Raw genomic sequence first — 68,934 nt, 5'->3', positions numbered from 1 at the left:
CTCCCACTTCCTCCGCCTGGGCTAAGGGAGTGTGTAGATAAGCTGCGTGACGTGGGACAAATTCATTTCCCTCTCTGGGCCAACTTCTCCTCCGTTGTGGAATGGCTGCGTGGGGCCAGGGCTTCTGAAGTTCTGCTCCTGCCCCAGGATCTTTCTAGATTCTTTCCCAGGCCCTCTTGTCCATGCTCCTGTCCCCTCCTCCCATGGTGACTGTGGCTTTCTTCCTCCTTCCTGGCAGGTTTTTGACGACTTTATTTTCATCTTCTTTGCAATGGAGATGGTGCTCAAGATGGTGGCACTGGGCATTTTCGGCAAGAAGTGCTACCTCGGAGACACGTGGAACCGTCTGGACTTCTTCATCGTGATGGCAGGGTAGGTAGCAGACCGTGTGGGGTGTGTACAGTGCGTGTGTGGTGCGTACCGTGGCGGTGGCCAGCCTACACAGTCTGCTCTGAAGCAACGTCATGACATAGTCTGCCCTTCCTTCTAGGCTCCAGGATGGTTTTCCTTACTGTCAGGGAAGTCCACCGTTGGCCTGGCTCCATCCTGCGCCCTCCGTGATCAGCCCTCTGCCCTTTGGGCCTCCAGGGTCTGTGCTATTGCTAAGCGGTTTCTGGCTAGGGGTCAGACTTTATGTGTTTGTGTGCCAGTACTGGGCCTTGAACTCATGGCCTAGACACCGTCTCTTCTTAGCTTTGTTGCTCAAGGCTGGCACTCCCACTCGAGCCAAAGCTCCGCTTCTAGCTTCTGAGCGTTAATTGGAGATGAAAGTCTTACGGACTTTCTTGCCTCGGGGGGGGGGGGGCACTGGCTTCACACTGCGATCCTTAGCTCTCAGCCTCTTGAGTAGCTAGGATTAAAGGCGTGAGCGGTGGGTGATCAGCACAGCGCAGGCTTTTTTGTTGTTGTTTCTCCTTTGGATGGTGTGGGTGGAGGGGGAGGGATCGGGGCCACAGTCCGGGGTCCGAAGCCCAGCTTCAGGGTCCCGTTCCCATCCGGTTCCTGCCTCTCCAGAGCCGCCCTCGTTCCCCCACAGGCCCACCAGGCTGGGTGCTATAAATGCTCGGTTTCCAGAGTAACAGCCTGACAGCCCAAGGATATTTCTTTCCTTCCTGCCCCGCCCCTCCCTCAAATTACCGGCTCACAGAACCTCGCGCTTGGAAGGTGCCTTAGAGGTCGGCGCGCGCCTCTCCGTGCGGAGTCTAACCATCTCAGCCGTGATGAGCCCAGAGCCCCGCGTTTGCCTGCACGCGCGCGGCCCACGGCGGGGGACGCTCCGCCTCCCAAGGCAGCCAGTTTCAACTTGGGGGAAAGCCTCCTGTGCTAGAAACTTCTTCCTTTCTCTTGTCTTCCTCTGGCTTGCCCAGGGTGGTAACGTTTATGCACAAAGCCAGCGTTGATGGAGCACGGGCGGAACGCCAGGCTTTGTGCTAGGCGGGTGAGGAGAGGAAGACGTAGGGCATGGCGTCCTTCCTGCTCTCACGGAGCTGAAATTAGGAAACACCCACGGATAGGTCTTCACTGGGGCCCGCTGGGTTGCTGGGAGGCACAGGGGACCACGAGGTTTTGGAATAGGGACCCGATTCCCACTTGGGGCTGGCATTGAAACTGGATTTGTAGACCCCGGGCCCAAAGCCGCGAGAGTCCCATGTTAGATCTGACCACTGTGCCCAATAAAGACCTGGTGAAGGGCAGAGAAGGGAGGTTTATGACACGGCAGCTGTGGGAAGACGGCACTCCAGGGCACCTTCAGCCGTCTTCAGGGGTGCAGACGTTGGCTTCGGGTTAAGTAGGGGAACTTGGGGAAGGGGTGAGAAAGGCGTGCGCAGTGAACAACAGTCCCAGGTCACAGGTGTGGCGGGGTTGGCCCCTAGCCCAGTCTTCGTCCTTGGAGGAGCCCTGGAGACGTGTGATCATGTGATCACGGGAGCGGCGGAGGAACATGGTGGTCCCCTGGGTTTGGGGCTGTGTTCTGTGAGGTGCCCGTGTGGGGAGGGCTGGTTTGCCTTCCACACAGGGCGCCCCGCGGCTGGACCTGCTCTTTCTTGGTGGTTGCGGAGTTGGCTGGGGCAGAGGATAGCTCAGATCAAAGGGCTCCGCTACGAAGTCCGGGGACTTCTAGTTCATCCACCGCGTCTTTCAGGTCTCCCCCTTTGTGCTGAGGAAGCCGGTCCTGGGGCAGCATGCAGTGGCCTGCGAGGTGTGGAGGAAGGAGGGTCTGGGGGTGTTGTAGCCAGGCGTCTGGAGCATACAGGGGCTGAGGTGGCCAGAGGGGGCAGGGACCTGGCCCCACAGGTGGGGGGGGTGGCCATAGGAAGGGGCTCTGCTCTGCCTGAATCCTCCCGTCCTGATGACCCCAGCGACGGGCCTCCCCTCACCGGCCGCCCCTGCTGGACCCGCTTGGGGTGTCCGTGGTCCCGCATTCCTGAGGAGGTTGGCTACGGGCAGAAGGGACAGGCGGCCTCCACCGAGGGGAGACGCTTGGTGGTCACTGTTACGTGGCTGTGTTTCCCCCTTCCAGTTGGGTCTCCCCACCCCGGGCCCCCAGACAACGCACTGGGTGCTGTGCTGGTTCCTTTCACCGTGCAGGGGCTCTGGCGTCCTGACCTCCGCTCACCGCCCCGCTCCCTGTGCCCGCTCAGCTGGGACCGCGAGTCCTGGGGACCAAGCCACCCCGGGACACTGCTCTCGGGCTGTGGCTGAGCCGCCTGGAATTCTACTGGTTTATTTATTTATCTTCCTGCTGGCTTGAACTTTGGACCTCACACTCCTGCTTGGATTTTTTTCTTTTTTTTTTGGCTCAAGGCTGACATTCTGGGTACTTGCGCCCTATCTTACATCTGCCTTTTCTGGCTGGTTAATTAGAGATAAGGTTCTCACCCCTGCCTCTCTGCCCAGCTGGCTTTGAACCATGAGCCTCACATCTCAGTCTCCTGAGGAGTTGGGATCATAGGTGCGAGCCACTGGCACCCGGCTCTGCTTCTATTCTTGCTGAACTTGTGCTGTTCTTCCATCTTACCACACTGTCATCCTACCTCCTACCTCCTCCCCGGGGCCCAACCATGGAAGAGCCATCGCCAGTTGTGGGAAGGGGCCCGGCACCCCTGTCCCGTGCTTCTCCAAGAATTCCAGAGCGGGTCTCTGGAGCGGGGGTCGGGGGGGGGGGCAGGTAGAGTGAGGCCAGCGAGGGCCGGGCTGCTGTGGGTCTCGTGTGGTTGACTCGAAATCCCTCGGAGGACACCTTCTGCTGTGGCGGCTTCCCCCAGGCAGAGCCACGGGGTAGAACATGGTGCAGCAGAGCAGGGACCAGTGTGTGCACACGGAGACGGGTCACCAAGGAGTTGGGGAAGCACAAGATCGCTGGGATAGCTGTTAAAGTGCAGACCCCTAAGTGACAGGGATACAGCGATCACACATTGTACACATGTGTGAAAATGTTACCACAAGCCCTGATGCTTGTACAACTAATAAATGCTTTTAAAAATGCAGAGGTAGGGCTGGGAAGGTGGCTTAGCGGCAGAGGGCTTGCCCAGCATGCATGAAGCCCTGGGTTCGATTCGATTCCTCAGCACCACGTACACTGAAAAAGCTGGAAGTGGTGCTGTGGCTCAAGTGGCAGAGTGCTAGCCTAGAGCCAAAAGAAGCCAGGGACAGTGCTCAGGCCCTGAGTCCAAGCCCCAGGACTGGCAAAAACCCCCCAAAAATACAGAGGTAGCCAGGCATTGGCGGCTCATTCCCGTCCTTCTAGCTACGTAGGAGGCGGATATCTGAGCATCTCAGTTTGAAGCCATCCTGGGCAGACAAATCCAAGAGATCCTTATCTCCAATTAATTAGTGTAGGTGTCACTCAAGTGCATAATAAACTCAAGCTCCCAGAGTTGAAGCCCCAGTACTACCGCAAAACTCGCCCTAAAATCCAAGCAACAACAACAGAAATCCAGATGCCTAGCCGAGTGTGGCGGCACACACCCGTAACCCTAGCTACACAGAGGTGGAGATCAAAGTCTGGGGCCAGCCAGGGTCGGGAGTGAATGAGATGCCCATCTCAGCTAACGGCTGGGTGCCGTGGTGCTTGTCTGTCCTCCTGGTTGTGGTGGAAGGAGGATCTTGGTCTGAAGCTGGGCTAAAGCACGAGACCCAACCCCCACCCCCCCCAAAACAACTAAAGTAAAAAGGACCGAGGGTACGGCGCCAATGCCCAAGCACCCCCCCCCCGCCCCCCGAGAGTGACTTTCTCAAGGTCACGGCCTGGTGAGGGTCAGAGCTGCTTGTTGCCTGGCCTGAGGCCTCAGTTTTACAGAATTTGTCCTGACTGCCTTTGTCTGCAAGCGACAGAAACCCAGCCAGTGGTGGCGTGAGCTAGTGGTGTGGGTTTCTGACACTAAGCCCTGTGCGGCGGCCCGCTCCGGCCGGCCGTCATCTCGGTCAGCAGTGTGAGGCTGGTAAGCCTTGGGATGTTTCCAGGCCTTTCTTTCACGGTCACAAGGCAGGGGCTGAGCCGTGGGCGTCTTGTCTGAGTTGAAGGCTGGGAGGGTGAAGAGAGACAGGGCGATGCCAGCTGCGCCCATCCTCTCCGATGTCGAAAGCAGCATTTTCCTTTCCAGATTCCTCCCCTCCCCCACATACTTGGGCCGAACTGGGTCCCGTGGCCCGTCCTCGGCCAGAAAAGCAGAAATCGTTGAACTTGGTGCAATCAACCGAAAGCTCTTCCGCGGGCGCAGGCCGGGTCTGAAAGGAGAGCATTGGGTGGGTGGGTGGGTGGCCTCCTCTCCTGGGCCTTTCTGTTCTCTTCTCCACCCTCAGGCCACGTCGCAGCCTCTGCTGGGCACCTCTGGGCTCTGCTGAGAAATCTAAAGTGCCAACCATGCACCCCGTGTCAGGGGTCAGAGGTCATCCCCGGGCGTCTCCGGAAGCCTGGGGAACTCCGGGTGCGGCCGCTGTCGTGGTACGGGTGCTCTGATCTGTCACGGCTGTTACGGGTCTGCTGTCTTCTGAGGACGGAGCTGAGCTCCTCGCCTCCTGCAGTTCCCAGGGCCTGGCCGTGGGCCAGGCCTGCCGGGGACGCTCCAGGTTTCCTATCTGCTGTGTGAGGCACTGAGGGGAGGCCTGGGGTGGGGGTGGGGGGGGTGGGGGTGGGGGAACCAGAGCATTTGTGTTCAGCTGAGCCCCGCTGGTGGGCGTGGACCTGGAGGGCTCCCCTGGGAATCTGAGTGTGGCTGTTTACCTCATCTGCATATGGGGCAGGGTTAGAGGGAGGTGGAGGTGGTCACTGTGCAGGCGGTTTCCATGGAAACGGGGGGGTAGCGGTAGCCAGCCATGAGTGATAGAGGGAGTCACCAGGATGCTTAAGCCAGGGGCCTGATAGTCAGGCATGAGTCAGGCAGGACTGCCGGAGTTACGTGGCACGGAAATGTCAAACCTGGTTAGGAGAGTCTAGTCATGACTTTATTGCAAAGCCCGGGGGTCTCCGGGATCCTAGAGGGTGTCGCACACTGTGCGCTTCCCATCCCAGAGCTTGGTTCAGTCTTCCATGCTGATTTTCTATCCCTGGGCTCATAGCCTACTCCTGGCAGGAGATGTTCCTTTTCCAGCCAGACCCTGAGGCTCAAACTGGGTCTCAGCACTTCGATTGGCTCATCCCTGTGCCGATCACAGTGGACCCGTTTGATGCAGAGCTTTGATTGGCCTGGGCAGGTGTAGGCTTACCCCACGCAGGTGTGAGATCAGCCCCATCCATTCCACAAAGCCTGAGAGCCAGGAGAACGGAAAATCCCCAAATCCCAGGCCCTGTCCTTCTTGGGGTGGAGAAGGGCATTCTGGTGGTCAGGAAGACCTGGTCCAGTGTGTGTGTGTGTGTGTGTGTGTGTGTGTGTGTGTGTGTGTGTGTGCATGCGTACACGTATATGTGAGTATCTGTGCACATGCGGGTACTGGGATTGGAACTCGGGCCTAGGTTCTATCCTTTAGCTTGTTTTCTCAAGGCGTGTACTCTACTACTTGAGCCATAGCTCCCTTTCTGGGTTGGTTTGCTGGTTAATTAGACTTTCTTGCCTGGGCTGGCTTTGAACCTTGATCCTCAGATCACAGCCTCCTGAGTGGCTAGGATTACAGCCGGGAGCCATGGCACCTGACTTGACCCAGTTCTTATACATAGTTTCACCGCCTGTCATCCCAAGGTTAGGGTTTTGAAGCCCCCTTTTGCAGAAGAAGCAGAGTCTGGGAGAGATGGGCCGGTTCCAGAGGGGCGGCCCTGGATTCCTGGCTCATTCACCGCAGGAAGGGGTGTCACTTTGCCAGAGGCCCACCAGAGATTCTGGTTGGTTTGTCCCTGACAACTTGGGAAGCCTTAGAGGGCTGTGAGATGAGTCTCCTAGGCTTGTGGCCTCACGTAGGGTTGGTTCGTGTGGCTGTAAGAAGAGTACCATGAACCGACTGAGCTCAGTGGTCCATGCCCGTGATCCTGAGGACTGGGAGGCTGAGACCGGGAAGATGGGCGTTCCAGGTCAGCCCCCGTGTGGAAAGAGGTCACGGGACCTTGTTAACAGAAAAAAGCTGGGCACAGTGGTATCTGCCTGCCCTCCCCGCTGTGATGAGCAGTGTAAAATAGGAGGATCGCAGTCCAGCCCAGCCTGGACACAAAGCAAGGCCCCATCTCACAACAACCCCAGCAAAACGGGCCAGAGGTACGGCCCAGGTGGGAGCCCACAACGAAGCCTTGAGTTCAATCCCGGGCCTGCAGAAACAAACAAGCCCACCCAAGGACCCACACACACTGGGTGGCTGTAAAGAAAGAAACAGGTTTCTTCTCACACTTCCGGAGACTGGAGGCCCCAAGACCCAGGTGGAGCTGGGTCTGGTTCGCAGATCGCCTTGGTGAATCCTGACAGGAAGAACGGTGTAGGGGCTCGCTTGGGACTGCTTGGGGGAGGTACTACTCTCATTCCTGAGGGCTGTACCTCCTAATGCCATCTCTGTGGGCATCGCGCCCCTCAGTATATGAATTTTGGGGGGGCACCACGGACACTCGGTAGGTGAAACGTTCCTTAGATTGTAAGGTGCCAGCTGGAGCCAGGGCTCAGTATTATTGCTCTGTTTCGCTTCTCCTCTGCCCCTGAGCACGGGCTGTGTCTTGAGTGCCGAGCTGGCATCAAAGGCCGAGGGTCTGGTTATCAACCAACCCAAACCCGAGTTGTCGCTCGGTGATAGATGATCTGGGCTTCCTAACATAACATCTCAGCTTCCTATTAATTACAGCTTCACTTATATTTTAAGAAAGCTCCCCCCGCCCCGGCCCCTTATAAAGGGAGAGGAAACACTATTTTTATCAGCCTCATGTAGAAAAACCAGCCCCTGGGCGGGGAAGTTCCTGGAAGGCTGTTGGCGCTCACTCATTTGATGTTCTTTCAGCTTTTTTTCCCCCCCTTTCGAATCTTGACACTCCTTATTTATTTATTTATTCACTTTAAAAAAAAAATACCAGTCAGTCGTAGGGTTTGAACTCAGAGCCTGGGCGCTGTCCCTGAGCTCTTGCGCGCAGGGCTAGCGCTCCACCGCTTTGAGCCTCCGCTCCACTTCTGGCGAGTTGGTGGTCCATTGCAGAGGAGAGCCTTACAGACTTGGCTGTCTGGGCTGGTTTCGAACCAAGATTCTCAGATCTCAGTCTCTCGCGTAGCTGGGATGACAGGCGTGGGCTGCCAGTGCCCAGCTCGTGTTATTTATTTGTCGGTCCTGGAGGGGCTGGGAAGGCGTGCAAGCCTGAGCCGGCCCCCGTGCAGCCTGGGAGCCGGCACGTTCCCTGTCCCTGCGCCCCCGCCCCCCCCCTCCCCCCCCCCCCCCCCCGGGAGTGGCGATGGGCAGCGCTGGGGACGGCTCAGAGTCACGGGTTTTCTAGCCCTTCCTGCCCGGCCTTCTCCAGCAGGCAGTGCGTCAGCAGGGGCCACGTGACTCAGGTGCGTGGAAACCGAGTCAGTGGGTGGAGTTTGGTGTGATGCTGCGTGACACTTGTTGGGCTCCTGAGGCCCAGGGTCAGCCTGGCGGGCCCTGGGTCCTAACCACTGGACCACACGGCCTCCAGCCGTGCTGGCTCATCCCCGGTACTGCAGCCAGGGGCGGGGAGCTTGTGACCCCCGAAGGTGGCCATGCCGCTCCGGCTTCACGGATGACCTTTGGGAGCGTGGTGACCCAGAGCTCCTGTACCCCCCCCAAACCTGGCTGGGTCGTATGGGGTCTCACTTCCTCTTGTGAATGGCTGCGGTGAGCCGGGAGGTCAGGTGTGTCAGGCACTGGGCAGGTACTGAGGGCTCAGGAGGCCTGCGGCAGCCAGGACGCCGGGCTTCAAGCTGCAGAGACACCCCCCCCCCGCCGCCCCCAAGGGAAGGTGCTGTACCCAGTGCCATGCCCAGGGCAGCGCTGAGATGCATGCGCAGCGGGAGGGGGCCGCTCTGGCCGTAGGGCGAGGATCCTGCCTGTCCTTTGTGCTGCTGGCAAAAGCCCCAGACCTCCCCAGAGGCCAGGCGCCCGCTGGGGACCTGGCCCGTCAGCGGCTCAGCGTGAGGGCCCCAAGGGCTCTCCTGACCCTCGGGGGCCCGGCCCCCAGCCTGCCTGGGAGAACAGCCAGGAACCGAGTGGAGCCCCTCTCCTCCTCGGGCTTCTAGGACGGAAGTGCTCAATTTCCAACGGAATACTTACCTAATTAGGGTGCTTGAGAGCTGGCAGGAGGGAGTTGATGGGGGGAAGGTTGTTGGATATTTTGTTTCAGCCTTTTAGCACTGAAGCTGTGTGATAAAAGCCACGGTGTAATTAGGATTAATTTCTCACCTCCCCAAAGGGATGTCTTCCTGGGGGAGGGGGTGGGGGGCGGGGTCTGAGGAACGTTGTCCCGTCCTCCCGTGGTGGCCCAGCCACGAAGCCGCCCCTTCCCTCGCTTGGTCTAGTTTGGGGGTGACGGGAGGAGGGGAGCAAAGCCAGCGTCCCCCACCGTGGAGCGCCCGCCGGGTCGTGGCCATGGCGGACCTGGGCGCGCAGAGGTTGGAGGACGAGAGAGGATCAAGCCCAGCGTCACAGAGCCCGCCGCCCGCCGGGGGTGTCCGGTGTCTGGACAGCTTTCATCCTCAGTCCTCATCTGCGCCAGGGCCATGGAGAACTTTCTCCATGGGAGCTGCCCTTAGGCAGGGGCTCCCGGCAGGTCCCCGGCCCAGCCCCGTCCTGCTCCACTGGGGGGGCTGCTGGGGGCTCCTGGATGCTGCCACACCTGCTGTCCGCAACTGCAGTGGCCCGCGATGAACAGCTCTCCCTCGGCTTTTCCTTCCTTCCTTCCTTCCTTCCTCCTCCTCCTCCTCCATCTCCTCCCAGCCTTCCTGGGATCCCCCCAAGTGAAGGGCTTTGCTGAGTTCTTGGCTCAGGGCCCGCGTGGAGGGAGGGAAGGTGTGAACGGCGGGGATGGTGGGCTTTGCCGGTGGTGCTGAGCTGGGTGCGAGGAGCTTCCCTGCGAGGAGGGAGGAGGCTGTGCTCCCGGCTCCCGTGGGCCGGGCTCAACGTGGAGGGCCCACGGGGACCAGGGCCGTGGCCAGAGACCGCACTGGGTGGCCTGCAGGGGCGTGGGCTGTGTTCTGAGGGCGGCGGGAGCCACGGGAGGTTCAGAGGAGTCTGTGTCGGGGGGTTTGCGCCCGTGGGCTGGGCGGAGGAGGCAGCAGGAGGCCGAGGACCGGCAGGAGGAGGCTGGCACGGACCTCAGGGGAGAGGGGAGCGGCTCCCCCCTTGCTGCTGCTGGAGGCTCCCATGGCAGAGATGTGAGCCCCAACGTCGCCTCCTGGCTCTCCCTGCCGCTCCCCGGTCCTTGCCGAGGGACCCCTTCCTGTCCTAGCCCCGAGGAGAAGAACAGTTCTTCACCTCCATGGTGTCTTCCCCCCCGCCCCCCACCCCCCGGCAACCCCTTTTTTAACTACCCAGTGCATGCTTCTCCTTTCCTCCTCCCTCAGACCCCCCCACCCCATGGAGTCACCCCATGGGGAGAGAGGAGGAACCTGGGAGAAAGGCTTAGGCAAATGGATTCCCCAGAAAAGAATCCACAGGATCAAGATCTTTCCTGCTGAGCTCCCAGGCGGCCGAGTGGAAAGGGAACCTCACGTTTCCCCCACCTTTCCACTTGACTGCCGGGGTGCTCGGAATTAAGATGCGAATGTGAAATCCTGTAAGGGATTTCCCTCCTTGGGCTTTTTCACTGGGACTTTGATGGCTCCAGTGGGTGGGGCTTCGGGGCGGGTGGGTGGAGTGGCAACTGATGGGAAGGTATATTCTTGCCAGGCTGTCCTGGGGCAGAGCTGTGGGTGACACCCACATTTAGCTAGATGGGCACCCGGGCCTCCCAGGGAGGAATGGCCAAGCCGGAGTGGCCGGGCAGGGTAGGGAGCTGGGACAGGAGGAGGCCGGTCCTAGGTGGCCCAGGCTCTGTCCCTGTCCCAGGTCCCGAGTAGTAATACAGAGAACTTTCTAGAAAGCCCCTGGTTCTGTTGATCACCGTCAGTGGAGGCGCCTACTGGGGCTGAGCGGGTGCCCTCTGGGGCGCTGGTGTACAGTCTATGAGCCCTCCCCCACCCCCGCTGGGCCACCCCCTTGGCAGGAGCCAGAGAAGGGGGGTGCAGCAGGCAGAGGGCTGGGGGTGGGGGGGGGCGGCGGGTGTGATGGAGCTGCCCGCGCGGGAGGGGCTTCCCAGGCCGGGGTGTGTGTGTGCCCACACGTGCCCCCCCCCCCACCCAGCACCCCTGTCCCACGCGTCTTCCGGCTGCCTGGAGAGAGAGATCTGTACGATAAGAGGGTGACGGTGTGGCTCGCCCACGTGCAAGAGCCTCACGCGGCCCCGTGCCTCCTGCTGGCTCAGGTCACTCTGCGTCCCCACACACCGCTGGCCCAGCCCCCCCCGCCCCCCCCCCAGTACCCCAGACCATTCCTCTTGTCTCTGTCTCTAGTCGCTTTTGGGCCGTTCCTTCCCCACCCCCATCTGAATGCGGTTGGAAGTAGGAGTCCGCGCGCGCGCGCGCGCGCGCGCGCGCGTGTGTGTGTGTGTGCAGGTATTTGTGCATGTGTGTGTGTGCGCGTGTGTGTGCGCAGGTGTGTGGGGGTTGCATGAGCTGAGCATGCGCGGTAGGTGGGTGGGGGTGGCCGGGGGCATCTCAGGCGAAGCAGCTTTCACTCAATGACTGAAGGCTGCGTGCGGGAGGGGGCGGGAGCGGGTTGGTGCGGTGTGCAGACGCGCCTTCCTCGCCGGCGGACGGAGGTGGCAGGTGTCTGCGAGCTGGAGTGTGAGCGGGGGTGGGGAGGCCCCGGTTGGCAGGGTCCCCGGGGCTGGGCTCGTCTTCCAGTGGGGAGGGACGGCGGCGCCGGCGTGGACCCTTCAAGGGAGACCTGGGAAGACCCCCCCCCCCCCCGAGTTGCAGGGCTGGCGTGGGCGCACGGCTGCGACCTTCTGGCCCCTACTTGTGAGGTTGGCCCTGCTCACCGTGGACTCGGCACGGAGAGGCTCGAGGACGCCAGGGGCCTCTGTCGGGACCCGTCAGGCAGGGGCAGAGGTGGGGAGGACCATCCGGTAGGGACAGCGCGGACCGAAGGCCTGGGCCGGAGAGCCGCAGCAATGCCAAGGCTGGAGCCGGGCCGAGCACGTCCACCCGAGGCCCCACAGAAAGAACAGCACCCCCCCCCCCCCCGCCACCTTGCAGATGTGCAGAGTGGCGTGAGGCAGGGCAGGGAGAGAGGCCGGGCCGGGCATGCCTCCTGACCGCTCACCGCATCTGTGGGGACCGAAGGATAGGCCGGGGGCGGAGGACTCTGCCCTGCCCTTCCCCCACTTACAGGGCCCTGGCAGTCAGCCACACGGTCAGAGGCACAGCCCGGATCCTCACCCTTTTGTGACCTCCACGCCGGTGTCCCCTGCCCTTCCCTCACTTTCTCGTTCTTCCTGCAGGATGGTTGAGTACTCCTTGACCTTCAGAACATCAACCTGTCGGCCATCCGCACCGTGCGAGTCCTGAGGCCCCTCAAAGCCATCAACCGCGTGCCCAGTGAGTTGTGCTTCCTGCCCACCCATCCTCCCCCGCCCCCAGACAGGCGTGGCCGCAGTGCCACAGAACTCACGGGCTGGGCGATGGCCTGGATGCCTCTGACTCCCCAGATAACTTGGTTATCTTTCAGCACCCTGGGTCTGATTGTCAGGCATAAAACGTTCTTTGGGGGTGGTTCTCATAGACTGGCAAGGTGAGCTTGCATATGAAGAGGAACTGCTTACCTCCAGGCACTCGTGGCATTGCTGGGGCAGTGAATTCAGACTCCCTCATTTGTGCTGACAGACTTAGAACTTGCCCTCTGTCACCTATTCATCCATAGATCTACCCACCCATCTACCTGTCCATCCGTCCATCCATCCACTTACCAATCCATCCACACGTCCATTCACCAACCCAGCATCTGTCTATCCACACATCTGTCCATCCACCTACCCACCACCCATTCATCTACACATCCATCCATCTATCCATCATCCATCCACACATCTATTCATCCATCATCCATCATTTATCATCGGCCCATTCTCACATCCGCCCATCCATGCACCCATCCATCCATGTACCCATCCATCCATCCATTCATCAACCCACCCATCCACTCATTTACCTATTCAGCCTCCCACCCAGCACCTACCCATCCATTTGTCCATCCACATGCCCTATCCATCTACTCACCACCCACCTTGTAACCACAAGCCTGGCATTGTCCTGTTTGCATCTTCCTCATCTCTTCTGAGCCTTACAGTTACCCTGACATGGAGGTGGGCTATTTTCTCTTTAGAGATGGAAAAGACTGAGGCTTGGAGGCCTGGTTTCCTGCCCGAGGGTGCTCTTCCATGGGGGCCAGCGAGGTCTCCTGATTTCTCTGCTGCCCTGCGTTAGGAATGGCTGGGGAAGGAGGTGGGGGAGGGCCATGCCCACACAGAGCCGTCAGTGGCCAGGTTGGTTTTCTTCGTCTTCCTCACCGCCACTGTTCCTGGAAGGTTCCTTAGAAACCCTTGTGATGGTTGGTTTTTCATTGCTGTGACAAGCACTAGACACAACCTCAGGAGAGGAAAGATTTAATTTTGGTTCATGGTTTCAGAGGTTGCAATCCGTGGTGGGCTGGCGCCATTGCTTCTGGGCCTGTGGTAAGGCAGAGTGTCATGGGGGAGCGGGGTGGTGGAAGAGAGCTGCTCACCTCATGGCAGCTGGGAAGCAGACAGACAGACACACACGTGTACATACACACACACACACAGAGGCAGAGCGTCATGGGGGAGCGGGGTGGTGGAGGAGAGCTGCTCACGTCATGGCAGCTGGGAAGCAGACAGACAGACAGACACACACACACCCTCCCTCCTCCTCCCTGCACAGGGAGCATCCTCGGGGAGGGGTCGGTGGAGGAAAGCTGCTCTCCGCGTGGCAGCCAGGGAGCAGAGAGGCACGGAGGAAGGAGCTGGGGACCAGATGCCTCTTTCCAGGGCCTTCCACAATAACCCAACCAGGAAGTACCCAGCAGCTTCCTCCAGCCAAGCCCCGCCTCCTACCTTCCATGCCTCCCCCATCATGTCCTCTAGGCCTTGAAGGATGACCTCCCTGGTAAAGGGGGAGCCGCCTGGTGCTGTCCCCTCTCGGTGATGGGACCCGCCCGCTGGGGACGGAGCCTTTCCACACATGAGCCTTTCTTTGTGTGTGTGTGTGTGTGTGTGTGTGTGTGTGTGTGTGTGTGTGTGTAGCAATCTCCTAGTCGCAAACTAGCATCATCACACTTAGCCAGCATGGAGTCAGGCCCGGAGGGAGTTGGGAGCGGCCAGTCTCACCCAGCAAGGCAATGGAAGAAGCCCACGTGTCTAGCCGGTGCCCCTCCCCCAGCGGCGGGGGTCCTTGGCCCTCCCCCCGCTCCCCCTCCCCCCCCATCTGCCATGCTGGGAAATGGACGGAAGGCAGATTTCGACCACTCTGCCCGGAACTGCGGTTGCTCAGGCGGGTGCTGGGCAGAGAGCAGGGTGAGGCTCAGAGTGGGGAGGGGAATGGGGCTGTGTCTCTGGTGGAGGTGGGGGGGGCAGGATGGCCAAGACAGGGGCTTGGGAGGGAGTTCAGGTGCTTGCCAGTGGGGGGGGGTGGTGGTGCAAAGGGCCTGGGGGTGGAGACCACGGGGTCACCTGCGGGTGGCTTCGTGTGCCCGAGGGAGCTGTGCGCCGTGGGAGAGGTCACAGGGGCGCGTGGGGGGGGGATGGGCAGGTGCAGAGGGGTAGGGAAGGTGCTGCTCCTGGGCCGTCCCGAGGAGACAGCCACGTCTGCTGACCGTCACGTTTGTGCCGTCGCATCCCCCCCCCCCCCCCCCCGGACTGAGGTGTGTGAGCACCTGAGTGTGTGTGCTGGGGTGTGTCACCGGACCCCATCTCTTCTGCCGTGTAGAGAGCTCGCTAAGAGACATGGAGTACGGCACCAGCCCCGGGCCCAGTCCCCGCGCCAGCATGCCCCATGTCTGGTGACGGGCCGGGCCGGGCCTCCACAGCCCTCCCCTGTGGGAGAGCCCCGTTACCCAGGCTCTGGGCCCAGGAAGCCAGGGAGGAGCCCAGCCCCTCCTCAGCTCCCCACCCTGCTGGAAACCCCAAATCCACCCTCAGCTGTGGCTCTCCCAGACTCCAGAATTAGGGGGAGGCTGTTAGTAGTGAACTCGGGGTCCGAGAGACAGCCAGATTGGGGAACATCAGTGCTCCGCCAGACACGGTTCCTCAGATGGGTTCACATTTGTAAGTAATTAATCACCGGGGGCAGAGACTGTCAGGGACATGTGTGATTCTGAGGTGTGTTGGTCCAGCCCTTCATTGCACAGGCGGAGCCGCTTCTCCGGCTTCTCAGAGAACGAGTGCGGGGTTGCGGGGGAGGGGGCAGAACCTCCTAGAAGTTCTTCCTACAAGAGGTTTTGTTGTTGTCTTTTTCCTTCTCCCTCCTCCTTTCCCGCCTCTTTTGGTAGTAGCAGAGTTTGAACTCAGGGCCTCACGCTTGCTAGTCTTGCTTGCTCGGCTGGTGCTCTGCCACGTAAGTCACACCTTCAGGCCGGCTTTTTGCTGCGTATTTTGGAGATGGGACCTTGTGTACGTTGCTGTTTGGGCTGGCTTTGAACTTTGATCTTCTGGATCTCAGCCTCCCGAGTAGCTAGGATTATAGGTGTGAGCTCCTACCACCAGTCTTGGGTTGCCACTTTTCATGAATTTTTAAGAAAACGTGTTTGCTTTGGTGTTTTGAGACAGGTCTCTTTAGGTCGTCCAGGCTGGTCCTCGGCCTCTGAAATACTGGGGTTTCAGGAATGGGCCGCCATACCTGCGTTGTCTAGTAAAAGAAAAGAAAAAAAGGAGTTTCCCAAGTCGTGTCTTCAGAGCGGCATCAGCCCCAGAAGTGTTAACAGCAGCCTGTAGATCTCGTTTTTGCCGCTAGATGGCAAGCTAGAGAGCGGTACTTGACAGTCAGGTTCTGGGTTATTAATTGCACCTCTGTGGGGAGTGGGCTGCCTGCCATTCCAAAAATGCACGGGAGCTGGCAGCGATTGGCTGGGGAGACTCATCTAGGGGTCACGAGCTGCAAGTTCTGGTCTCCGCTCCGCCAGAGTCTGCTGTGGGACCTGGGCCTCAGTTTCCCTACCTGCACAGAGCAGAGAGAGGGACTGGATTAGCTGCGTGCCTCCGCTTTGTCTGGGATGGGCGGGGGAGGGGAGACCTGGAAGTCAGGGTACTCTTGACAGACTCTTGTAAAATGTGCCCCCGCTGCAGCCCCCGCTGCAGTCCCCAGCCCCTCATGGGGTAAAGACAAGGAGACAACATAGAGAAACTGAAGGAAGGAGGGAGGGCTGGGTACTGGTGGTTCATGCCCAGCTACTCAGGGGGCTGACATCTCAAGACTGTGGTTCGAAGCCAGCCTGAGCAGGAAAGCCTTTGAAACTCTTTACGTGTGTGTGTGCGTGCGCGCGCACACGCGCGTGTGTGCCGTATTCCTAAGGCCTGGGCATTGACCCTGAGCCTCTTGTGCTCAAGGCACTTTACCACTTGAGCCACACCTGGTGTTGCTTGTTGGTGTTTACCACTTGAGCCACACATATCTGGTGTTTCCTCTACTTCAGTGGAGATGAGAGAGTCTCACAGGCTTTCCTGCCTGGGCTGGCTTCGAACTGTGATCCTCAGATCTCAGCCTGGGGAGTAGCTAGGATTATAGGCGTGAGCCACTAGCACTTGGCCTTCTTATTTCCATTTAACCACCAAAGAAATCCCCCCCAAACCCAACAAACAACAGAAGCTGGAAGTGCGTCTGTGAATCAGGTGGTAGAACATCAGCCTTGGGCTCAAAGACAGGGGGGCGGGCGGGCGGGGTGCTGCTTTGACGTGGTCCCGAGCGCCCGTCAGTGGCCAGGCCTTCCCTTGCTGGGCTGGAGCCAGCAGCTGTCAGGTGGCCGTCTGCTACCTGGCCTGGCCCCCGGGCCACCCACCGGGCCCCTGATTAGCCCGCGCTGGCAAGGGCAGAGGCAGCAGACGTCCTCTCCCAGCCGCCCAGCGCCCTCCGCTGACCTAGCTAGGCCGGAGAACGGGGGGGGGGGGGGTCGGCCCGTGCCAGGCCACAGCCTCGGCTTCCCCTCCCCCCGGCCGCAAGCTGTGCCCCTGGCAGAGGCTGGCTCGCGCCCCGCGATTTCTACTTGAGCCGGGCTGGCAGAGCGGCCACACTAATCCGGGCTGACAGGTTCTGTCTGGAGGGGAGATGGTGGTGAGGAAGCGCACCCCCTCCCTCCCACGAAGGGTCCCCCGGGGCGGAGCGCTTGCCCTCCCTCCCCTGAGGGCAGAGAGCCAGCGGCTCTCTCCCTGTGGCCCCTGGCCTCCACCCCGATGCCACCCGCTTCGGATGCCCAGGCTGGACCCCCTCTGCTGGACCCCAGGTCCCGAGATCTCATGAAGCGACTTCCTAAGGATAGACACCCCCAAACCTGCATGTCCAGATGGAGCCCAGCCTCTCCTGGCGGCCACCCCATGACCCTGGCTGCTCAGGCCACAGACCTGGCACCGCCCGGCCTCCTTCCTTCCTGCCTGGCACATCCCCTGCTTTGGCTCCACGATCTCGACGGTCGGCGCACCTCTAGAGTCCATCCCGAGCCACTTCCACGGCTGTGTTCGGCTGCCCCAGCCCCCTCCCCCCCCCCGCCCCCCGTCCCCCAGCGTACGGCGGTGGCCCTGGTTGGTCATGGGGCCAGCCCAGAGTCTGATCGCACAGGGTGGGGCCGGGGAGTGGTGTTCCTCTTTCCCAGGCCTCACCCCAGGCCCAAGGGAGAGCTGTCACCCCCAAGGCCACGGTTGTCATCCTGGCCACAAAGCCCACAGGCTCTGGGCAGGACAGGAGGAGCGAGCAGAGGCCCCCGCCCTTCCCGCCCCCCCCCCCCCCCCCGGCCCCCAAGCCACAGTGTTCTAGACGCCATGACGGAGGGAGGTAACTAGTAGCACCTCACACGGCACCAGCTCAGTGCTGGGGACCAAAAGAAATAAAGAAGAATCTAGGTTAGGAGGCTCCCACCTGTCATCCTAGCTACTTAGGAAGTGGGATCGGGAGAATTGCACTCCACCCCCTCCCCCCCAAGCTCACATAACACAGTGGTGTTATGTTATGTTATGCGGTGGCCTGTGCCTGTCACCCCAGCGATGGGAGGGGAGTGAGTAGGAGGAGGGCTGTGGTTTGAGGCCAAACCCAAGGCCCGAGCTCAAAACTAAGCCGAGCAGAAAGGGCTGGGGGTGCGAGCCAAGCGCCGGAGTCGTATTTGTCTCCTTGGCAACTGTGAGGCCCTGAGTTCAAACCCAGTACTGCTACAAAGGAAGGAAGGAAGGGAAGGAAGGAGGGAGGGAGGAAGGGAAGGAGGGAGGGAAGATGGAGGAGGGAGACGGACAGGGGGAGAGATGACTTTGCCCGTGTGTGGGGGCCTGGAGGGGCTCCAGACGCTGGGCTGTCACAGCTCCTGCCTGGACAGTGGCCATCAGAACGTCCTGCGGGCCGAGGGCAGGAAGGCCTGGGGCTGGGGCAGTGTGAGCAGGGGTATGTGGGTATCACTAGTCTTGCTGCGGCCGCAGGCAGAGGAGGGGTCAGGCTGGTGTTGGGGGCCGGGGCCAGGCTGAGGACCCATGAGCCCCAAGGGGACTGGAGGGGGTGAAAGATTTGGACTTTCCCCACCAGTGAGCTCCTTTGTTGGTGTCCTGGGCTTTGTCACGCTCTGAGGGTCTTGGTGGACAGGATCTGCTGCTCCTTAGAGGTCAGGCCACTGGGACCGGAGGGGGTGAGGTTTGCCTCAAAGCCAGCCAGCCCTGCCTGGGCTCCAGCGTGGGTGCTGTATATCAAGTGTGCTGGGTTCTCCTCTGCTTGGCTTGGGGGAGGGGGCTAGCCGTCCATCATCTCCGCTGGGCCCTCCTGCAGCCTGTCCCTGGTCAGAGCCCGGACCTGGCTCCTGGCCCAGCAAACCCCTGTTGAAAGCGGAGGTGTGCGTGTTTGTAGAGGGCTTTGTGACCAGCTCAGGTGAGAAACAGGGAAATCAGTGGGGGCTGCCTGAGGGAGGAGGGTGGCTGGGGAGGGGGTGGAGGGAGTCCTCGGGGAGGGGGATGTGGGGGCAGGTGGTGACCTGAAGGCAGGTGGCTTGTGGACCCTGTGTCTCTCTTCTGCCTCCATGCAGGCCTCTGTCTGTGGTCTGTTCTTCCTCAGTTTGCCCTCTCTGCCTCCCTCCGTCTCTTCTCTCTCTCTGTGCTTTGCCTCTAGCCGTCTCTGTCTCCTCTGTCTCTCTCCTCTCCTTGCCTGGTGTGCCCAAGTGCAGGGACCGCGAGCAGTGTCACCATCCGACCCGTCTCGGCTCATGGCTTGACCTAACACATAAAAGAAGGATTAGCTGGGGTCTCTGGGGCTCCATCCCTAGCCCCCTAATCCTACGCCCTCCCTTCCTCTGGCACCGAGACAACGAACTCCTTCAAAGTCCCTAATTAGCTAATTATGCCTACACTCTGGGGCCCTGGGACTTGGCGGCCCGGGAGAGCGGCGCAGGCAGCTGGGGGCCGCTGGGTAGAGGGAGGGGGAATGGACGCGGTTCTTGGATGCCAGCCGGGGCGGGCGCTCAGGAGCCGCGCAGAATCTCAATATCCTGGAGAACAAGAGAAATATAATTAATTGAGCCACAAAGGCTGCCTTGGGGAGCAGCCGCGGAGCGGCCAGGCTGGGGCCCAGCCCAGCTGCCTCTTCCAGGCAGTTAGTTCTGTTCCAGCCTCCTGTCCAGCTGCTGCCGGGCTCCGAGCTCCGGGCACCCTGGCCTGCCGCCTCGGCCTGGCCTCTCCGATGGCCCTGCCCGCAGCAGGCCTCGCGCCGCCGATGACCACGAGGACGTGGGCTCTTCTCCCGGCTGTCTGCACAGAGCTCTCTCACCTTAGGCCTCCCCAGCAGCGACCTCCAGGTCCAGCCTCCGTACCCACGCGTGGGAATGAATGAATGAATGAATGAATGATAGGAGGATCTAGAGTTGACCTAACTTTGCTGGATTCACTTGGTCGGGTTACGCGGAGGCTTGTGCCATTTTCTGGCTTCGTCCCTGCGTACCCCTCTCTCTCCTGATTCGGGGAGGGGGGCTGTAGCCCTGTGCCCAGGCAGGCTCTCCTGAAAGGAGGCTGACCTAGTTTCATGGGAAGGGAAGATGGGGGCGGGCATTAATTATTGATCAGAAATCACTGCAGAGTGTGTGATGTAAATCTAAAATAATTACCCGCGTTAATAACCGCCCCTGCATCACCCATGGAATCAATACAGATGTGGACAGGGACTCTGCACCTATCGCCGCCCTTCTGCCCTCCCCTCTCCAGCCTTCTGCTCTCTTCCCTTGATTTACGGTTCACAAGTAGTCATCGAACAAATGCTGACCGAGCCGGTCTTCTGGGCCTGAACGCAAGGCATGCTGGGATTTCTGAGGTGACTTTGAGGCGGTCTCTGCCCACAGGTGCTCACAGACCACGGGATGAGACAGGAGGGCAGGCAGGCCGGAAGGCTACCTGTGCAGTGTACAACCTGTTCCTAATGCCCGAGGCCAGGTCAGAGGTGCCGAGACAGCCTAAGCCGGAGGAGTGAGAGGTGAACTCAGGGCTCACTGATTTAACAAGGCTGCGGTGGTTGCATAGGAGTTTGCTGGCATGTCCCAGGAAGGTTAAACAGCACGGAGAAAAGCATAGCCTGAAGAAAGAAGGCTAGACGTGGCGCCAGGCCACTTGGTTTAAATCCAGGCCCTGCTGCAGGCTTAGCTGTATAAAATAAGGTGCTGATTTTTAAGTCCCCGGGAGAGCGCCGCCGGCCTGTAAGTCTTGTGAACGCCTGTGCATTCATTCCCCCACGATCTGGTATCAGTGCATCGGGGCCCAGAGCCATTTTCCCGGCTCTCCGAGCAGAGGGGCACACGTGGAGGAAAAGGTCACAGGGAGGCTGGAGAGGGAGGGGTGAGCCCTGTGCGCCAGCCCTCCTCTCTCTGCCTGTGTCTGGGGACGCCTGCCCTCCTCTGCGCCCCGTGACCACCCCTGTGCCCCCCTCCCCCAGGCATGCGCATCTTGGTGAACCTGCTCCTGGACACGCTGCCCATGCTGGGCAATGTCCTCCTGCTCTGCTTCTTCGTCTTCTTCATCTTCGGCATCATCGGCGTGCAGCTGTGGGCCGGGCTGCTGCGGAACCGCTGCTTCCTGGAGGAGAACTTCACCATGTGAGCGTGTGCGGCCCGCTTGCGGGTTACCTGGCCCGGTGGTGTTTGGGGCTCAGAACCGAGGGGGAGGGGAGGGGACACGGCCCACGCTGACTCCTGGGGACAGTGAGGACAAAGCACGGCGAGCTCAGTAATGCCAGGGGGACTGGCTCCCGCCAGGCCCACTGGGCCCCAAACAGCCCGAGCTGGCGCGTGCAAACTGAGCTCCCCCCCCCCCCCCCCCCGCCCCGCCGGGAGGAGGAGAGTTAGGTTAGTTGTCTGAAAAATCTGTCACCTTTGGAATCTCTTCTTCCCTAGTAGTAAGACAGACAGACAGACACACAAGGCAGACACCCGCGCGTGCCTTTGTGTATACACACCTACGTACATACGCGCCTACACACTGGGGCGTGCAGCGCGCACACTCGTATTGTGTGAGCGTACCGCCGCGCCCCGGCTCTGTCCTGGGTGCGGGAGTCCGACACCCGTGCCCGCGCTCTCTGATGCTTGTGCCGGGGCTGCCCCGGGGCCCTGGGGGCTGACCACGAAGGCCTCCCCTGGCACAGGGACCCCGTGGGAGGTGGGGGGCGCTGCTGTGGGGGCTGGCTGAGGCCTGCAAGGGCGGGGACACTGAGCGGAACTGGAGGGGACACTGGGTGGAGCTGGCCCGCTGGCTCCTGGTTGGGGGGAGAGCACTGTGGGATGGGGGCCGTGGGTCGGCCCGGGAAGGGGTGCCTTGTGGGCCACAGGGGAGGAGGGGTCACATGGCAACACTCAGAAGAGGCCCGGCGCAGGCGGGAACTCTCGGCTTTGGGGGTTCAAGGCCCAGACAGGCCGCTCTATCCCCTGAGGATCTTTTGTGCTCCCTTCTGGGGCTGATCCATTTCATTATCCGGGTGAAGCTCTCATGCCCCTCCTGCTAGTGGCTTGCCCTCCCTCCCTCCGTCCCTCCCTCCGTCCCTCCCTCCCTCCCTCCGTCCGTCCCTCCCTCCCTCCCTCCCTCCCTCCCTCCCTCCCTCCCTTCCTCTCCACAGCCATACAACCCCGTTAGACTTCCTTGGTGGGCTTCCTCACCTTCTGATAACTCACCTGGCAGCTAGCTGTTTGCTTGGGTCTCTGGTGACTTGGCTCTGGGGGCCACTAGAATGGCCTTGAGTTCAAGCCCAAGAGCCACCCATTCTCCTCCACACACGCGGAACTCCGCCGGAAGTTCTATGATCTGAGCCTCTCACAGCCAGGGGCCGAGCCGGGCTTCTTAGGAGACGGCCACAAAACGAAAAGGAACGGCAAAACCGAAATCAGATACAAAAGGACTCCTTTTTTTGCGTTTTAATTTCTAAAACTGTCATCATAAAGGTTACATGCAGAGAGGTTACAGTTACGCAGGTCGGGTAAAGAGTTCGTTTCTTTTTGGACAGTGTCACCCCTTCCCCTGCTTCTCTCCCAGTTTTTCCCTCCGGTCCCCACCCAGAAAGAACTCAAGAACTCCCCGGGTTTTCAGGAGTGATGGCTTCCAATCAGGTTGGAATGAAACCCTTGCAATACGGACAACTCAAAATCCAGACTATGCCCAAACCAACCACAAGTTGATTAGAAAAACAAACACAACCTAATTAAGAATGGCCCCTCAGCCCTCAGCCAGTCTGCCTCCTCCCCGGGGTGGTTGGAGTGGGCTGGTCAACTCCTGAAAAGGCAGGTGTTCTGTAGCATTCATCTTCTGGGAGCTGCAACGGCACCCACTGACAGAGCGGTAACACCACCCCTTAGCAGCATGGTTAGAATGGGGGGGGGGGTTCGGTGATGCCCTGCTGTGTGTTCCTGGAGACTTAGTGCATCGTCCTGTAAGGCTGGCCTCCGCCATGAGAGCTTAACACACGAACAGTCTCAGCCCAGTGGCTCCAACTCTGATACGTGATTTTTTTTTTGTTTAATGGCTTACATTGACCCAAAGATACGGACACCACCTCCTGTGAGTCTTTCTCAGAGCCTTGTGCGTGCTAGGTGAGCGCTTCACTCCATGAGCGACACCGCTAGCTCTCTATCCGTCGCCCCCCCCCACCTTTGTTTGCTTTGGTTTCTAATTTGGCTTTTGAGATTTGATCTCACTAACTTGGTGTAGGCTGGCCTTGAATTCAAGGTTCTCTTGCCTCCACATCCCGAGGAGCTGGAATTACAGGCGTGTGCTATCATGCCTGGCTGGCTAGTGAGGAGACCTAAGAGCCCCCCAGATCCCAGAAATCCAAGCCAATAATTGGGTCAATGATTAGTCATTCGTGGAAATGAGGAAGGAGCCACTTTTTACTCTAATCATGGTGTCTTTCCTATACTTTCTCCATCTCTTTCACTCTCATAAGTGGGATTGCATCTTCTGATGAGTAGACCCTCGTAGCTCAAGAAGGAAGTTCAGCTCTTTAGTCAGTTTTTTTTTTTTTTTTTTTTGGCCAGTCCTGGGGCTTGGACTCAGGGCCTGAGCACTGTCCCTGGCTTCTTTTTGCTCAAGGCTAGCACTCTGCCACATGAGCCACAGCGCCACTTCTGGCCATTTTCTGTATATGTGGTGCTGGGGAATCGAACCCAGGGCCTCATGTATATGAGGCAGGCACTCTTGCCACTAGGCCATATCCCCAGCCCCAAGTCAGTTTTTTTTTTAAGCATGGCTGATGGTGTCTAGTTTAAGACCTCTTTCATTTCATATTTCACATTTGGGTCTATTCCATCTGCAAAGGGATTTGTGTGTAGTGTGTGCCCAGGGCTACTCAGTCACCCCTGCGTCATTTGTGGAAATCACCAGGTGCCTTTATTAGAAGCAGGTGACCAGATGCATCTGATTGTCACCGTCAGATGACATGTGACTGTTGGTGGGTGTTGCCAATTGTGCAAGGATTGCACTTGTCTGCCGGCAGTGCTTGTGAGCGCTGGTCCCCAGGGTCGGTGTTCCTGCGTGGAAATGCCCGTGTCGGTGGGTCAGGATGTCATCGTTACCTGTGTTTGCTCTTGTTTATGACCCTGTCTCTGTGACTTTCCACTCACCTTTCTGGTCCCAGGACGGTACTACCACATATTGGATTTGTCATTTCTAGTGGTACAATAGACTACTGTCTCTTTCTCTCCTCCCTTCCCTCCCTAGTAATATTGGAGATTAAACTCAGGCACTCTACCACTAAGGCGGACCGCCAGCCCTCTTGGCTTTCCTTTTCGGCTATGGTCTGCTTTTGCCCCAGTTGGCCTGTGAGCCTCCTACTTATTCTTCCAGTGTGTCTGTGATTACAGGTGTGCACCACTATGCCCAGCCTCCATCTCCCTCCCTCCCTCCCTCCCTCCCTTCCTTCCTTCCTTCCTTCCTTCCTTCCTTCCTTCCTTCCTTCCTTCCTTCCTTCCTTCCTTCCTTTTTTTCTTTCTTGTCTGCCTTGATTTCTCTCTCCCATCCAGATACATTCTTTTGTTTGGCAGTCCTCAGGCTTGAACTCAGGGCCTGAGCACTGTCCCTGGCTTCTTTTTGCTCAAGGCCTAGCACTCTACCACTTGAGCCACAGCGCCACTCACTTCTGGCTTTTTCTATCTATGTGGTGCTGAGGAATCGAACCCAGGGCTTCTTGTATACAAACAAGGCAAGCACTCTACCATATTCCCAGCCCCCCAGATACAGCCTTGCACCACCTGGACAGGAGTGTGGTGAAACGCAGCTTAGTCTCCAGGGTGGGCAGGGTAGGGACTGTCTGTGATTTATGGATGAGAAAAGTCCATGGCAGGAAAGGGGCAGGGACCGGCCCGGGGCTGCACACGTGGCGGAGATGGGCGGACAGAGGTCTCGCCCTCATCTTCTAGATCAGTGAGATCCAGCACGTGCTTGTCAAGTGACGGGGGCCTGGAAGGTGGGTGTGTCAGACCAGGAGCTAGACGGAGGTCGGTGCAGGCCCCCCGGTGGGCCTGGAGCAGCCACGGTGCTCCTGACGTCTCCATTCCACAGACAAGGGGACGTGGCCCTGCCGCCCTACTACCAGCCCGAGGAGGACGACGAGATGCCCTTCATCTGCTCTCTGTCGGGGGACAACGGCATCATGGGCTGTCACGAGATCCCCCCGCTCAAGGAGCAGGGCCGCGAGTGCTGCCTGTCCAAGGACGACGTCTACGACTTCGGGGCCGGGCGCCAGGACCTCAACGCCAGCGGGCTGTGCGTCAACTGGAACCGCTACTACAACGTGTGCCGCACAGGCAGCGCCAACCCCCACAAGGGCGCCATCAACTTCGACAACATCGGCTACGCCTGGATCGTCATCTTCCAGGTGAGGGGGGGGTGGCACCCCGGCACCCTGGCACGCTGGGGCGGGCGGCGCACGACGGAAGCCTCCCCGGCTGAGGCCCCGAGGTTCACGGAGAGGAAGTGTGCCAGGCCCTCGCGTCACACGAGTGTTAAATGGAGTTTCGTCCCACCCGGGCCCACCCCAAAGCCTGGAGGCCCCCGCGGATCTGGCGGGGAGATCTGCTCAGGGTACAGATAAGATTCCTGGAGGGCTCCGCGGAGGCGGTGGCCTGCCGTCGTGGTCATCTCGTCAGAACCTGGGCCAGAGCCTGTGTGTGTGTGTGGGGGGGGGGGAGCCCAGCAGCCACTGAGGAAGGGAGCGGGGGTTCAGAGGACGGGGAGCTGAGAGCGGGGAGCTGCTCAGCTCAGCTCAGCTCAGCTCGGGGCTCCGGCTCTGAGGCTTTGTCCCCGGCATGCAGGAGAGGTCTCTGCATCTGTTTCTCCCCAGGCTGCCCCAGGCTCCTTTCTGGAAGGATCCTGGGGGGGGGAAGGATAGGTGGAGGGACGGTTGTGCCAACTTTAACCGGTCCCCACTCCCTGCTCAGCCAGGCTGCACCCCAGCCCTGCTAGGGGCTCTGTCATCCTGCCTACTGAGGAAGCAAGTGGGGCTCAAGGGGTTAAGGGGCCCAGGTAGTGAGCCTGAGCCAAAGCACAGAGACCCTTGCTTTTCCAGCCTGCCCCCCCTTCTCCCCTCCCCCTGCCCCGCCCTGGGATTGTGGCCGGGAAGTGGCTGGGCTCCGGTGGTGTGGTGTTGAGCCAGTGTCCTCCCCTCTGGGGACCCCCCGTTCCTTGGGGATGGAATTGCCGTGCGTTATGCAGCCCAGCACATAGTAGGGCCTCAGCGTGAGCTGCTCCCGGGCCGGCGCGTCAGGCTTGGTGCTCTGGTCCCGCAGGTGATCACCCTGGAAGGCTGGGTGGAGATCATGTACTATGTGATGGACGCGCACTCCTTCTACAACTTCATCTATTTCATTCTGCTCATCATAGTAAGTGCCGGGGAGCTGGGGCTCAGCGCATGCTTGGGCCCGGGGGGACGGGGAGTGGAGGAGGGCCGGGTCCTCGGGGAGCCCTCCGCGGAGCAGGGGGGAGGCAGCAGGAAGGACTCTTGGTAAATGCAGCTGACTAGCCCGTGATGGAAGGGGCTGCTGGAAGCATCCATCACCTTCGATGGCCTTCATTTTTCATTTCTAGACATTGAAGTCCAGCCGGTTGCTTCTGCTTATCTTTCTCTGCTCGTGCCTCTAGGAATACATTCTTATTGTGACCTTAGCCGAGGGTGCAGCCCCCGCCTGGAGCTTCTGCAGGGCTAGGGCTTGTGTCCCCCCCACCCACACCCCGCCCCCGTTCCTAGGGCTGGAGACAGGAGTGTCGGAAAGCCCGGGGCTGCTCGTGGACAGAGGTCAGCCCTAGGGTGGCCTGCTGGGGTTCCCCGGGATGTTTGAGGCTCTCTTGCCTCTCAGGAAAGCAGGAAGGGGGCGGCTCTGCACTTTGAGCTGTCAAGAGTGGGTGATGGATGGGTGGATGCATGAATGAATGCGTGAGTGAGCGAATGCATGGGTGAATGAACGGTAGAAAGATCGGGAAGGCTCTATCTACCCTTCCGGGCCAGCCCCTCCTGCCTCTTCCCACAGAGTCCCCAGAGCCGGCGCATCTTCCTTGTCATGCCTGACTGCAGCTTCAGTCATGGCACAATTCCCAATTGTGGAGGTGACTCACTGGGGGGGGGGGGGGAAGAGCTGTCTTCCTCCCTGCCGGAGCGAGGCGGGCATCTCCAGGGGTGGGCGAGGGCGTGCTTTGGCCGCGCGGGGACGGTGCCCCATCCTGAGCTGGTGGACCTCGCGTGGGGGTGGGGAGTGAGGACAAGCCCGTGGCTGACCGGAGCGGCACCAGCTGCGAGCCTTCCTGTCAGGGGTTACCCACGGAGTGGGTCCGAGTCCTGCGGAAGGGAAACAGAGACCGCTGGGGTTGCTAGAGGAGCCCTGGGTTCCGGAGGGGCTGGGAAAGGCTCTGTCTGCTTCCTGCTGGTGGAGTGAAGAATAGAGTCTGAGCCGGACGCTGGTGGCTCACGCCTGGAATCCCAGCTCTTCGGGAAGCTGAGATCTGCAGCTCTTGGTTAGAGCCAGCCCAGGCAGAAAAGGCCACAAGACTTCTTCGCTCCAGTTAACCAGCCAAGAGCCATGGCTCAAGTGGTAGAGCTTCAGTCTTGAGCAAAAAAGCTTGTGTTAGGCTCTGAGGTCAAGGCCCAATACTGGCTGGCTCTCTCCCCTGCCCCCCCACCCCCGTCTCTCTCTCTCTCTCTCTCTCTCTCTCTCTCTCTCTCTCTCTCCCCCAAAGTCCACATGAAATGGGCTCTTGAGTGCTCAGTAAATGTATCCTGCTGTCCTTGTTGCAACCTCGTGGGATCCCAGTTGGCTCTGCCCAGGCTGGAGGGTGCCAGGAGAGCCGAGGACGCTGAGTTTGCTGGTGCTGGCAGGGTGCAGGGGCTCCGTCTGAGCCAACACGCTGCCTAGACCCGAGAGCAGGGTGCCCGGCCCGGGCCACGCCGCCGGTGGGGGTCCTCGGGCCTCCACTGCAGCCCCAGTGCTCCCTTCGGACGGGAAACGTCCTCGGCGTACCTTGCCCGAGCGGCCCCTCCCTGGACGCGGTGGCCCCCCCCCCCCCCGCGAGCTGTGGGCCAGGGCTTGGGACCCCCGGGCTTGGCTTAGCAGCCGCTCTGGTTGGGCCTTTCTGTAGAGCCAGGCCTCTCAGAGATCTTTTCCTGTCCCCGTCTGTGTCTGTGCCTCTGTCTCTCTGTCCCCCCCCCCCCCCCCGTCCCCCTTCCTTGCCCCTCCGCTGTCTCGACCTCTGACCTCTGCACCCACACCCTTGGATTGCGTCCTCCCTGAGCCTGCCCTCTCCACCCGTTGTGCTCTCGGCACCCCGGCTCTCGCCTGTCTCCCGGCTCCGCCCCTTTTCTCCGTTTCACGTCTCTGACCTGTCCTTACCCCCTCTTCTTTCCCCATTTCCGCCTCTGCCTCGTCTGTCTCTCCCTCTTCCCGTCTCCCCGGCACTCTCCGTGTCGTCCGGCCCCTCCTTCACCTCTGCCTCCCTCACCCCACCGTCCCCTCTGTCCCTGTCCTTTCCTCCCGCTGGTCACAGGTGGGCTCCTTCTTCATGATCAACCTGTGCCTCGTTGTCATAGCAACCCAGTTCTCCGAGACCAAGCAGCGGGAGCACCGGCTGATGCTGGAGCAGAGGCAGCGCTACCTGTCCTCCAGCACGGTGGCCAGCTACGCCGAGCCCGGCGACTGCTACGAGGAGATCTTCCAATACGTGTGCCACATCCTGCGCAAAGCCAAGCGCCGGGCCCTGGGCCTCTATCAGGCCCTGCAGAGCCGGCGCCAGGGCCCGGGGGCACCGGCCCCTGCCAAGCCCGGGCCCCACACCAAGGAGCCCAGGCACTATAGTAAGTGCCCCCCCGCCCCCAAGGCTGCTGTGCCACTCTCCGGGGACTCGGAAGCCACCCTGAGTCACAGCTGCCGGGCACTCGAGAGGGCTCTGGTGGGCTCAGGTCCCCGGGACTTTTCGAATGTGGGTGGTTTATTGCCTGGGAGCTCGGGGCCTCCTGCTGCCCTAAGGAGTTCACTTCTAGGGTATCCCAGGAGCCACTGAAGAGCGTGCAATGATCTGCCTTCAGTCTTTAGAGCAGCCCTGGGGGCCGCAGACTGCGTCACCTCTGCTGCTCCCTGCTTACCAGAACACTGGGCACCCAGGGCCACGACCTTTCCCTCACCACCACCCCCCCCCCCGCCCCCAAAGGCCTGGTGTGTTGGGATAATCTGCACCCAGTGTTTTGCTCCTGCCTCTAGGCCGTTTCTCGTACTGAGCGTTCCCAGCTTGTGTCTGGGGGCTCAGGTTCAGGATGGGGTATCCTTGGAGTGCATTTGGTCTGTGAAGCAGCCCTGTGAAGGGGGCCAGACTGGCCGTGTCATCCCCAACTTTCAGATGAGAAATTGGGGTGCAATGAGATGAGGGTGTCACAGAAGGTAGCCCAGTACATCTGTGACGAAGCTCAGTCACGTGGCATGCCAGGGGTGCAGGGGGGGGGTGTCTTTGCTGAGTGTCTGCCTCCAGGGGCCAATGCATCAACCCTTGGAGGAGGCCCCTCAGGGCCCCGGGGCCAGGCCAGGGCCAGCCTGCTTTCTCCCAGTCGCGGCTGAGGACGTCGTGGTCCCTGGGCGGTTCCCTGGAGCAGCTGCAGAGTGTGGCCAGCCGCTCCCTGGGTGATCCTCAGGCCCCGCAGCCCCACCGCAGGGCTCCGCCTGCTTCTGTGGAGCGGGGCTGGCCATGTGATCGTGAGCCACAGGGGTTCAGAGCCCCAGGCTGCACCCCAGGACGCTCACTCTGGGAGTCTGGGAGGCCAGCAGGAAAATTCCTCCTCGGAGCTGCCACCCCTTGTTTTTAAAGCTGGCAGGTCAGGCGTGGCCGGGGAGGAGGCTCCAGGTGGGGGGGGGGCGGTGCTGGCCCCGCAGGGAGGTGGTAGGGGTTCTGGGGTCTGTCATCTGCTTTCCTAGAGGACTTGGGAGGGTGTTTACTTATTGGGGCTTCCTGTGCCCCCATCCTTTCTCCTTAGCACTGGTGGGAGGTCTCAGGGGGCCTTGGGCCCCCCCAACTCTGTTCCCCACTGTGGGAGCAATGACGTGGGACTGGGGAGGGCTTTGACCTGCCCTCCAGGGCCGAAGCAGTTCCTGGGCATCTGGTTACAGAGTGTGCATGAGTCCAGGAGCCCTGACCCAGGATTAGGGGACATCTGGAGGCAAGTGTGTAATGAAGCGTAGACATCACAGGCTTTTCTTTCTCTTTGACACCACTTTTTTTTTTTTTTTTGCTTACACAAGCAAAATGTGTTTATTTTGGGAAAAACATAAAGAAGCCGAACCAATCAGAGCGAGGCCTCTGTGAAGCCTCTCTGTGCTGGTTGGCAGATCACAGCACTGGAGTTCAAGGCCAGCCTAGCTTCTCAGAGATTCCTAGGGGGTGGAGAGGATGAAAGTCATGCCCCCCCTCTCCCCCCGCCCCCCGGGGACAGGAGGGAGGGTGAAAGCCAAGCCCCTTGCAGGCAGGCCCTGGAGAGAAAGCCACACTGCCCACAGGCTAGGAGAAGGTGAAAGCCCCACCCCTCATGGGTAGTAGAGAGGGCAAAGCCACCCCCTACCCCCCAGCCCTCTGACTCTCACTAGAGTGGAGGGAAGTCCTGGGGCTTCCAGAGTGAGACCTGGCCTGGCCTGGGGCTCCAGGTCACCTGCCATCTCCTGTCTACACAGGGATGGGGAGCTCGGGAAGGTCATGGCTCCTCTGAGGGGCGTCCACTTTCTTCTATAAGAGCCTGGCTTTGTCACTACACAGGGCCAAAGCCTTAAGAGAGCATGTCCCTTCCCCAGGGCAGACCAGGCCTCTCTGGGTGGGGCTGGCTTGTTCTGGGCGGACCCTGTGGGTCTCCAGAGGGTTGGTTGGATCGGGTATGGAACTGATGGCTGGGTTTTTTTCTGTGTGTGTGTGTGTGTGTGTGTGTGTGTGTGTGTGTGTGTGCACATGCTGGTATGGGGTTTGAATTCAGGGCCTGGGCTTTCTGGCTCAAGGACGGCACTCTACCACTTGAGCCATGGCTTCACTTCTAGCCTTTTGCCGGTTAATTGGAGACAAGAGTCTCATCGACGTTTTCTGCCTAGGCCGTCTTCAAGCCGGATGCTCAGATCTCAGCACCCTGAGTGGCTAAGGATCGTAGGAATGAGCTGCCAGCGGCTGGCTCTGATGCTGCCCTCTGTTTGCTTTTCAGAGCTGTGCCCTCGGCACAGCCCCTTGGACCCCACTCCCCACACGCTGGTGCAGCCCGTCTCCGCCACGCTGGCCTCCGACCCTGCCCACTGTTCACGCTGCCGGCAGGAGGCAGGCCGGCGACCCTCAGGCCTGGGCAGCACCGACTCGGGCCAGGAGGGCTCAGGCTCCGGGGGCTCTGGAGAGGCCGAGGCCCATGGGCACGGGTCCCAGACCAGCGAGGAGGGGGCTTCCTCGGGCCTGGGGAAGGAAGACGAGGAGGAGCAGCCAGACGGGCCGGCCTGGCTGTGCAAGGATGTATGGCGGGAAACGCGAGCCAAGCTGCGGGGCATCGTGGACAGCAAGTACTTCAACCGGGGCATTATGATGGCCATCTTGGTCAACACCGTCAGCATGGGCATCGAGCACCACGAGCAGGCTAGTGCGGTGGAGTGCCGGGCTCGGGCTAACTGGGGCGGGGGGGAGGGGAGAGGGGATCCAGGCCTGTGCCTGGCTGGGCCTGCGTGTCCGTGTGTCTGTCTACTTGCCCCTGGCTGAATTGAGAGCGTGTGTGTGTGTGTGTGTGTGTGTGTGTGTGTGTGTGTGTGTGTTCTCAGTGCCCAGCCCAGGGCCGTGCTTCAGCTTGGGTGTGTGTGTGGGTGTGTGTGTGTGTGTTCCGTAGGGTGAGGGGATGGGAAGGAGGGGGTCACTTCTTTGCACCCTGTGCTGCACAGATCTCCCCAGTCTGCGCCTGAGGTGAGAGACTGGATGACAAGTCCTGGATCCATTTGGACAAACACTGTTTTCTGGCTCGGGGGCCCTGGGGGCGTGGCTCTTCTACAGCACCCCTACTTGGCAGCTGCACTGCCGAGGCCTGGGAAGGGGAGGCCCTGCCTTGAGCCCCTCTCAGGCAGTCAGGACGCGGTCTGCGTCTCTAGAATCCCTCGGCGTAGCCAGCTTCTTCCTGTGAGCCCCCGCTCTGTGCCCGGTGGGGGTCCCACGCTCAGTCCCGGTTCATCGGCTTCCCAGGCACGGGCTCCACGCAATTCACTGGCACTCGGCCCCTGGGGTGCTGCTGGTTCATCAGCTATCCTGACTTAATTAAAAAGGTCCCCCTGGAGGGCCGGGGAGGGCTCCGCAGGGTGAAGCCGGGAAGGCAGGCTGCCTGGGCCCCTCCTCCCATACGGCCCTGGCACACAGGCCGCGGGACGGGGTGGGGGGCAGCTCTCATCGGGGGGCTGGCATGTCTGAGGCCTGCCGTACCAGAGCTGGGGGCTGCCCGTGGCTTGTGGGAGCCAGCTGGAGAGAGCCAGTTTCCTCGTGTGGGAATTTTACAAGCAGTTGTTTCACTATGGAGGAAGTATTTACACCATGGAAATTGGCAGATGCTACACATCGGGCTGTTTTTCACAGACCAGTTTGTTAGCACAGTGCAGGGTCCTGCTTCCCTGAATCCCTCCAAGGGCCCCCCCACAGCGAGGGGGGCCCGTGCTCTGCCCTCCATCCTGTCTGCAGTCCTTGCTGAAACCTGCGCAGGGCCTCCAAGGCTGCCCCCTCCATGTCTTCCGCCCACTCTGCAGGAGCTGTGGGTCTGTCTGTCTGTCTACCTATTACTTATCCTCCCTCCCTCCCTCCCTCCCTCCCTCCCTCCCTCCCTCCCTCCCTCCCTCCCTCCCTCCCTTCTTTCCTCCTTTCCTTCCCTGCCCTTCTCTTCCCTTCCCTTCCGTCCCTTTTCTTTCGTGTGCCAGAATTGGGCACCATCCCTGAACTTTTGGCCTGGGCATCGGTCCCTGAACTTTTTCACTCCAGGCTGGCGCTCTAATACTCACTTGAGCCACCCTTCCATTTCTGCCTTTTTGGAGTGGTTCATTGGATGTAAGAGTCTCCCAGACTTTAGTGCTTGGGCAGGCTTTGAACCATGATCCTCAGATCTGTCTCCTGCGTAGGATTACAGGTGTGAGCCACCAGCCCTCGGGTGGCACCTCTTCCCTGGGGATAGCAGATACCACAAGGTGGTCCCCACTAGGCTGGGAGGAGCTCCCGCCCGGGTGGACGGTCCATGCTGACTTGGTGCCCTCGCCTTAGGAACGGGACACGACTCACGGAGCACCTCCTAAGGGCCAGGCCCTAAACCAGCCTGGTGAACCTGAGTCCTCACAACTGCCCCCCCTCCCACAGCCCCCCCCCCCACTTCTAGAGCAACTGGAGAGGCCACACCTCCTCTGGCTGGGGATCTGTGGGTCCCCGCGCCCCCAGGGGGGCTGGGAAGGGCCAGGGCACCGGGAATTCTGGCGCTCAGTCGGGCCCTCGTGACTCAGTCCCGAGCGGCCAGACTTTTGTTTGAGCCTTCTGCCACCAGCCTCGGGTGAGTTTACCATCCGCTGTCTGGAGCCACAAAAATTAATTAAAGAAAAAGTGAGGAGGAGGAAGCATTTTTAAAATGTTCTTTTTTTAAAGCCGCTCCGAGTGGCAGCCATTGTTTGGTGGTGCTCTGTGCAGGGCCGGCTGGTATTTTTTGCTTCCCCAGACATTGCTCCGCGGGAACTGATCCACCCCCAAGTTTATTCTGAGCATTCCCTGCTAAGGTGGCACCCACAGAGAGAGGCCACCCAGGACACGGGGGAGGAGGAGGAGGGACGGACGACCACACGAGCCAGGCCGGCCGGGAGATCTGTGTGACACCGTAGGGCGCCTAGGGCAAGCTCTGGACTGGTCACCCAGCCTCTCCGGTCACGGGGAACAAAACTTAGGGTGTCCATGGCCCTTAGGGAGGTCACTGCTGTAATGGGGGAGGTGGGGGGCGGGTCCTCTGGCAGCGGCCCCCGGGGGCAGGCGGAGTGGGTGCCTCATCGCCTCTGGGGACACAGCTTGGGGAGGTGGAGGGGCTCTCTCTGTCGATGTGGCCAGGCCCCGAGTGTGCTCAGCAGTTGTGGACGGTCGGGTTGGAGTTGACATCAGGGAGCTCTGTCTGCAGAGTGAACCATGACTGGGGGACAGACTTGGCAGGGTAGGCGTGAGGGGGCCCACTCTTTCCCCCCTAAACTGTGGCCTGGGCCCCCCCTCCCCGGGGGTGACAGCCTGGGTGACAAGTCTGACTCTACTTCTCTCTTCTGGAGCCCCCCGGTGGGCCCATGTCTCCCCCTGGGCTCCCCTTGCCCTGCGCCTGGAGGATGGTCAGGGCTGAATGGGCAGCAGGCCAGGGTGCAGAGCCCCTCCCTGGGATGGAGCTCACCCCACAAGTCAGGGCCCACTTCCCAGGGGACTTCCAGGGGCTCAGCCCACGTCGTTCTCCTTTCTGGAGTCCCTGTCAAGTCGCCGCCACCCCAGGTCCAGGGTGACTTTGGGATAATGAAGATGGGCTGGCTTAGTGGCTACCATTCCCCCCCGCCCCCCTCCCCAGCCCTAGGGTTTGAACTGAGGGCCTGAGCGCTGTACCTGGGCTTTTTTTGCTCAAGGCTAGCTCTCTACCGCTTTGAGCCACAGCGTCACCTTCCGTTTTCTGGTGGCCATTTGGAGTCTCGCAGACTTCCCTGCCCGGGCTGGCTTTGCATTGGGATTGTCAGATCTCAGCTTCCTCAGTGGCCAGGATTACAGGCGTGAGCCCCCAGGGCTTCCCCTCCCCCCCCCCCGCCCCTGGCTAGGATTTAAACCCCAGAAGGGTTCAAGGAGCAGAGGCTTGGATGTGAACGGTAGTCAAGCTAGGCTTCCTGGGGGACCGTAGCACCAGAGATGAATTCCCGAGCAATGAGGTCCTCAACGAGACAGACAGCTCAGACATCTCCCACGGACCCTGAGTGTGGAAGAGAGTGTGCAAAGGGCAGGGCAGGCAGGGGGCCGGGACGGCCCCTCATCCCCAGTGACCTTGAGGCCTGTGCTTTCTGTGGTACTAGGTCATCCCAGTCCTTTTGTTAAAATTTTATTTTATGTCCGTGGGTGGTTTTCTCCGTGCGTATCTCTGAATCTCCACGCTCTGTCTTTGCTGCCTGAGCCCCATGCTCATGTCTGTCTGTCTGTCTGTCTGTCTGTCTCTGCCCATCTCCCCGTGGCTCTGTCCTGGCCCTGTCCCACGCTGCCTCCCAGCCTCTCGCGTGCTCGGTGTGTTACGTGCATCCCGCTGCCGCGCCCCAGCCTGTCTCTCTCCCGGAAGAATGCTTTGGGGAGCGACGGACGGCCCATTAGGAGAAGGGTAACAGGTGTGCAGAGCCTGGAGCGGCAGCTGCTGCGGGGAAGGGAGCCCGCGGTGACCTTTGGGGGACAGCAGCGGCCCTGCTGGCGGAGCGGAGCGCGGGAGCGCGCCCGCCAACACCCGCGTGCGTGGCCAGCGTGGGCTGTCAGCCCCCGCCTTCCTCACCCCCACGGCCGCGGTTGGCGTGGGCCGGAACATGGCCGCTCCGAGCAGTATCTGAGCCCTCCCCGCGAGGAGGAGGTCTCTCAGGGGGCCCCCCCACTCCCCTCTCGAGACCGTTTTGTGTCGTGTCAAATGTATTTGCAGATGGAGACGGCCCATCCTCTTTCATCTGGGCTGGCGAGAGGAGCTGGCGGTGTGATTGGGTTTCCCGGGAGCTAGGCGGAAAGCTGGGGGCTGGGTGGTTTTTAGTTTCCCTTCTCCTTTTAAGCTACCTGGAATCAAAGTCAGCCCCCCCAGGGCTCCCTGTCGCTCCCTGCGGGAGGGCTGAGCTGGCTCCGGGGAGGCCGCCCGCTGTGGTCCTTGCGCTCACCTTCCAACCCAGCCCCTGCAGTGGCTGGGCGGCCCAGCACCCTCTCTGCGTCTCCGTCGCCAACTGTCTTGGATCTCTGCTGAGATGGCGCTTCCCTCAGGAGTTCTGGCTTCCCGACACTGCCCTCCACCTGCCCTCAGTGGCCCTCTTGTCCTGAGTGCTGGGCCTGCTTTGTGAGCGTGGCTTGTGGGGCTTTGCCACTAGGCGAGAGCTGGTCCACCGCAGGAGCAAAGCCCAGAACATTGCAGCAAAACCCCCACGGGTCTTCCAGCAGAAGACGCAGATGGCAGAAGGACGAGTGAATGAATGAGTGGGGGGGGGTGTGAATGAATGACGGGGTGGGAGGGCTCAGGTGAGGCTCCAGTCCTGTGATGGGGCCGTAGCTTGGAGTCTGACTTAGAGCAGCAGCCCGCCCTGCTCCGTTCACTCCCGCTGAGCCCCACCTCAGTTTCCTTGCCTCTTCAGCGGGAGGCCAGTGGGGGCCTGGCCGGCTGTTGGGCGTCAGGCTCAGCAAGGAGCACATGGTCAGGGTGGAACAAATGGCTCTTCAGTCGACTGGCACCACCGTGATCACCAGGCCGATCCTTCCTGGGCTCCCAGAGGAGCCATGAGGGAAGAGGAGGGGTTTGGAGGGACCCCTACTCATGGATAAGGGAAGGAAGGCTGAGTGGCGGAGGGGACCGGCCCTTTGCAGGTCACCATCTGCTGCTAGAAACCGCGGGGCAGCCCTGGGACCGCGCCGGTGGCTTTGGGCCTTTCTCTCGACCCCTTGGGGTCTCAGCGTCCTCCGAGAGCCATTGTAGCAGTGTTCTGTGCGTGGGCCATGCTTGGCAGGCAGCAGGTGCCCGCCTGTGCCCTGCAGTGGGAGCCGTGGCAGTTCTCTCTGCGGGCAATGTGGGGACCACTTCTGAGTTTGGGGGAAGTGGATCTTGCAGGAAGAACCCCAAGGTGGCAGAGTTGAGGGGCGATGACACAGGCCACAGGGTCACCTTTCCCCTTTCCCAATGTCCCCACAGCCGGAGGAGCTGACCAACGTCTTGGAGATCTGCAATGTGGTCTTCACTAGCATGTTCGCTCTGGAGATGATCCTGAAGCTCGCTGCCTTCGGGCTCTTTGACTACCTGCGAAACCCTTACAACATCTTCGACAGTATCATCGTCATCATCAGGTACTTCCCCTCGCCCCCTGGCCAGTACAGAAAAGGGACCAAGGAAACGGAAGCACACTTCTATGAATATCTTCATTTATTTTCGTGCCATTACTGGGGTTTCAGCTCAAGATCCTTTGGCCTTGCACTCTTGTTCAGCTTTTTACGCTCAAGGCTGGTGCTCTACCACTGGAGCCGCAGCTCCACGTTTGGCTTTTTTGCTGGTTAATTGAAGAGTCTGGGTGACTTTTCTGCCGAGGCTGGCTTCAGACTTCAGTCCTCAGATCTCAGCCTCCTGAGTAGCTGGTGTGAGTCACCAGCAACCAGCCCAAACGTGTATATGTAAGCTGGTAATTTAGCTATCTCTGTGCTTCAGGATAAACGTGTTAAATAGCAAGATGTTAGTAGCAGGTTTAGACCATCCTTCCAAAGAAGAGCTGTGCATCAGAAATACTTAGAAATAGCTGCATGAACTGTCACGTGACAGGAAGGTATCAACCATTTCAATTGCCCACAAAGCCCTAGGTATGCTCATTCTCTCAGGCTCATTTGCAGTCATAATCAAAAGAAGCATGAAATCCCCAAAAGAGGGCAGTCACATTCATTGAGCTTTCTAGATTTTAGCCACTGGGCGTGTGCGTGTGTGTGTGTGTGTGTGTGTGTGTGTGTGTCCGTGTGTCCGTGTGTCCGTCCGTGCACTCGGGGCTCAGAGGTGCTGGTTCAGGGAGTGCAGTCGGTGCATCATTCATTAAATGCATGAGTGAACCGAGGCTCTGACTCTTCATCCTTCTGTCCTCTCCTTCGGATTCCGCCCCCTTCTCCTTCTGACCTCCCGCGGACCCCTCCTGCCTGCGGGGGTCCCTGTGCCCTCCCTCCTTCCCTCCCCCCCCCCCCCCCGCCGCCCGGGTGGCCACAGCATCTGGGAGATCGTGGGGCAGGCGGATGGAGGGCTGTCGGTGCTGCGCACGTTCCGGCTGCTGCGGGTGCTGAAGCTGGTGCGTTTCATGCCCGCGCTGCGGCGCCAGCTCGTGGTGCTCATGAAGACCATGGACAACGTGGCCACCTTCTGCATGCTGCTCATGCTCTTCATCTTCATCTTCAGGTGAGCCCTGCCCACTCTGGGGACCACGTCTGCGGCCTGGCCTGCCCGGGCGGGGGGGCGGGAGCCTGTGGACACACTCGCCTGGGTCCCGGCGTGAGTCCTCGTGTCGGCGTTCAGTGCTGGTGGCTCTGGGGAAGGTCCTCGCCGCCCCCAGCCTCAGTATTCCTATCTATCCCTATCCGTCCCTCCCCGCCTCCCGCAGCATCCTCGGAATGCACATCTTCGGCTGCAAGTTCAGCCTGCGCACAGACACGGGGGACACCGTCCCCGACAGGAAGAACTTCGACTCCCTGCTGTGGGCCATTGTCACGGTGTTTCAGGTGAGAGGCTGCAGCCCTGCATCCTTGTGTTCCAGGTTAAACCATCCCCGGGCAGCAGGCTTGGGAGGGCTGGGGTCTGGGCCGAGGGGGGGGGTAAGGGGGGGAGGGGGACCCAGTGCCGACTCATGTGCCCCTCAACAGATCCTCACCCAGGAGGACTGGAACGTTGTCCTCTACAACGGCATGGCCTCCACCTCCCCCTGGGCCTCGCTCTACTTCGTCGCCCTCATGACCTTCGGCAACTATGTGCTTTTCAACCTGCTGGTGGCCATCCTGGTGGAGGGCTTCCAGGCTGAGGTGACCGTAGCCCTGGTTTGGGGGAGTACCTCCATGGGACCCTGCAAGCCCCCCCGCCCCCGGGGCAGGGGAGAGGCAGCCTGGAAGCATGCACATGGAGGCTGTGGGTTGAAGAAGGGCCAGGCCTCTCCATCTGAGATCCCAACGCCCCCATAACTGGGTCTCCACACTCGGCTTCCTTCTTTCTCTGAGGCTCTGGGGACACTTCAGCTGAGGAAGTAGATGTTTGTAGCCTAGGTTGTCATTAGCTTCTCTTGTCCTTTTTCCAAGCCTCAGCTTCCTCATCTGCAAAAGGGAAGTAGAAATACTCATTGAAAACTTCAGGATCGGTGGGAGGGAAGGGCTACATTGACCTCTGTTCCAACGTGGCGCTGCTCTCCTAGGGTGACGCCAATCGATCCTACTCGGACGAGGACCAGAGCTCATCCAATATGGAGGAGTTTGACAAGCTCCAGGAGGCCCTGGAAGGCAGCAGAGGTAAACAGGCCTCTGCTTGTCTCCCAGAGCCAGAGAAGCCTTCCCTAGATATCCAGGTGGACACAGGACACATCTGGCTTCCTCCTTGGTCAAGCCCAGGCCCAGGGGTGGTTCTTGTGCTGCTCTGTGCCCTGTGTTCAGTTTTTACATTCACAACTAAAGGCGATGCTGAGTCTCAAAAGGACAGACAGACATTCACGAACTTTCTAGACCCCAGCCAGAGGGGCAGCGGCAGCCCATAGATTCCCTTGCTTAGAATCCTGGAGCCTTAGGATGTGGCTGGGGTTCCAGTCCTGCCTGGTCCCACTAGAGCACGTGGAACAAACCTCTCCCAACCCCTGCCCAGTGCTTCCGTGAGCCAGGCATACGGTCCTTGCCTGTTTCCTACCGAGTGAAGCTGATCCCAGCATAGAAGGCAAAGCTCTCGGGCATAGTTGAGTTCCGTAGGCTCACGGGATGGTTGCGCAACCCAGAAGGCTTCCGAGATGTCTTCTCAGAAGAGCTCTGCGTTTCTGTTAGCTTCACATCTATTTCTCTGTTTCGTGGCTTCCTTTGCTCCTGTTCTGCTCTCTTCTGTCTATTGTCCTTCTCTGTCTCCTTACTCCTCCAGATCCCAAGCTCTGCCCAATCCCCATGACCCCTAATGGGCACCTGGACCCTAACCTCCCACTGGGTGGACACCTGGGCCCTGCTGCGGCTGTGGGCCCCGTGTCCCGCCTCTCTCTGCAGCCGGACCCGGTCCTGGTGGCCCTGGACTCCCGCAAGAGTAGCGTCATGTCTCTGGGCAGGATGAGTTACGATCAGCGCTCCCTGGTGAGTCCTCCGGCGGTCTCTGGTGGTGCTCCTTGTGCTGGAGTGTGGAGGGGGTTGGACCCTGGAGGAATGCACCTGCCACATCAGCCTCAGACTATATGCTTTCCAACCCATGCTAGGGCACCACACTATCCCACCCAAACCAGGCATTCGTGGCCTGTCATTCCTGAGTGCCCAGTGCTGGAGAATGACCTGGCAACAATGAATGAATGGCGCCAGTGGGCTCTGGTACAGAGAGCTGGTGTCATGTTGACAGCAGTAGGTGGGGTAAAGACTTGAATCTTTCCTCTGCTATATGACCACAAACAAATTGCTATCCATCTCTGAACCTCAGCCTCCCTCTCTGCAAAGCCGCAGATAGGCCCTAACTTCCTGTGGGTTCCCTAAGAAAAGTGAGTGAGTGGCAGGAGTGGGTGAAACCTCCCAGGAGACGTGTCCGTGTGGGTGGAGTGGGTCCAGCTCCTCCCTCACCCATTGGCTGGGCCCTGTCGTGGGGATGTGCCGAGCGCGCCCTGACTGGGGCCTGGCCTCCCTGCACAGGCCAGCTCCCGGAGCTCCTACTACGGGCCGTGGGGCCGCAGCGGGGCCTGGGCCAGCCGCCGCTCCAGCTGGAACAGCCTCAAGCACAAGCCGCCCTCAGCGGAGCATGAGTCCCTGCTGGGCGGCGGGGCCCGAGCCTGCGAGGGCGCCCGGGAGGAGGGGCCGCCCCGCGCAGTGCCCCTCCACGCCCCACACACCCACCACCCGCACCACGGACCCCACTTGGCGCACCGGCACCACCACCATCGCCGGACTCTGTCCCTCGACACCAGGGACTCGGTGGACCTAGCCGAGCTGGTGCCCGTCGTGGGCACCCACCCACGGGCCGCCTGGAGGGCGACAGGCCTGGTACCTGGGCATGAGGACTGCAATGGCAGGATGCCCAGCATCGCCAAGGACGTCTTCACCAAGATGGACGACCGCCGGGACCGCACTGAGGACGAGGAGGAGATGGACTATGTGAGTGGGGACCGGGCCAGGCCTGCAGCGGGTGGACTGTGGATGGGCAGGGCCCGGTGGGACCAGGAGTGGGTCCGGACATGGTGGGCGTGGCTAGATAATGGGCGGGGCTCGGGGTGTGGCATAGAGGTGGGCGGAGCGATCAGGCTTCTGTTGGGCGAGGCCATCGCCACCAGGACACAGGCCAGCAGGAGGGGCCGTGAGTGGGCGTGGTCTGATGCTGGGCGGGGCTACCCTGGCCTCCGTGGTGTGTGATTGGAGGGGCGGGGCCAGAGGGACCAGGACACAGGCCAGCAGGAGGGGCCGGGAGTGGGCGTGGCATGACGCTGGGCGGGGCTACCCTGGCCTCCGTGGTGTGTGATTGGAAGGGTGGGGTCAGAGGGACCAGGACACAGACCAGCTGGAGGGGCGGGGGTGAGCGTGGCATGGTGCTGGGCGGGGCTACCCCGGCTTCCGTGGCGTGTGGTTGGAGGGGCGTGGCATGGTGCTGGGCGGGGCTACCCCGGCTTCCGTGGTGTGTGATTGGAGGGGCGTGGCATGGTGCTGGGCGGGGCTACCCCAGCTTCCGTGGGGGCCAGAGGGACCAGAACACAGGCCAGCAGGAGGACTATAAATGGGCAGGGGCTGGAGTGTCAGGGCATGCGGTGGGCGGGGTCTAGGACTGGGTATGGCTGTGGGCGGAGCAGCGGGGCTTTTGCTGGGTACGGTTTGGGGGGCGGAGCCAGAGCTGGGCTCCAACCTGGGGAAGATGCTCCTTCCAACCCCTCCCCACACCTGCCGTGGGAGGGGGAGATCTTGGAGGTCACCTAGTAACCCCATTTTTCTGGTCGGCCAGATGGGGCCCCAGAGCCCCTCACTGACCCTCCTGTGCTCGACCTTCCCCTTGCCAGACTCTGTGCTTCCGTGTCCGCAAGATGATCGATGTCTACAAGCCAGACTGGTGCGAGGTCCGAGAGAACTGGTCCGTCTTCCTTTTCTCTCCAGAGAACAGGTGTGCAGGGCCTGGCCCGGTTTGAGGGCTGCAGTAGAGGTTGGTGACGTATCTAGGAGCACAGGCTGTCCACCAAACTGGGCAAAGCCATTAAGCCACACACCACCCTACTGGGGGTGGTGTCTACCAAGGAAGAGGCCGGTCCAGACGTCCCTTCAAAGCTTTCCTGGGTACCTCCTATAGTCTAGCTTAGTCAAGTACTGAGCGCCTGGTTGGACAGACCCTGAGGCAGCTGGGGTCCTCACTTGGGGAGTGGGCATCAGAAGCCTTCCTGGAGGAAGAGGCCTTGAGTTAGGCTTTGGCGGTTCATAGATAGCACTTAGGCAGAGTGATTTGGAGTATGAAGAGGACAGGTGGGCCCGGGGGAAGGGAGCAGTGGAAGGAAAGCCTAGGGGACATTAGATGACGGCATGGTGCTGGTTTGGAGGACAGATGTCAGGGATTTGGATCAGTGTTTGGAAAGTCTTGGGTGGCCAGCACAAGGTGGGTCCCCTTGGCTGTGTGGATGTGTGGTCAGGGAAGGAAGCGCCTGTAGAGTTGGCACCTGCTGTGTACCAGAGGGCAGAGGAAGAATGGGGCTCACTTCCCTCGGCTACCCTGGGTGGTGGGCCTGGGCCCTCTGGCTTTTCCTGGCTAGGTAGGAGGCAAACGGGCACTCCTGGTGCCTCCTGCCCAGGTTCCGGGTTCTGTGTCAGACCATCATCGCCCACAAGCTCTTCGATTACGTCGTCTTGGCCTTCATCTTCCTCAACTGCATCACCATCGCACTAGAGCGGCCCCAGATTGAAGCTGGCAGCACGGTAAGTTGCTGCAGCCCTTAGGCGGGTCAGGGGGACAACCTGAGGGACACAACGCCAGGGCCTGCCATGGCCCAGAGTACCTGGCCCAGGGAGCCCTTAGCAATACCAGGCATTGGTCCCATGGAGGGAGGTTGGCAGGGAGCTTGCTGGGGGGGGGGGGGCGGGGGGAAGGGAAGGCCGCCTTGATCTGAGAAGTGGCAGCTTCTCCTGGCTGCCCCTTGGAGATCGGCCAGGTGGCTGGCAGCTGTGGCACTCTTTGGGCCCATGGCATCCCCTGGCTCTTTCAGGAACGCATCTTCCTCACGGTCTCCAATTACATCTTCACAGCCATCTTCGTGGGCGAGATGACACTGAAGGTTGCTTTGGGCTGCACCTGGACTGCTCCCATCCCCAGCTTGGGGGGGGGGGGAAGGGGGAAGGGGGAGGCTGGCCTAGGACCCACCCTGGCTGAGCTCCTAACCCAGCCCCCGGGGTCTGGAAGGGGCTAGCAGTGTCTCCCATCCCCCTCTGAGAGTCAAACCCCACCAGAAAAGTGAATGCAGGGAACAGCGTAGCTAGTGGAATAGAGGTGCCTCTGGAGGTGGGGTACTGGGGTACGGGAGAAGAGATGCTTTGGGACCTTGCCCCTTTCCTTCCCTGCCCATTGCCCTGCCCTCCCTGGGACAGCCTTGAACTGTCCCCTGCCTGCCACCTCCACTTGCCCGTCCTGCGACAGTGGCTGCAGGTGGGCTTGACCTCCTCCTGCTGCCCTAATAACCCCAGCCCCACCCCCAGGTGGTCTCGCTGGGTCTGTACTTTGGGGAGCAGGCCTACCTGCGCAGCAGCTGGAATGTGCTGGACGGCTTCCTTGTCTTCGTGTCCATCATCGACATCGTGGTGTCTGTGGCTTCGGCCGGGGGCGCCAAGATCCTGGGGGTCCTCCGGGTGCTGCGCCTCCTGCGTACTCTGCGCCCGCTGCGGTGAGGACCCCGGGGCGGGAGGGGCCGGGCTGTTCTCAGCCGCCGGGGTTTGGCTCGGCTAGGGGACCCTGGGCCGAGGGGGGCCGCCTCCCTGGACATCCGCTCACGTTGCCGCTGTGTGCCGTCCCCAGTGTCATCAGCCGGGCCCCGGGGCTGAAGCTGGTGGTAGAGACTCTCATCTCCTCCCTCAAGCCCATCGGCAACATCGTGCTCATCTGCTGTGCCTTCTTCATCATCTTCGGCATCCTGGGGGTACAGGTAAGGAGCGCCCAGGGGGGCAGAGCAGGGGCTGCACATTCCCGCGCATCTCACCTCATCCGACCTGTGCTGGCGGGCCGGCCTGGGGGCTCAGGTGGCCCTGGTGGAACGGCCGTGGTCTTAGCCAGGAGGAAGGCAGACCACAGCCCAGACGCCTGGGCCCGGGGCAGGCTTGTCAGTGTGACCAGCCCGGAGAGGTGCTGACCTTGTTCTCTGTTTCCCTCCAGCTCTTCAAGGGCAAGTTCTACCACTGCCTGGGTGTGGACACCCGCAACATCACCAATCGCTCTGACTGTGTAGCAGCCAACTACCGCTGGGTCCATCACAAATACAACTTTGACAACCTGGGCCAGGTGAGCGCTGCCCGCCTGCCTGCCCGCCTCGGGTCTGGCCTGCCCACGGTGGGCGAGAGTTGTTCAGTGCGGATGGCCCTGGCACTGGAGGCCTTGCACTGCCACGCTTGAGCCTGTGATGTTTCCTTTCCAAGCCTCAGTTTCCTCGTCTGTCCAAGGGGTGGGAGACACAGTCTGCTCGGAGGAGGCACGAGGCTAGGGTTTCATGTGCGGAGCTGGGCTCAGCTGGGGGTGAGGCTGTGCCCGCCACTCTGACGAAGGGCCCCGAGGACTTACTTGCTGTCCTTATCTCCAGATTACTCCCTTAAAAAAAAAATCTCAGACCAGCCTGGTACCGGTAGCATATGCCTATAATCCCAGCTGCTCAAGAGCCTGAGATCTGAGGTTTGCAGTTCAAAGCCAGCCTAGGCCAGATCGCCTCTGAGACTCTTACCTCCGGGTAACCAGCAAAAAGCTGCAGGTGGAGCTGTGGCTTAAGTGGCAGAGCGCCAGCCTTGAGCGAAAAAGCTCTGTGACAGTTCCCAGGACCTGAGTTTAAGCCCAGGTACACACACACACACACACACACACACACACACACACACCCTCACACCCTCAGACTCCTGGCCCAGTGTGATCACACAGGGAAGTTCCTGGGCCTCCCAGATGCAGAACAGTGGGGAGCAGAGGAGGCAGGTATAGCCTGGGCCATCCCCCCCCCCCCTTACGTGTCCCCTCCCCGGTATCTCCTAGGCGCTGATGTCCCTCTTTGTCCTGGCCTCTAAGGATGGCTGGGTGAACATCATGTACAATGGACTGGACGCGGTGGCTGTGGACCAGCAGGTGGGCATGGCTGGGACCAGGCCAGGCCTGGACAGCGGGGAGAGGAGACATGTCTTTGGGGCCAGGTGATCTGGAACTGTGCTGGTGACACCCAGAGCCCCGGCGTCACCCCTCCATCAGCCCACCCTCAATGTCCTGGCCTGACTTGGCCTTTCACATTGCTCTCTGAGTGCTGTGGATCCTCGTGCAATTAATAATTGCTTCCGCAAACCCCCCCTGCTCGGTAGGGGGAGGGATCCCAGCTGGTTCCCGCCTGGAGGGCCGTGGCACCTGGTGGGAGGAGGACAGAGGCTGAGCCAGTTGGCAGAGGGACAGCAGGACCAGCCTGAGGAGAGAGGCAAAGTGAGAGGGAAGTCTCAGGAAGCTGGGGGAGGAGCCCAGACTCTGCTGTTCTCTGGCCTGGGGCTGCAGTTTATCCCAAGGGAAGAGGGAGCCCTGGAAGGAGTTACAGGGCAGTCGTGGTGCCCCTGCTGGTCAGGCTGAGTGTGGGCGCCTCCTACGGGCTGCTAGATGAGCGTAGTTGTGGAGAGGGGCCCGGGTGGAGGGAGTCAGGGAGAGGCTGGGCTCTGAGAGAAGGCCTGAGCCCTGGCTCCAAAGACTCCCGTGGGAGACGTTAGGTAAGACGTAGAGCTGATCAGGGTTGTCCGGGGCCAGACCAAGGGAATCCGAAGAGGTAGGTGGTTGGGAGAAGGATCCGAAAGAAGTCTAGGTCAAGTCTGGGCCCACTTTGGAGAAGTGGGGCTTCGTGTAGCCCAGGCCTGTGAGTGACCTGTGAACCTTAGCCTCTTGGGACACACGTAGTCAGACTCTAGAAGCTAAAGGCAAGTGAAGAAGGGGTGAAGAGGGACGAGAACTCTACCTCCTTGTCTGTTCTGTCTCCTGTTCTCAGTAGAGAATGTGCATGCATTTTTTTTTCTGAGTGGATGAATAAGCAGGTGGGTAGATGGATATGTGGGTGGTTGGGTGGACAGGAGCAGGTGGGTGAAGGATCGGTGGTTATGTGGATGGCCAGATAGGTGGCTGGCTGCATGAATGAATAGGTAGGTAGGTGGATGGAGGAGGAGATAGGTGGATGGATGTGTGGCTAAGTGATAGTAGATGGATGATGGCTGAGGGATTGGAGGAGTAGGGGATTGATGAGTAAGTGGATGATTGGGTGGTTAGTTAGATGGATGAATGGATGGAGGGGTGGGTGGATGGACAGATAAGTGGATAGGCAAATGGATGGATGGATGCTGAATGGATGAATGAGTGGATAGGTAAGTAAATGGATGACTGGTTGGATAGATGAATGAAAGGATGAGTAGATAAATGGCTACCTAGATTGGTGATGGGATGGTAGATGAGTATATAGCTGAGTGGATAGATGGATGAATGATTGGATGGGTGGATGGATGGATGGATGGATGAGTGGTTGGATGGGTGGATAGATGGATGGATGGATGGATGGATGGATGGAAGGATGAGTGGTTGGATGGGTGGATAGATGGATGGATGGATGGATGGATGAGTATGTAGATGGATGGATGTTGCATCCCTACAGATGGATACTTTCCAAGTACATGATAGGTGAATGAAAGGAAAAAGATAGACGTCCACGAGGCTGCAGCTGGGGCAGGGAAGGAAAGAGGGTTCTCTTGGCTGATCACCTTACTTTCCCAAGCCCAGGCTGGGTATTTCCCACCTGTTGCCTTGTGGAAACTGCGCAGCATCCTTAGAAGCAGACTGTTGGCACCCCCATTGCACCAAGGCTTGGCAAGATTGGGCACCTGCTCGTGGCCCCGCGGCGCCTGATCGTGCCCCCGACTCTGGATTCGCCCCCGCAGCCCGTGACCAACCACAACCCCTGGATGCTGCTGTACTTCATCTCCTTCCTGCTCATCGTCAGCTTCTTCGTGCTCAACATGTTTGTGGGCGTGGTGGTGGAGAATTTCCACAAGTGCCGGCAGCACCAGGAGGCGGAGGAGGCCCGGCGCCGCGAGGAGAAGCGTCTGCGGCGCCTGGAGAAGAAGCGCCGTAGTGAGTGGGCGCCATGGGGAGGGGGCGGGGGCCCTGCGACCTGGAGCCCCTCTCTGGGCTGCTGTGCCCCTGGAGGCCTGGGCCTGGCCCTGTCCTCCTGGACTTTGGAGCTGAAGACATCAAAGGGCCTTCTCCCGTGCGTGGGGTTCAGCACAGCCTGTCTGGGTGCCCCGAGTCCATCAGTGCCCACCTGGAGCCCAGGGAGCCAGCCCTGGACTGCGTGTCCCTGCGGCGGGCACGCCGTGGCCTCTGTGCCACCCTCCCGCATGGCTTACCCCTCCCCTCGTGGCGCCCTGGCCGTGTGTGTGGAGGGGACCTCACTCCCACCCAGGAGTGGAGCAACATCCTTCTCCTTTGCTTCCTCCTTCCCCATTGTCTCTCCCTCCTCTGTGCCCTGTCCCTTTCTTGACCTCGACCCTCTGTGGTCCGGATGGCGGATGGCTCCCCTCCCGCCACGCAGAGGCCCAGAGGCTGCCCTACTATGCTACCTACTGTCCCACCCGGCTCTTCATCCACTCCATGTGCACCAGCCACTACCTGGACATCTTCATCACCTTCATCATCTGCCTCAACGTGGTCACCATGTCCCTGGAGCACTATAACCAGCCCACGGTGAGCCTGGCCGGGCTGCACCCCGCAACAGACTGGGGGAGGGGGTCAGCGGACAGCGGGATCCGAGAAGCTGCTCCTCTGCCAGGCCTTGTGCTGGGCACTGCGTGCGGAGGAGGAGGGGGAGGGAGCACGGAGCGGGACAGCCCTGCCTTGGGGAAACTCAGGGCCTGATGTGGCAGATGCATGGAAGGGAAAGGTCCGGAATGTGACCTTCAGAGAGCATCTCAGAAGACGAGTACCAATGACTGCAGTGCAGTCCATCTCCTTTGCAAGGCATTATAGAAGGGAACTCATTAACTCCCATAGCATCCTAGGGTTGTGTGGATTTTTATAGAGAAGGAAACTGAGGCCCAGCTGGAGATTTGCTTTCAAAGCATACCATGCAGTCTCTGCTGTTAGCTGAGCACAGGGGAGACTAGGAGGGAGGGTGTTCTGGGGGGAGGGTGTTCTTGGGGGAGGGTGTGCTTGGGGGGAGGGCGTTCTGGGGGGAGGGTGTTCTGGAGGGGAGGGTGTTCTTGGGGGAGGGTGTTCTGGGGAAACCACTGCTGGGGTCTGAAGGGGTGACCAGTCCTCAGGATCACAGACAGTGTGCACAGAAGGATTGTGAGGAGAAATGTACTTTGAAAGCCTCAGATCAGAGGAGTTGTTAGCCAAGACGGGGGCGGCGGGCGGGGTGGGGGGAGGAGGGGAAGGTGAGGGAAAGGGAGCCCATCCTCCAGGTGAGAAATTACTTCCTTATTTCAAGTGATAGAGGATTGTGATGGACGAGGAGAAGGAAAAGGACACCATGGGCAGAATGAAGCAGTAATTGTAGAGCTTCCAAATTAACATGAAAAAAAAAACCACAACAAAAATATAATCATAGCTCACCTTTCCCCAGCATTTATTCTGTGTCCAAGACTGAACTGTTAGCTCATTTAATTTTCACAGCAATTTTCTAAGGTAGGTGTCATTATTTCCCACCCCCCCCCACAATTTTCAGATTAAGAAGTTAAGTACCATAGAGATCACTCAGTTGCCCCAAATATATATAGTGAATAGGAGTAAAAGCTAAACCGTCATTCACATCTATGCAATCTGGTTTGAGAATTCTTAGTCACTACCTCATATAGCTTCCAAAAAGGGGCAACTGGACCAAATAAGCAGAAATAAGGAGAAAAGGAAACAGCAATGCAAATAACACACATTAAGTAAGCGGGGAGGGATAAAAGCCCTGCCATTGTACCAAATGTAAATGGACTAAATTCTCCCTTAAAAAAAAAAAAGTCAGAGACTTTAGTGTCTGGAGGAAGGGCACAGGGCTGGCCAGGAGTCCTGGACGCTGCTTCCCTTTGCCCCTCCAGTCTCTCGAGACCGCCCTCAAGTACTGCAACTACATGTTCACCACTGTCTTTGTGCTGGAGGCTGTGATGAAGCTGGTGGCATTTGGCCTGAGACGTTTCTTCAAGGACCGGTGAGTGCCTGGGCCAGGCTACAACAGCACGGGAGCACCCCCGAGCCCCAGAGAAGCCCGGAGCAGCCAGAAGAGGGAGACCAGAAAGCTGTTGAGCCCTGGTAGCTTGGGGCTTCCTGCTGCTGCCTAGATCTGCAATCAGGAAGTGGCTAGGTCACGGGGGGTCGGGTACCGGGTTCCACCAAGCCCTTCTCAGCTCATCTCCAGGGGGCGGTCTTCCGCACCCCGTAAGGTCTGCTTTATGGCAGCCTTCCGTTTCACAGTGTGCAAGTGAGGCTCAGAGAGGTGGACGGGCTGGCTGGAAGCCACCCAGAGGGAGCAGGTGGCTCAGAATGTAGACTGAGATGTCGAAGGCCAGGCCTCTTCTCCCACAGGAGGTCAGCCGTGTTGATTGAGCTCAGCCACTCCCTTGCTTTTGGGGAGCGGCGTCTCCCTGGAGCTGGACTCAGTGGTGTGTTTTGGGGGACTGGGCTACTAGTGAGGGCTGGTTACAACAGGAAGGTGAAGAACTGGGGGGGGGCGACTCCCGGGGGCGACGGCTCTGGACCGACGCTCCTCCCTGGATCCCCACCCCTGCCTCCTGTGCCCCGCTGAGCAGGTGGAACCAGCTGGACCTGGCCATTGTGTTGCTGTCCGTCATGGGCATCACGCTGGAGGAGATCGAGATCAATGCCGCCCTGCCCATCAACCCCACCATCATTCGGATCATGCGAGTCCTGCGTATCGCCCGGGGTGAGGGCTGGGGGCTGGGACTGGCCGTTGAGGCCGGGGAGGCGTGTCGGGAGTGGGGCTGGGAGGGGTAGGGGGCTCCAGGTCCAACTCTAGTTGCTACCTGTCATTTTTCCAGTTCTGGGGCTGGGACCCAGCTAATTAACACGTCTTGGTCTCTGCTTCATCCTCCCCTCAACCCCCACCCCAAGGTCACGCCCATGCAGCTGCTGCTTCTCTTGTCTTTTTGTTTTTGTTTTGTTTTGCTAGTCCTGGGGCTTGAACTCAGAACCCAGGAGCTGTCCCTGAGCTTTTGATCGAGGTTAGCGCTCTACCACTTGCGCCACAGTGCCACTTCTGGCTTTTCTTGAGTGGTTATTGGAGTTAAGAGTCGAGCCAACTTTTCCACCCAGGCGCGAGCCCCCCCCCCCCCATGCCTGGCATGCCCATGATTCCTCCCGAGCCCTCCCGCGTCAGTGCTGCCTCTTCCGCCCGTTCTCTGCCCACTGCCGCCATGTTCTGAGGAGGAGAGGGGGCCACCGAAACTGGAGAAGTGGCCCCGTAGCCCTCTGCAGCCAGAGGGAGTGGGGAGAGGCGAGGACGCCCCTGTCAAGCCCGTTTCATTGTGGGGGTGTCCCACTCGCCCTCACACCTTGCACCCCTTCATTCCGGCGCAAGCATGCTCATTCTCTTGGCCTTTATACACTGACCTCCACACAGGTTACCACACATTGTGTGCATGACCTTATTCACCCCCAATACCTGGGCGTGCGTGTGCATGCACACACACACACACACACACACACACACACCACACACACACCCTTGCAGCCTGGGCTGAGGGCCGGGCTGGCTGTCACCCACAGTGCTGAAGCTACTGAAGATGGCCACGGGGATGCGGGCCCTGCTGGACACGGTGGTGCAGGCTCTGCCACAGGTAAGAACGCCTCCTTTTCAGAGCCCAGCCTGGATGTCGCCACGGTGAGCCAGGCCCTGGGGGACGCACGCCTCAACTTCCTTCTCCCCCAGCCTGCCCAGACGTGGGACAAAGTCCTGCCTCTTCTTGGCCTCCCCATGTGGCTGCCAGCCCGGCTCTGAGCCCCGTCCTGTCCCAATGCCCTTCCAACCTTGCAGAGTTGCGGGCACCGGGAAATCAGATCCACGGCCCACACCTCCAGGCCGCACACAGCGTAGCTCCTTGGGAGGCTCAGATCCAGAGGATTATGGTTTGCGGACAGCCTGGGCTGAAAAGTCTAGGGGACTCTGTTTCCAAAACAAAAGTGAGCGAAAAGCAGGGCTGGAGGCATGGCTTAAGGGAGAGAGCACCAATGAAGCAAGTAAGCTGTGGCCAGGATACCAGTGAGTTCATTTGGTATGAGCTTCCCAGTGGCCCGGTTACAAAGGGAAAGCGACGTGGCTCTGTTCAGGTCTAGGTGGACCTGAACTTGCTCGTGCCTTGGTTTCCACGTCCGTCGTATTTCACAAGGCCAATGCTTACAGAGCACTCAGCGGGACCCGGGTCTTAGGTAGCAGCACGGCAGATTCCTGCTATGGCTGAGAATGAGGGGTGTGGTGATGGGGTACCCAAGCCTACCTGGCCTCCTCTGCCCTTCCCCGATCCCCCGAGGGTCCTGAGCTATCCCAGGCCCCACGAAGAGGAGACCCAGCCTCAAGGAGGTGACGCGAGGTGGCAGTTACAGTGACCATCGGCACTGGGGAATCTTTGGCAAGACCCAGTGGTCCTGTGGTGGGCGGGGCCTGGGCGGGGCATGGGCTTGCTTCTGTGTAAAGAGGAAACTTCAGCTTCCCCCCCCCCCCACCTCCCCCACCCCCAGGCTCTGCCCCACGCAGAGGAGAGAAGCATCCCGGAAGGCTGCTCAGAGGAGGTGACCCACCCCTGGGCGTTGGGGGATGAAGAGGGAGACAGAAACTTTTCCCCGCAAAGGCATTGTGGGGGTCAATTTTCCACTGGCTTAGAGTCGGGGAGGGGCGTCGAAGACCAGGTCAGGAGGAGGGGCTGGGCGCCGGGGAGTCAGGTCCCAGCCAGCCCTCAGCTCTGCACAGAACTGCGGCTTGGACAAGGAGGGAGCCCAGGCAGTACCTCCTGGAAGTCTCTGGGCCAATGAGGAGGTCGCCATGGCTGTCAGGTTCTCAGATGCAGAGGGAGGAGCCTGACAGAGGAGATAAGGAAGGCACCCCGGGAAGGAGTCACTGGCCCCATGGAGCAGGGTGGGGAGCTGAGCTTCGGGGCCTCAGCCACGCCTGGTGTCCCCCATTCCACACCCCCCCCCCAATCTGGTCTCTCCCCCGCCCCACCCCGCCGGCTGCCAGGGCCTCAGGCTGCCTCGTGGTGCCCACTAAGTGCTTGTTTCACTAATGAATGGAGCACCATTTAATTAGCCAGACACTCGGGGTGCAGGGAGGCTGGGAGGACGCCCTCCCCCCGGAGCAGAGCCTGTGATTAACGACGGCGTTCACTTCTCGGCAATTAAATGCGAACGCCTTTCCCTGTCCACACGCGCGGCGTGCACGGGGGCCGGGAGCCATTTCATTTCCAGGCCGGGAGCGCGTGTCTGAGCTGGCGGGGGTACAGACCGTCTCTGGCGGGTGGATGTAGAATCTGGGACGTTCTCTCCCGCAGGAGCCGTGGGATGGGGGTGGCTGAGCGTGCGGAAGGCCTCTGGGTTCTGTATGAGCCCTGCACCCCGTACTTTTCCATGGCGAGCCTTGTGTTCTTGCTGGCCGGGGGTGTGGGGTGTGGGGGTGGGGGGTGGGGGGTGGGGTGTGGACAGGGTGTGAGGGCTTTGCAGTAGAGACGGTGACAGAGACGTGTGTCTACATCCATCCGCACTGGGCGGAATCCAGGCGGGCTTCAAGGAGGAGGGGGCACCGCCGCCGAGCCTTCCTCCTCTTCACCCTCGGGCCTCCTGGAGCACGCCTCAGAGCTGTGGGACTTCCCCTCTCGTCTGCCTCTCTGCCTCTGAGAGAGGAGGATTAAAAAGATGGTGTACAGGTTGTGGGTGAAAGGGAGCTGAGGGATGGAGGACTTGAAACACGGCAGCATTTGTATTTTATTTGTCTTCATCCTTTTTTATCAGTCGTGGGGCTTGAACTCAGGGCCTGGGCGCTGCCCCTGAGCTCCTTTTGCTCAAGGCTGGCGCCCTCCCACTTTGAGCCACAGCGCCACTTCTGGTTTTCCGGTGGTTCATTGGAGATCAGAGTCTCATGGACTTTGCTGCGTGGGCTGGCTTTGAACCGCGATCCTTCCCTCCAGCCTCCTGAGCGGCTAGGATGGCAGGTGCACAGGGACCTGCGTCCACTATTGTATCTGCCCTGACCTCAGGTGTTGAGGCTGGCCTGGGGTCTCCTTGTTGCCCGGGACCCTCGGCTCCATCCTCTCCAGCCTTCCCCTCCCCCTGCCCTCCACCCCCATCCTCCTAGGCTTCCCCGTGCCCTCCCCCCCCCCATCCTTGGCCCAACCCCCTTTCTCCTCCCAGGTCGGCAACCTGGGCCTCCTCTTCATGCTCCTGTTCTTCATCTACGCTGCCCTGGGAGTGGAGCTCTTCGGGAAGCTGGGTGAGGGACGCCCCAGGCCTGTGGGGCGCTGGAGAAGGCGGGGGTGGGGGTGGGGTGAGGGGGTGGGCAGTGGACAGGGGTCACCCCTCTGCAGAGCTTCCGAGGATGGTGGCTGGGGCCCTCCGGTCTCCTGGGGAGCTGCTCCTCCCTGCCCATCCCAGCGGAGGCCAGAACCCAGGACGGGGCGGGGGGGGGGGTGCGCAACGCAGCTCAGTCCAGCTCAGCCCCACGCAGGCTCAGCTAAGAGACTGGGGTCCCCCGAGGGGCTGGCCCTGGCCCCTTGTCCTCTCTGGGACCCCACCGTTGGTTTGAAGGACGCGTGAGACGGTTGTGAGCCCCAGCCTCGGTCTCCCCACCCGCGCGCGGGCTGGGCACTTCCGAGGATGGCGGGGGCGGGGGCGGGAGGGGGCGCCGGCTCGGGGGGGGGGGGGTGGGCCCGCGGGGGGGGCCGTGCCCGCGGGACCGAGCGCCCTCTGCCCTCTCAGTGTGCAATGACGAGAACCCGTGCGAGGGCATGAGCCGACACGCCACCTTCGAGAACTTCGGCATGGCCTTCCTCACGCTCTTCCAGGTTTCCACGGGAGACAACTGGAACGGCATCATGAAGGTACTCGTGGGTGGGCCGGGGAGGAAGAACCCACCCCCTACCCCCCCCCACCCACACACCCCCGGGGGAGGGGGGTGAGTCCAGTGTGGGTCAGGCAGCGCCGCCCTGGCGCCGTGGATTGGGCACCGGGACCTTCCGGGGGGCGAGGCGGATGGCGGGGGGTGGGGGGGGGGGACGGGGGCGTGTCCTGGTCCTCACCGCCCCTCCCCCCCCGCCCCGCAGGACACGCTGCGCGACTGCACCCACGACGAGCGCAGCTGCCTGAGCAGCCTGCAGTTCGTGTCGCCGCTCTACTTCGTGAGCTTCGTGCTCACCGCCCAGTTCGTGCTCATCAACGTGGTGGTGGCCGTGCTCATGAAGCACCTGGACGACAGCAACAAGGAGGCGCAGGAGGACGCCGAGATGGACGCCGAGATAGAACTAGAGATGGCCCACGGCCTGGGCCCCGGCCCCCGGCCACCCGCCAACTCCCCGGGGGCCCCGGGCCTCGGGCCTGGAGGCGGCGGCGGCGGCGGGGGTGACCCGGAGGGCCGCCTGTGCCGGCGCTGCTACTCTCCCGCCCAGGTGAGGGGGTGGGGGGGGACCCCCGTCCCCAGCACCGCGACCCCATGGTGCAGTCCCAGGCCGTTGGGAGGGCAGCTGTGTCCCAACCCACCCACCACCCCGTAGTCCCGGGACCCGGCCGGTAATCCCACCTGTCCCCACCCCGCCCCGTCCGCCTAGGAGAACCTGTGGCTGGACAGCGTCTCTTTAATCATCAAGGACTCCTTGGAGGGCGAGCTGACCATCATCGACAACCTGTCCGGCTCCATCTTCCATCACTACGCCTCGCCGGCTGGCTGCGACAAGTGTCACCATGACAAGCAGGAGGTACAGGTAGCCGGGGCGGGGGCCGGCACACGAGGCCAGCGGGGCCAGGCGGGTCCGAGGAGGAGCCCCGGCCCTGGGCTCCAGAGCCACGAGGGCCCGGTGGTCACAGCAGATAGTCTCCGTAAGCCTGGGCTTGCTTGTCTGGCCCCCGCGGCCGGTGCTTGGTCAGCGGGGTGGGCAGAGCGCTGCGGCGATCTCCGGGTGCCAGGCTGGGGAGCCATCTTCCCCTAGGGGCGGCCCGTGTCCCTGTCACCGCTGGCTCAGGCCAGGCGTGGACTGCCGCGCCCTCCGACCCCTTCCGGAGCCCTGTCCCTGCCGCGGTGGGGTGACGCACGCACCCCCCCCCACCCCCGCAGGTGCAGCTGGCAGAGACGGAGGCCTTCTCCCTGAACTCCGACAAGTCCTCGTCCATCCTGCTGGGGGATGAGCTGAGCCTCGAGGACCCCGCGGCCTGCCCGCCCGGCCCCAAAGACGGCAAGGTGAGCGGCGGCGGCGTGCGGGGCGTGGCCGCCGGGGCCGGCCGAGGCTCCCAGTCACGGCGACGCCCCACTCCTGTCCCCCGCACCTTCCCGTCCCGCCTGCCCCCCCCTCCCCCCCGCTTTCCTGCAGGGCGAGCCAGACACGCCGGAACCCACGCGGATGGGGGAGCTGGGGGAGTGCTTCCTCTCCCTGTCCACCGCGGCCGTGTCCTCGGGCCCCGAGAGCTTCCTGAGCGAGATGGAGGAGAGGAGGGCGGCCCCCTTCCACGCCCCCGTGCGGTCGTGGCGGAAGCAGGAGAGCGGCCAAGGTGAGGCCCGGGGGGGGGGGTGCCTGCTTCTCCAGCCCCCATCGATCGATCGATCGATCGGCCGCAGGCAGCTGCCTCAGGGGGAGCGAGATGCAGATGTTCCCCTTCGGTTATTTTTTGTGCAGATTGATATTGGCCCAGAGAGGACCGTGATGGTTATGTGGTAATAAGAGGTAGGCTCTGAAGTCTGATAGCACAACCTTGTACAGGAACAAGAGCCAACCAATACTGAGATATGAGAAGCCCGAGGTAAAGGAAACTTCACGCCGAGCTTCCTAGGAGATGTGGCGAAAAGAGAAACAGGCCAACACACACACACACACGCACGCACGCACACACGCACACACGCACACACGCACAGAGCTCACTGTCAGGCAGAGGAAAGCTACCAGATTTCCAGTGCTCTATCGGAGAGGTGTTTATTCTCCGGATTCTCACACAAGGTGACGTCTGACCATAGGAAGCCTGGTTTCTTCAGTCACCGCTTAGTGAGCTCTGCGGTGTCCCCCGGGGGCTCGATGCGCGGCCTCCTCTTGGCGGTGCTCAGTGCTCTGGGCCTGCGGCTGGGCTGTGGCACACAGTGGGGGACGGAGCTGGCTGTCGTCCTCCTTGTGGGGGGGGTGGCGATGGGAACCTGGCATCTCTGCCTGGGGAGATGGGGCATCCCAGCACAAGAGGGACTCGGAGTTTCTTCTGGGACATACACCCTGGGTCTCCTGAGAGCTGAGTGGGGTGGATTTCCCAAGGACCCTCCCTGGAGCTGCGCCCCCTCTGAGGGACATGGTTGTATGAGGTGCAAGACCCTACGCTTCCCGAACCCAAAGCCTGCGTGCAGGATCTGACCCCAGAGCTTGATTTTGTGTGTGTGCTAGGACTTGAACTCAGTGCCTTTCACTTTGACTTGGTGTTCTTGCTCATGCCTTGAGCCACATCTCCAGTCTGGCATTTTTTTAAAATTCTTCTGTAGCTTTTTATGTTCTTTTTTTCTAAATTTTATTTTTAATTGTTATTATAAAGGTGATATATTAGAGGAGTTAGAGTTACGTAGTCAGGTAACGAATACCTTTCCTTTTGAACAATGTCATCCCTTCCCTTGCTCTCTCCCAATCTTTCCCTCCCATCGGGCATTTTGCTGGTTGATCGGGGATAGAGTCTTATGGACTTTCCTCTCCTGGCTGGCTTTGAACCTCAGTCCTGTACATCTCTGCCTCCTGAGTAGCTAGCATTATAGGCATGAGCCACTGATTAGAGGGATCTGCCCCCTCTAGTTAACCGTTTATTTGCTTTTTCCTTCACTAATGAGGGGTTGTAGACTAGAATAGCCCAGCCATCTGGGGCACCTGCTTATAGATTCTCACCCCTGGGTCTCATCTCCGCCCTGCAAGGCGCAGTGGGGCCGTGGGTATAGAGTGCTTCCCTGGCCGCAGCTCTTCCGCCGCGTTCTTGCCTGTCTCTAGCGGATGGGACCAGGCTCCCAGGCAGCTTCCGTTGGCTCCACCCAGCCAGTGCAGGCCCTGGCACAGGACTGGGGCCAGCCAGGTCCTGTGGGGGTGTCAGGCCCGAGAGGTGACTAACTTGGTGATTGAGCACCTACTGTATACTTGGTGCTGGGCCAGGAACTCTGCAACTATTTCTTATTCTCACAGTCTTTCCTCCCCTGGGGGTGAGCGTCTGTCCTCATTTCCAGAGGAAGCAACACCTTGTGGACCAGGCCCAGAGCCGGGTCTGTTTGGATCAGAAGGCAGTGCTTTGGCCTAGCACTTGTACCCCAGGAATCACACCTGCAGCTTCAGTATTTCTCTTTTTGTTTTCACAGTGGGGAAACTGAGGCTCAGAGTCAGGGTCTTGCCCAGGGTCGCACAGACCTTGTGTTGGATAGTTTCCCCTTGCCAGACCAGTCAGGGCATCCGCAGTGACCCCCCCCCCCCCTTCCAGGGCTGTGCTTTCCCCATGCCGGCCTCAGCAGCGTTTCCTCCTCCTGTAGCACCTCCGAGCCCCTTCTCCCCGGACGCCTCCAGCCCCCTCCTGCCCATGCCCACCGAGTTCTTCCACCCCGCGGTGTCGGCCAGCCAGAAGACACAGGAGAAGGGCGTGAGCACAGGGGCCCTCCCCAAGATCGCCCTGCAGGGCTCCTGGGCGTCCCTGCGGTCGCCAAGTGTCAACTGCACCCTCCTCCACCAGGTACGGCACCCCCAAAGCCGCACCGAGGCCAGGGGAGCCCCCAGAGGCATTGGATGCCGCCCGGCAGGGGGAGTTCAGGGAGGGCGGGGGAGGGGATGCTGAGACTTGATGGGGTGATGAGACAGGCAGGACCAGGACCAGTCCTGGGGTGCCTGGGGCCAGAGCGTGTGGGATGGCTGGGATGGTGGCATCGGGAAGGAGGTCTGGGGGGCCCCAGCTTGACGGAGGAAAGGGTGACGCGGTGCTGGGGGCTGGGGAAAATGCCCGGGGGGGGGGGGCGGGGAGGGGACTTGATGGCTAGAGTTGTCCAGAGGGGCAGGTCTGGGAAATGGGATGTCTCAGCTGCAGGGTTCCCCATACTAGGTCACCTGGGGCCCCACGGCACCCAGGCCACCTGGGTACCAAGCAAAGTCTCCACTCTGGGTGGGGAGATGGGGGCCATTCCTGGCCCCCCACAATGGTGGGGACCAGAACAACAGGCGCTCTTGGCGGCCGTGCATTCCTCCAGGGAAGGGTGACCCCCAGCTCTGTGCGTCCTGGCCACCAACACCCATTCCCCGCGTGCGCGTGTGTGCGCGTGTGCGCGCGCGCGTGCACGTGCGCGTGGCAGGTCTGTTTAGAGTGCGTGGTGAGTGTGGCTGGGAGGAGAGACACTAATGCAGAATGCATGCCCGGGAAGCCCAGTCTGTTGAGGCTGAGCAGGAGCAGTGGGCTTCCTGTGGGGGGGTGGGGTGCCTCGCGAAGGCTGGGGAGGGGTGCAGGGAACCTCATGCGAAGCCCCTGAGGTGGGTGTCACCCCAGCCCCCCATCCCAGCTTAGAGGTGACCTTAGAGGTGACCAGGGGCAAGCCAGGGGGATCCGGAGGGTGTTGAGGCGGCTTCAGAGGCGTGGCTACCGAGGGGGAGGAGCTCCAGGTGGGCGTGGCCCCAGTGGGCGTGGCTCACCCGGGCGGGGCGTTCCGGGGGCGGGGCTTCTGGGAACCAAAGCCACCGGGAGGACCAATCACCGGGTGCGCCCAGGGACCCGGAAGTGGGCCCGAGGACCCAGGCAGCCCGTTCCCGCCCTCCTCGCAGGCGGCGGCCGTGAGCGACACCTCGCTGGACGCCAGCCCCAGCAGCTCGGCGGGCAGCCTGCAGACCACGCTGGAGGACAGCCTGACGCTGAGCGACAGCCCCCGGCGCGCGCTGGGGCCGCCGGCGCCCGCGGGGCCCCCCCAGAGCGCGGGGCTGTCGCCCGCCGCCCGGCGCCGCCTCAGCCTGCGGGGTCGCGGGCTGTTCAGCCTCCGCGGGCTGCGCGCGCACCAGCGCAGCCACAGCAGCGGGGGCTCCACCAGCCCGGGGTGCACGCAGCACGACTCCATGGACCCCTCGGACGAGGAGGGCCGCGGCGGCGCGGGCGGGGAGCCCTCGGAGACGCTCAGCAGCCTGTCGCTCACCTCCCTCTTCTGCCCGCCCCCGCCGGGGCCGCCGCCGGGGCCGCCCGGCCTCCCCCGGGCCCGGAAGGCCAGCAGCACCAGCAGCCTGGCCGCCCCGTCGGGTCCCCGGCATCCCGCCGCCGCCGCCGCCGGCATCCCCAGCCTGGCCCGGAGCCCTTCGTGGGCGGCTGAGGACCGCAGCAAGGACCCGCCCGGCCCGGCCGCCCCCGCCCGCCGCGCGGCCCCCGGCACCCGAGCGGCACCCGCCCCCCGGGGATCTGGAGGCCGCCGATGCCATGAGCAAGAGGAAGAGATGAGAGGTGGCAGGGGCCGCGGCTGGTGGCCGGATGGACGCTCTGTCCACCCGCCCGCCCCGATTCACCTTCTTTTACCTCAGGAGCCAGGGAGCAGACAGCAATACTTTGTCCACACCTGGGAGTGGCCTGGGGCCAGCCGGGGCCAGCCGGGGCCAGCCTGGGGCCAGCCGGGCGGCCCTCCGAGCCTGCGGATGGAGGAGGGCCTGGGTTAGCCAGGGCTCAGGTGTGGGCCCCCCCTCCCCCCCACGGTGGCCAGGCACGGCCCTTCCAGTGCATATACGTGCAGATATGCAGATATACATATATATAGAGACAGACACATATATTTATTTATTTTTTTTACTGAGAGCTTATGACTTCCAGAAAGTGCTAAAGTTGGGGGGTATGGGCCAGGGATTGGCCAGGGCTGCTTGTCTGCTGCTTGGCACATAGGCCTGTCCAGGGCAGGTGCTCCTATCTGAGTGTCACGGCCGCAGGTTTTAGGGTGTCTGCCTGGGTTGGGAGTAGTAGCTTGAGGATGTTCAGGGCTCAGAGGCTGGGGACGGGGGCAGAAGAGGTTCGATTCAGGGTGCACCTTTCCCCCTCCCACACCTTTAAAGAATTGACTGCTATGGTCCCCCACCTCTGCCCATCTGTTGGGGCATCTGTCTTGTCCCTCTGACTGTCTAGTTGTGAAGTCTTTTGTAGATACCCCTTCCCCGACACCGAGCACACAATCCCTCTTAGTTAACCAGCTAGATGTTTTCTTTAGACAAATCAGGGGTGTTGTAGTAGTGTGCTTAGGGCAGGGCAGGGCAGGAGGCAGGGGTGGGGGGTGGGGTGGGGGTGGGGCTCTGGAGCTGTGTGGGCCCCGAACTTCATTGAGCACCGTTGGGGGCTGAGGTCTTGGCCCCCCCTCAAGAAGGCCTTGGGCGGGAATAGTGCTGAAGAAGACAGGACAGGAAGGACGGACGGAGCAGTCACGGCAGGCTCCCAGGGTCCAGGGCAGCCAACTGCGGACCCCCACAGACATCTGTGGACTTGGGCAGTGCATGGGCCCCACGTGGGCCCCGAGTTCCGTTCCAGGGCACTGTGGTCACCCATCCTGAGTGACTGCTTCTGCTCCAAACCACGTGACAGTCGGCACGGAAGGTCGGAGCCCCTGCCCGAGCCTGGGGCCAGTCCCCTCCCCACACAGCTTTTCCAGTCTCCAGTCTGATTACCTGGAGCCCCACCTCCTCCCGCTCCCCGTCTGCCTGTCCCTGGGTCTCCGTTTCACCATTCCCGAGCTGCAGGTCAGGTCTAACTGTAATGCTTATCAAACAGGGTCAGGATGGGGGGGGGGGCGGGGAGGTCTCTTTTTCCTATTTGAATAGTTATGCATTTATTTCAATACTTATTAGAAAAGAAAACATATAATGTATTGAGTCCCTGACTTTACAGACATATTGCTTAGGTCCTACTAAGTTTTAAAGAGTGGGCAGATTTAATGTCTTTGCCTTTGTCCGAGCCCTGCCCTGGGCCCTCCCACAACCCCCGACTTCACAGCAGCGGTGTTGGGGCCTGCTGGCAAGCCACGGGCTGTGCGGACAGAATCTAGCATTTTCTCAGCTGGCATGGGACCCTCAGGGCTGGGCACTGCGGGGGAGGGAGCGGGAAGCCAGGGGCAGGAACAACCCACTCGTATTTGAAAAGCAGTGGAACTCAGAGGGCCCAGGATGCCGTTGGCCAGCTGGGCTGGCCCGAGCATGCCGGGCTTCCCGGGGACAGTCTCCGACATCGTCCGCCTTTAGCCTGAACTGTGACCCCAGAATGAGCAGAGGATGGCATCTAGGCCAAGGGGCAGGCGGGGGCGAGGACTGTGGCGGGACCGAATAGGTCGTCCTCCTAGAGGCAGAGTTCTGCCTGGGGGCCCCAAATGCTGCCCCACGCACCGGCTGTGTTCCTGCGCTGGGGACCGGGGGAAGCTGTGTCCGTGGCCAGCCAGGCTGTACCTGCAGTGGATAAGAGCTGGGGCAAATGGCCTCTCCTTCCCTCCCAATCCCAAGGCCCCGGCCCACGCGTGTCCATCACCAAAGCACAAACTCACCCCAGTGCACATGGGCCCGCCTGGCTGTGGGGAGGAGGGGGACCCCGGTGCCGGTACCCTAAAGCCGTTTGCGTGCTGGTGGCAGGCGGAGACCTGTGGTCAGCGGGGACGGTGGCCCTCTCTGGCCTCTTTCTCACCCCTGCCCTGTCTTCTGCCCCAGGCAGCCTCTCCCCGCCCCCCACCACGCCAGGGGGACTAAGCGTACACAGTACCAGCCCGCCTCCCCTACTCCCTTTGGGACCTACTGCTTCCAGGGTCCCCTCCAGCCCCCTTTTGCTGCGCTGTGTAAGGGCTTGGGGGTCTTAGAATCCGCTCTTCAGCCCAGACACACCTACCTTTTTGTCTTTGTGCAATAATCAGTGTTCCTGGCAGAGCTAGGGCCAAGCTGGGCCCCGGGGGGGTGGAGGCCGACGCCACCTCCTCCAGGAAGCCCCCCCTCCCCCCGGCCTGGCTCTGCCGCCGTGACGCTAGCATCCCCAGTCACTGTATAGTTTCTATGGCGTGAACAACTCTCCTAGCTGCTGACAGCGCTGGCCCCCATGGCCTGGCACAGAAACCCAGCGGCAGCCACCGCCAGCCAGCGTTGTTTTGAATAAAGTTCCCGAACCTGATTTAAGAACTTCTCAGTGCAGCTCTGCTCTTCTTCCCTTCCGGGGAGCGGTGACGGCAAGCCGAGGTTTCCCCCAGGAGGGCTGGGCGGTGCCGTCTCTCCTTTGGGCTGCGGTTTGGGGGACCTGGTATCAGTCAGGGATCTGGAGAAGCATCGTCCTAACAGCAGTGGAGGGGTGCCGGGGGCGGAGGGCTGCGGGGGTTCTGTGGGTGAGAGGGTCCTGTGGGAAGGTCACCGGAGAGGGTCAGCTCCCCTAGTGTTTCCTGGATTTGTATGACTGGTCTTATCAAGCCTCTCGTCTGCAAAGGACAGAATCCAAGTCCAAAAGGAAAAAAGGTGGAGCGCACGAGACTCGAAGAAAGGGACAGGAGAAAGAAGACGGGAAAGAAAAGGAGCAAATAATTTAGTGGCTCCAATTTTTTTTTTTTTCAAGTCTAGAAATAGCTGGGTGCTGATGGCTCACGCCTGTAATCCTAGCTACTCAGGAGGCTGAGATCTGGTTCAAAGACCAGGCAGGAAAGTTTGTGAGACAACCCCCCCCACCCCACACACCTCTTTTTTTTTTTTTTGGTCAGTTGTGGGGCTTGAACTCTGGGCTCGGGTGCCGTCCCTGAGCTCTTCAGCTCAAGGCTAGCGCTCTACCACTTGAACCACAGGGCCACTTCTGGTTTTCTGGTGGTTCATTGGAGATGAGTCCCACAGACTTTGCTGCCCAGGTTAGCTTTGAACTGCAGTCTTTAGATCTCAGCCTCCTGAGTAGCTAAGATTACAAACGTGAGCCACCAGCACCTGGTTTGTGAGACTTTTTATCTCCAGTATACTCAGAAAAAGCCAGAACTGGAGCTGTGGCTCAAGTGGTAGAGTGTCAGCCTTGAGCACAAAAGCTCAGGGACAGCTCCCAGGCCCAGAGTTCAAACCCTAGGACCAATAAAACAAACAGAGTCTTAAAAATAGAGTTGTCTTTAGGTACAGCGGGATCAGGGCATCCACTTGTGGCGTCAGGACACGGTGTCTCTCCCTTTTGGTTCTGCTGCTCCTGTTACTACTTCCCTCCTGGGGCAGAAGCCACCAGCTAGCTGCCCAGGCTTGGGCGGGGTCACCACCCGTGAGGAACGAGAGCGTCACTCCAGCCATCCGTGGAGCTTGCTCCGCCTCTCTCAAGGCTGGCTGGGGTTACACACCGTGGGTGGGATGGGGTTGGCCAGGCCCGAGCCACAGGCTCACCCTGGAATCCCCCAAGGGGCCCCCCTGCACCACAGAGCGGGAGAGAGAAAAAGCCAGGCAGTGGTGTGTCTGCTGGGAGGAGAGAGTAACGGAAGGGGCCCCCATGGTGGGGGGGAAAGGGGGCTTCTCATCTCTGCCCTTCAGCTAGAGGCTGAGATCTGAGACTCGTCGTCGCCTGGCCTGGCAGGCTGGGGCAGTAAGAGCACACTAGCCGGAGGCTGCAGGGCCCAGGCAGACGCTGGCCCGCTCCGGGCGTTCCCGGTCTGATCGTGTGGCCTCGGTCTTCCCAGAGACACCAGGGTGGGGGCCCTCAGGGCCAGGGGAGACAAAAATGGCAGGCAGTGGCGATCTGAGGCTCTCCGGTCCACCCCTGAGCCCACGCCACCTCCCCCCCCCCCCATGGCCAGCTCACCCTGCTTTCCAAGTCTGCTTTGTCTTCTTACCTGTGGCTGCTGTGGGTCTTGGAAACGACGCGGCAGAGCCACCTAGGGCCTGCCTGGCACCGAGCGGGGAGGCCTAGGCTGCGGCTGCTCAGGCCTCATCACCCCGGAAGGCCCTGGGTCATCCCGCACCTCTCCACCCCTCTCAGCCAGGGCCAGCGCCAGGCCCTACGATGATAGGCGCTCCCGCTCCCTCTCCATTCCAAGCAGCCCCCCCTCAACGCTCCTCTCTCCTCCCTGCCCCAGGCTTCAAGGAGCCTGGGTCACTTGGTGGTCATCTGACCTTTATGTCACACCTTGCCGAGATGACCGGTGTGCGTTTGCTTCCAAGTCTCCTTTCCCCTAAAGCGCAGTTTGCTTCTATGCCTTCGAGGCCGATTGTAGGTAAAGTGGGCCGCTCACAGGAAGGGCCAAGCGGATGGATGGGTGGACGAGTGGATGGATGGATGGATGGATGGATGAATGATGAATAAATGGGTGGCAGCTGGGCTCCGCCTGCAATCCTAGCTACTCAGGAGGCTGAGATCTGAGGATTGGGGTTTGAAGCCAGCCTGGGCAGAAAAGTCCCTGTGAGACTCTTATCTCCAATAAACTACTCACAAAAGCTGGAAGTGGCCCTGCGGCTCACGTGGTAGAGTGCCAGTCTTGAGCACAAAAAGACCCAAAGACAGTGCATGGGCCCTGAACTCAAGCCCCAGGACCAGCAATAAGTAAGTAAGAAAATAAAGAAATAGGTGGCTGAATAAGTAGCTGAGTGGGTGGGTGGATGGGTGGATGGATGATGGATGTATGGGTGGATGGATGATGGATGTATGAGTGGGTAGGTGGATGGATGGATGGATGATGGATGTATGGGTGGGTGGATAGATGGATGGATGATTGATGGATGGATGATGGATGGGTGGATGGATGGATGGATGGATGATGTATGTATGGGTGGGTGGATAGATGGATGGATGATTGATGGATGGATGATGGATGGGTAGATGGATGATGGATGGATGGATGATGGATGGATGGATGGATGATGGATGGATGGGTGGGTGAGTGGATATATGGGTGGATGGATGGATGATGGATGGATGGGTGGGTGAGTGGATGTATGGGTGGATGGATGGATGATGGATGGATAGTGTATGAATGAATGGGCAGATGGATGGATGGATAGATGGATGAATTGTTGGAGAAAGGAAGAGATGATGCAGAATGCTCAGGGGCATGGCAAGAGTCGTCTGGCTGAAGGATCGCACAGCAGCCCCTGCGGCAAATGGCTGCCTCCGTGCTCCCCCTCCAGCCCCCAGTACTGCTCAGGCTGGGTAGAGGCTGAGTAAAGGGCCAGCCGGAGAGCTGAGAACAGTCACAGGGAGTGAGAGGTAGATACAGACACAGCGAAGCTGAGGGGAGATGGCAGGCCCCGCCCCAAGGCCCCGGGGCAGGGCCTTCTTTTGTCCCATGGCTCCCACTTCTCCGTCTGTGCCCCAGCATCTCGGCCTGTTTCCTGATTGGGTCCCCATCAGACTGTCCCAGCCCAAGAACAGGGGCCGGGACTCCCCTCTCCCTCCTCGCCCAGGGCTAGGGGCACCGGACCCTGCGCAGACGCCAGCCCGGGGGGGGGGGGGGGCTGTGATGGGGAATCAGAAAGCCTTCCAGACCCTTCTCGTCTTCTCTGCCTGAGGACACAGGCCCAGAAAAGTGCACGGCATGACCGCAGGCACACAGCGCGGCAGCGGGATCGAGATCGAGGTTCAAAGCCAGCCAGGCAGGAAAGTCCACGAACCACTGATGAACCACCAGAAGCTGGAAGCAGAGCCGCGGCTCAAGGAGTAGAGCACAGGCCTCGAGCACATAGGACAGCACACAGGTCCTGAGTTCAGGGCTAGTGCACACGCACACGCACGCACACACACACAAACAGCTGCCAAAGGGACAGACTGGCTTCACACAACAACTCAAGAGCATTTCGAGAGAGTGGAAACACTTCAGCCGTCCGCATTTTATTTCACCTGGAATTCATGCGTGCGAGCAGGAGAACCCTGGGCGCGTTAGGTATTAATATATGGAGTGTTATGCAAACCCACCATTGTGGCTGGAATGAGAATTGGATTCGGGCTCGGTGGTGGTGTTCCGGGAGGGAGGCCTGCTCAGGGTGTCTGGAGCTGTGACCTCAGGTTGCTGTTGTCATGGTAACGGGCCTGCGGTGGGAATGTGTGTAGGGGGGAGGTTGGGCCTGTGGGGCGGGGGGAGGGGGGAGGGGGGAGAGAGCTGTGGTCAGCTGTGGCCTTGGAGGAGAGGGTGAAGTGGGGGGGGGAGAGCCACAGGGGTGGAGGCTGGGAAAGGGGGGCAGAAATAACAAGCACACAGGCAGCCCTGCCTCCAGTAAATACTAGTGGGGTGTTTATGGGGGACCAGCCTTCGCTGAGCACTGGGAGCGGAGCAGCGAGGCTCAGAACAGGAGGCAGGCGGGAGAGAAGCCGACAGACACAGGAGCCGTGTGTGTGTGTGTGTGTGTGTGTGTGTGTGTGTGTGTGTCCCAGGAAGGCCTCGTTCGTGATGGATTCCTAGGGGTGGCAGGACCCCTTCCAGGCCAGGCTAGAGCAGAGTTACCCAGTTAAAGCTTGGGTTTCAGGTAGGGGCCGGGGTGTGGCTCAGTGGTCAAGCCCTTGCCTGGCTTGGCGGAGGCCCAGGGTTCCCTCGCTAGCACTACAAAACCAAAACAAAGGGAAACCACAGAAGCCTCCAGGTAAACCATACCTACTACTTACCCTTATCGTTGTGTCTGTTGACTACAATTCAGGGTTCACAGTCCATCTTGTTTTCTTTCGAGATACAGCGGGTCTTTCAGAGTAGGGGTGACCTGTTGTGCCAAGTCATGAGACCACCACCAAGAAGACCACCGAGACTCAGACATTCCAAAATGCAATAGCAAGGCAAGACTTTATTCAAGCGAGCCGCGGCTCTGGGCCTCGTCCTACCCACTGACACAGCGGAGGTTAGGAGGCAGCCTCCAGCTGCGATTACACAGAGCTTATAAAGGCAAAAGACAAAGTTACAGCAATCAGGTGTTTAAGCAAGCAAGATTACGGGTACAAATCTGATTGGCTCAGGGCTCGAGGCATTCTGGGGGTGGTTAGAGTTAAGCATTCCCAGTCGTTAGAGTTCTCGACCGGCTGGGCCCTAATAAGCTTGTCCTGGGTTTATTCACAGGGCCTGCTTATCTCAGGTTTACGTGGTAAAGTGGGGTTCGCGTGGTAAATTGGGGCCTGACTTCAAAGTCTGGCTCTTCATTTCCCCCCTTCGTTCCCCGCTTCTGATAGGTAACTCGAGAACCAATCATGGTTCTCCTTGCTTAGTTTGATTCCGACTGAGAATTGGTAGGGATAGATTGGTATTGTGCCCGCAATACCATAAAAACTCATAACAAATACGACAGATAAACATAGTTTTACACCGAAGCCCCAATTCTGACCCTATTTATATTATAGCCAATTTGATTACATACCAACTTTACCATTTGTTACATACTCACTTTAGGGATTGTCTTTCTCACTTTTAACATGCCAAAACCTTTTAATCTAAAGGAAACATTTTTGTTTTCTCTCTAAAGTCTTTCCTTATATAGTTTTATAATCTGTGTCTTATAAAATTTAACATATCCCCACTCACACCATCTTTTACTTCCTCACACTATCAGTGACTTACTGGAACATTCTGTGACAATTCACTTTTTAAATCCCTTTCTTATCCAGAGGAAACCCTTTCTCTATCCCTTTCTCCAAGGCTTTCTATACTAACCCTCCTCTTTTCTGAGGTCACACCCTAATCCATCTGGACACATTTAATACTCTTGGACACACCTCCCACCCCAGGTATTGCCTGGAAGTGACTCTCCAGCCTGTCATACATGCTTTGAATTTAGCAGCAGGCCAGTCTGCTTGAAAATTTCTTACAATATCCAATTTTCTTAATAGAGCTGGTTAGCAGATCCAAAGCACTTTCCAGCAGAAATCAGCTGCGTATGATGAGTCTGATCTGAAGATGTAGATTCTTCCAGATGACTGTTAGACTCTCTCCTTGATCCTCACTCAAATGCAATGGGCAGGGGCTGTGGTGTCAGGCAGCAGTGGCTCCCAGTGGTTCCAGTAGAATGTCACACCTTCTGGGTTACCTGCAACTTTCTCAATAGACTGGTTAGAGAAGCTTAACCTAAGTTAACCTAAAGCCTAACTTGAGTCAAATTTCCTAGTATTTTCCTAATTCCTTCTTAAGCACACTAGCTTTTGCAGGCTGGCACATTACTGAAAGTCAAGACAGCTTTAGGCAATCAATGGCCCTTGGGTCATTTTGCCAGGGCAATAAGTTTAAATCAGGTATTTCCAAGAAGGCTAGGATTTTTTTTTCTTTAACCAACATAGGCGGCTTGGCCTGTAACCATTTCTCACAGGTGCAGTCTATACTGTTACCTCTGTTTTCCATGCCTCTAGTTTATCCTGCCTCATCTTCCCAAAAACAACTCTGGTCCCTTGGTCCTAAAAGGGGAGGCTGATGGGCGAAGATCATCCATCTTCTATAACTTCTTCATGCTGACTCAGGGACGTTGACCTTACCTAGCCAGGAACCTTAACCTTAGTCTACTTTACCAAGGGGCTGCAGGATCAGATGTCCATTAGGAGCTTTACTCCAAACTGGAAATTACATTCAACATTTTAACTTTCAACTATACAGACTTCTTTTTGGGCTACCTCAGTGTAGCCTTTTAACATTCTAGTTTGTAAAAGCTTTTTCCTGACTGGCTGGGGAACTGATCTCTGATGACTTAACAGATCTCAGTAAGAACACAATCTCAGGTCTCTTTCCGGAACAGATGTAGCAGCTTAAAATTCTCGCTGCCAGTCAGGGCTTTGAGTAGATGTGGGGGTGTGGGGGGTTGGGATTTTAATCTATCCTCTCATTTGACAAACTTACCCTTACTACCCACTATCACAGATGACTGGCAAGTTCCTGCCCAGTAGACAGACATGGGCATTAGAAAGGCATGCTTACGAACTATTTTTCTAGGACTTCCTGGCTTTGATTAACTTTTGAAAGGCCAAACAGGAGTGACTCTAGGATCTGACACCATCTCTGCCATCCAAGCAGTGG

The 68,934-nt window shown here is 60.1% G+C and overlaps 1 protein-coding gene across 1 annotated transcript; it reads left to right on the top strand.

Moving 5' to 3' along the window:
* Window positions 1–11,191: 11,191 nt before the first annotated feature.
* On the top strand, window positions 11,192–59,595 carry Cacna1i (calcium voltage-gated channel subunit alpha1 I). Its single transcript, XM_048340287.1, is given in 36 exon segments — window positions 11,192–11,297; window positions 11,433–11,581; window positions 11,984–12,053; window positions 20,622–20,781; window positions 24,728–25,043; window positions 25,954–26,046; window positions 28,199–28,505; window positions 30,876–31,291; window positions 36,588–36,739; window positions 37,635–37,820; window positions 38,023–38,140; window positions 38,282–38,437; window positions 38,821–38,914; window positions 39,525–39,727; window positions 40,268–40,726; window positions 41,617–41,717; window positions 42,394–42,517; window positions 42,805–42,873; window positions 43,292–43,476; window positions 43,608–43,734; window positions 43,962–44,087; window positions 44,820–44,909; window positions 46,736–46,928; window positions 47,389–47,540; window positions 48,884–48,993; window positions 49,592–49,725; window positions 50,568–50,638; window positions 53,199–53,277; window positions 53,763–53,884; window positions 54,107–54,448; window positions 54,608–54,754; window positions 55,111–55,233; window positions 55,364–55,541; window positions 57,526–57,722; window positions 58,796–59,367; window positions 59,369–59,595. Coding segments are annotated over 36 exon segments (6,312 nt in total). The 3' UTR covers window positions 59,454–59,595.
* The last annotated feature ends 9,339 nt before the right edge of the window (window positions 59,596–68,934 follow it).

Source organism: Perognathus longimembris, chromosome 1, assembly GCF_023159225.1.
Source record: "Perognathus longimembris pacificus isolate PPM17 chromosome 1, ASM2315922v1, whole genome shotgun sequence".
Taxonomy (NCBI): Eukaryota; Metazoa; Chordata; class Mammalia; order Rodentia; family Heteromyidae; genus Perognathus; species Perognathus longimembris.
The sequence above is the reverse complement of the archived record's forward strand: the minus strand, read 5'-3'. Positions and strand labels throughout refer to the sequence as shown.